This window comes from Glycine soja, chromosome 9 (assembly GCF_004193775.1).
Source record: "Glycine soja cultivar W05 chromosome 9, ASM419377v2, whole genome shotgun sequence".
Classification (NCBI taxonomy): Eukaryota; Viridiplantae; Streptophyta; class Magnoliopsida; order Fabales; family Fabaceae; genus Glycine; species Glycine soja.
In genome coordinates this window covers 9,095,509-9,167,597 of record NC_041010.1, presented here as the reverse complement: position 1 = coordinate 9,167,597, position 72,089 = coordinate 9,095,509, and the positions used below count along the sequence as shown (strand labels likewise).

The 72,089-nt window shown below is 32.8% G+C and overlaps 1 protein-coding gene and 3 pseudogenes across 1 annotated transcript; all 4 read left to right on the top strand.

Annotated features, from left to right (window-relative positions):
- Positions 1 to 18,286: 18,286 nt before the first annotated feature.
- LOC114368139 lies at positions 18,287 to 21,325 on the top strand (annotated as a pseudogene).
- A 5,351-nt stretch (positions 21,326 to 26,676) lies between these two features.
- Positions 26,677 to 27,462, top strand: LOC114368138. The gene has a single exon (XM_028325485.1). It carries the CDS (start codon positions 26,677 to 26,679, stop codon positions 27,460 to 27,462), a length of 786 nt encoding a protein of 261 aa, XP_028181286.1.
- A 1,956-nt stretch (positions 27,463 to 29,418) lies between these two features.
- LOC114368137 lies at positions 29,419 to 37,618 on the top strand (annotated as a pseudogene).
- A 5,239-nt stretch (positions 37,619 to 42,857) lies between these two features.
- Positions 42,858 to 44,970, top strand: LOC114368136 (annotated as a pseudogene).
- Positions 44,971 to 72,089: the final 27,119 nt, after the last annotated feature.

The window sequence follows — 72,089 nt, the reverse complement described above, 5'->3', positions numbered from 1 at the left end:
AAGAAATCGTGTGATTCACCCTTAAAAAAGAACTACGTAGGTCTGATTTTCTCTTCGATGGAGGGTACGTAGGAGCAAGAGCCCCGCTTTTGTCGACCTCAAAAATAAAAAGGAAATAAAAGTTAAGATAACACAATTTCACAATTCTAAAAAATAGGCTGTTGTCCTTTGAGACAAACGTGAGAGGTGCTAATACCTTCCTCAAACGTAAATACAACTCCCAAACTTAGAATTTTCGTTTCGACCGGTTTCCTTCGGTTTTTTCCGACGTTTTCCACAAATAAACGTTGGTGGCGACTCCGCACATCTTTCCTCCTTTGGAAAGCACACCCGTGAGCCTCGCCTTCGCTCGCCTGCAAAAGGGCACGTTGCGACAGTTGGCGACTCCACTGGGGATCTTTTTGTGAGTTAGGCCTATTTTAAGGAATTGTGGATTTATGAAACTTTGTGTGTGCATTTGTTGAACTGTGTAAAATGTAAATAACTGTTGTCTATTTCGCATTCTTTACACTGCATTCTAAGCACCCACGGGTTTGAGTAAAAAAAGGGCCCTATACCTGGGTTCATGGGAATCTAAGGAGTGGAGGTGAATCTATGATCATGCTAGGTCTCCAACTTGCTTGATGATAGTGAAACCTCGTCTAGAGCTTTCTCTCTTTATAATATGTTGTCGCTGGTATTCCATACCCCCACAATATTATTATCTTGAGTGATGATACCTCTAGAAAACAGCCGTGCGAGTTATGAATCTTTAGGAGTAGTTATTAGAGACCCCTAGATATTATCCTATAGGTTCCCAAATAGGGGCATAGAGCAAACACGCTCTATGCCATTTGTTCTCATGCATTTTTCTGCGAATAGCACGTTTTGCTAGTGATATTTTGTTTCTCTAGAGTAATACATCACTTTTTAAATACACACGTTGAGGCGCCATAATGCCTAAAATGTAGTATTAAAAAGATGGATCTTTTTGGTCTCGTATATGTAAATTACCCCTTTGTTGTGTTTTCTTTCCGTTTCATGCATGCGCATCTGCATCATACCGTCACACATGCGTTGTATGTGGGTCTCGTCTTTTGTCGTGGGAAGTCGGAAGATCCATATCGTCTTCTTAACTGCACACATGGGGCACTGCGCCCCCAAATGCGCAAGTAAGGAGAGATGATTTTCCGGGCTCTCGTGTCCATAAATGCATTCATATCATGCATCGCATAAGCGTCTCTTCATGGCATCATAATGAACATATCGTTCCTACATTTGTTCGTTATCATATTCCAGCATCACATTTTGCATGAGTCATTGCATCATCATGCATATGTGTTCAACAAACTTTTTTGATCTACAAATTGCATACTACTTGTTTTCATGTTTGCTCATGTGTGACCCTTGCGTTTTCCCCTGCAAGACAAAAACAAAAAAGAAAGCGCGAAAATTCACGCTGCATTCTTAGTTGCATATATTCGGTACCATGAGCCAACTGTGTTGGGATCATAAACCCATTTCACTTAAAAACAAAATGATTGAACATGGTACCTAATGCATGGTTAACTAAGAAAGGATATTTCTCCGGGCATCTCAATCTCATAATTACATTTTCCATGCATAGCATGCGTATTCCCGAGTCTTTCATCCTTATGAAATGTTGATGAAGTATTGGCGATCAAAATTGCCATTCCCTGGGTTATGGGGTTGAACCAAGCTCGCGCTTTTACGAAAAGGTTCATCGAGTCAAGTTGAAGTATGGAAGTAACCATCTTGCAAAAATTGGGGCAAAAGATGGATCGTGTTACATCGCTGCTTCGTCTACTGCCAAACACATTTAGGGCTGTCGATGTCCCTGTTACTTCCAGTTTCACCTTGACAAAGATGTCATGGACCGTGTTGGAAATCTAAATTGATTCAACCCCATATCCTGTGTAAAAATTCATAATACTTCAACTGTGCATCATTCGCAGACATCCATGCTTTTCATTGGTTGCATTGCTCATTACATTCTTTCCTTGAAAAATAAAATAAAATAAAATGAACTTAATCATTGTTATCAAAAAAATAAAAAAAACATGCTTTACGGTGCCCTCATCGAACCTGTGCTAGAGCTAGAGTAATGGGTGAAGTAGAGGAGGTACAAGAGAAGATGAAGGCCGACATGGAGGCCATGAAAGAGCAAATGGCCACGATCATGGAAGCCATGATGATCATGAAGAAGATAATGGAAGCCAGTGCGGTTGCAGTTGTCACTACCAGCGTTGTTGCTAAGGTGAACCCGACGTCCCCATCCGGCATCAACCAAATGAATCATCCAACCTCAGATATGGTAGGCAAAGATTTAGGAAGTACGGGCGGCCCCCATGATGTGCAAATTCAAAACGAGCACGCCTTTCCGCCATATGGTTTGCCTCTCAACTATACGCCACCCAATGTGGCGTACACTCCCAATAAGAATGTCAATAACTCCACTCCTATACCCATTGAGAGCCAACAAACCCCAAACTAATCATGCACATGTCTCTTAAACCGTGGGGGAGACACATGAAATTCCCCACCACAATCTAGCCGACCTCGAGCCTTGCCTCGGACAGGCCATTGAAGGGCAAGCAGTTGGTGATATACCCCTACAAAACACTTTGGAGGGCCCTCAGTATCACCCACAACCACACCCCTTGCATTCTACAGCGATTAAAAACCCTCATGCTATGGTGGAAATGGGAAAGGTGGATCATCTAAAGAAAAGGCCCAGGGCCATTGAAGGAGGTGAAGATTATGCCTTTGCTAACCTAGAAGAGTTGTTCCTAGTACCCAATATCATCACCCCTCCCAAGTTCAAGGTGCTAGACTTTGACGAGTACAAGGGGACTACTTGCCCCAAGAACCATCTAAAGATGTATTGTCGGAAGATGGGGGCATACATAAGAAATGAGGAATTGCTGATACATTCCTTCCAAGAAAGTCTTACTGGGGTAGCTGTTGCCTGGTACACTAACTAGGAACCTTCCCGAGTCCATTCTTGGAAGGACCTAATGGTTGCCTTCGTTAGGTTGTGTCAATATAATGGCTTCGGATAGGATGCAACTACAGAACATGTGCAAAAAGAGGGCACAGATCTTTCCAAAGAATACGCCCAAAGGTGGAGAGACCTGGCAGCTCAAGTGGCACCTCAATGACGAAAAAAAATGATGACAATGATAGTAAACACATTACCAGTATTCTACTATGAAAAGATGGTGGGCTACACACCTTCAAGCTTTGATGATATGGTCTTCACCGACGAAAGGATCGATGTGGGTCTGAAAAGAGGCAAATTTAGTCATCCTGCTTGGACGAATGAGAAAACTGGGGCAAATGAAGAGGGTGAGGATGAAAGAGAAGCCTATGCTGTGACTGCCATTCCTATACAGCCAAGTTTCCCACCAACCCAACAATGTCATTACTCAGCCAATAACAAACCTTCTCCTTACCCACCGCCCAGTTATCCACAAAGGCCATCCCTAAATCAACCACAAAGTCTGTTTACCGCACTTCCAATGACGAACATCACCTTTAGCACAATCCAAAAACACCAACCAAGAAATGAATTTTGCAGCGAGAAAGCCTGTAGAATTCACCCCAATTCCAGTGTCTTATGCTGACTTGCTCCCATGTCTACTTGATAATTCAATGGTAGCCATAACCCCAACCAAGGTTCATCAACCTCCATTTCTCCAAGAATACGACTCGAACGCAACGTGTGCTTGTCACGGAGAAGCCCCGGGGCATTCCATTGAGCATTGTAGGGCTCTGAAGCGTAAGGTGCAAGGTCTAATTGATGCGGGCTGGCTGAAATTTGAGGAGAATCACGTGTAAATCCTGACATTGACAAAAGATGCCACACATGGGGCAATTTTGAAAGCTGTTGTTAGATATCTCTAATGACTCATCAGGATTTTCAAGTTTGTACCATTATTGTAAACCATAGTTACAATGTTAAATGAAATGGATTAAGTTGATATCTTTGTCCCTCGTCCTCTCACAAACACATCTTTGCTTATTCAACTTTCACCGGAATGTGGGTGCAAGCCATTGGTCAGTTTGCTCAAGCGACCTATGCTCCTGAGTTTGGGACTTCCAAGACCGTTCAATCAGAGATTACTCGTCTTGCACGTTGGTGGGGGTGCCGTAAAACAACGAGTAAAGTTCAAAACAAATAAGTTTCAAAATAAAAATAAAAAAAAGGAGTTAAAAAAAACATTTGATTGACTGTGTTTTCAAGATGTTCATGTGACCTCATTCCGAAAAGTTTGTCTTTTTAGAGAGAAGTGAGTTATCAAGAATAGGATGTTGGACAAATGGCCTTAGTTACCTTAAGAAAAAAGGGGGGTTGAATTAAGATACGAAGATTATTCCCCAATTAAACTTTCACTCTCTCTTTTCGGATTAACAATGCACACAGGGACAACCCTTCCCTTGTGTTCAAGAATCCCCTACAACAAGAGACCCACGGTCTCTTAATCCCTTTTCAGAAATAAGAAGAAGAGAAGAAGAAATCTTTCTTAAAAGAGATAGATTGTACAATGAAGATCAATCAAAATTCCTTATTGAATATGCAAGTGGTTGATCAAGGAATCTTTTTGAGAGGATAAAACATTTCAGTTCAGAAAAACTCTTAATCTTTTAAGAGGATAAAACTTTTTGGGCAATGAAAACTCCCTTTAAGTTCGTGTTTCCAAGTCACCTTTGATGGTCATTCATAAAAAATTTGAATAGGTGTGACTCTTGGCAATTATTTTCTGAAAATCCCCTCTGGTAATCAATTACACATTATAAATTTTGAATTCAAATTTCTAGTGATTGTGATAAACATTTTCAACTGTCGGTAATCGATTACCAGAGAGAAAATCTCAATTTGAAATGATAGAATTCTTCGGTCAAACCTTTTGTTTTTTTTCAATTTGGAAACTTCTTCCTAAAGATTCTAGAGATCAACTTGATCATATATCTTGATTTTCTTGGATTCTTGTCTTGAATAAAACTTAGAAGCACTTGATCCTTTAGCATCATCAAGACATCAAAACATCTTGCTTTTACATAGGAGTCATTTGACTTAATCCATCAACTGAAAAATCCTTCAACTATTTCTCATCCTTGGAAAATTCGTTTTCAAGAATCGACTGTTTCTTTCATTCTTCCTCACTACGAGGTTGTGAAAACAAGACAACAATTGGTACCTCTAAGCCTTACACTGGGGCAATGAAAGGCACCATGTAAAAACCTCAAGCGAACCTAGGGGCAGATTAGAAGTTCTCACCCAATAGGTTCCCAGCTACAAGGTCATGACGAAAGATAACAATTGGTACCTCAAAGCCTTACACTGGGGCAATGAGGGGCATCGTGCATGAGCCTCAAGTGAACATAGGGGCAGATAAAAAGTTCTCACCCGTCGATGTTTTTTAAACAAGAAAAAAAGGGAGACAAGCCCTGGAATTTCAATAAATTGATTAAACGTCAAACGGCTCCATTGCCGTCACTCCAAAATGGTCAAGTGACTAAATCAAACAGAATATACACTCTGAGGGAGTTCCCGGAGAGATTTGCAAAAGATAGGATAAGGTTGCATGAATTATCACCTTTTTTCAAAAAGACAGTCAATCTGTGTTTTCCAAAAAAAAATTAAATCAAAATCACAAAATAGGAAAAGAATGTCATGAACATTGTACAACTTTCCATTGCATTGAATTGTTTCATATAAGGTCAGCATTACCAAATTTCACGACAAAGGTTGCATGCGTCTGCATCCCTAAAAATCATGTTAGCTGCATAGATTTCCTACATCTCGTGTCCAATCTTGTTGGATGACCGGCCCTCTCGATGAGTCGATCTCTTGCTTTCTCACAAAGGTGGACCCTTGGCTACTAGTACCTATCACCTTTAGAGGACTATATGTCCTCGCCATCAGAGGACAGCACATCCTCGCCTGCAGAGGGCTGCACGCCCTCGCCTTTAGAGGGCTTCGCGTCCTCATTTTCAGTGTGCTCCATATCCACACCTTAAGAGAATATAAGGTCCTTTTCCCTTAGATGCTTCACCGATACTTGCGCTCCCAGTTAAGGGGCCAGTAGTTTCCTTTTATCAGTTCCTGGGCCACCCCCCTGATATTGGAGGACGACCAACTGTGCGAGCACATCCAGAGAGGGAGGTTATCACGCATCTACTATGCATACCGGGGCAAGATTTCCCCCGTGCCGCTGCAAAAAGACGAGTGCGGATCATGCGCACCAACATGACCACTCTTACATGGATGACGTTTCTATTTAGCAACATTCTGCCCAGCGACCATAATGCCAATCTCCCCCTGCAGATGTATCAGTTGGTCTGTGCCGTCATGACATAGGTAAGTATGCACATGGCACAATTGATTTCTGATGTCATCTATTGTTTGCAGGGATCGCGCCTGCAAGACACTCAGTGGACCCGAAGAAGTCCAACAGGGTCTTGGAGTTGTCAAGCTCTAATTACGGGTCTCTGTCAGTTCTACGAAGTGCCTATCACCTCCAGCAAGGGCATCAGGCCCCCTACTAATCAAGCTTTCATCAAGAAGTACTGCGTCCCCAGGCAGGCGCAGGGCGAAACACCACAGCAGCCTGGGGATGGCCAGCAGCGGGCAACAGACGCACCGCCATCACCTCTAGAGTTCACCTTAGCTCATCCACAAAAAGGTTAGAGTGTTGCTTACGACCCATGGCCGACCAATAGGTGACCAAGTCCAAAGCCAAAGGTAAGCAAAGTACTAGGTCCGTGACCGACAAGCCATCAAGCGTCCAGCTCAAGACGTTAAAGAAGCGCTACTAGGTGGCAACCTAGTACCTTTTAAATCATTTGCTTGTTATTTGATCACTTTTGTTTCTCAAGTCATTGTAGGACACACCTAGTTGCTCATGATCCTAGGAATTTAAATAAAACAAGCACAAGCTCGGAGGGAAGTCATACCTCACAAAATATATGTATGTGTGTTTAGGTGGTGAAAATACCTTAGATATGCATGTATGTAGCAAAAAATACTTCACAATATATATATATGTATGTTTAGGTAGAAAGATACCTTGGATATGCATGTATGTAGCAAAAAATACTTCACAAAATATATATATGTATGTTTAGGTAGAAAGATACCTTGGATATGCATGTATGTAGCAAAAATACTTCACAAAATATATATGTATGTTTAGGTAGCAAGATACCTTGGATACGCATGTATGTAGGAAAAATACTTCACAAAATATATATATGTATGTTTAGGTAGCAAGATACCTTGGATATGCATGTATATAGCAAAAATATCTCACATATATATGTATGTTTAGGTAGCAAGATACCTTGGACACGCATGTATATAGCAAAATACCTCACAAAAATATACGTATGTTTAGGTAGCAAAATACCTCATGAAAAGAAAACAGAGAGCAAAAAGAGAGCGAGCAAGAAAAGAATAAGAAGGAAAAAAATAATAGAAAATAAAAAATAATAAAGGTTGTCTAGCTAAATAATAACATGCTTGTGAAAAGAGATAATTTCCAACTTTTCTTTGAAAATTTTGCTGGTCTTAACCAGTTTTTGAAAAAATGTGTATACACCTGAAGGGTGAATGCTGTGAAAATTTTCCTAAACGCCCAAAATGGACTCGGATGAATGCATGATTTGATAAAAGAACATATTTTGGAAACAGTGGGTTGACTTAAAATAGGGAAAATGAATCCTGAGCCCTAGTGTCACATGACCATAAAAACTTGATGCTTGAGTGTCCACATGGGTGCATACGTGACCAGTTTTTGCATAAAAATTCCTAATCATCATTGTTGCATGTGTATCATGGAAATAATGTAGGACATCCCCTTTATCCCTGAACCGCTGGCCAAACCCTGACATATATCATGACCAGCCGTTCTAGAAGCCTTGAGCCAAAATCCCAACTTATCATAAACCTTGACCCAGGGTGAGAATGTCAATCCTTGCTCTCGGAAAACAAAAAAAAAGAAAAAAAAAGAAAAATTCCCAATCAAAGAGTGGGAGAAAGCAAAAAAAGGAAAGAAAATTCCCGATCAAGGATCAGAAGAAAACAGAAGAAACATCCAGAAAGGTCTTTTGGACCAGACAATATCTGAACAGTACAGAATTGTCACCAAGTAAACAAGAAAAAGGAAACGACGACCTAAAGTGGTCTTCTCCCTTTGATTGCCGACAAAATTCTGTGCGCTAGCGACTTTCTCGCCACGCACTAAACAAAAACAGAAAAGGAAAAGGCAAAAACACTCAAAGCCAAATTCCCCACCTAAAAACCATTCCCAAAATAAGTCCTATTGATCCATGATCACGCATGTAATCTTTGATTTGATAGGAAATGATTTGCAAAATCAAGTCATGACATATCTATGGTTCGGAATTAGGATAAAACACTTACCTGTGTGAGATTGATACACTTTGAGTGATTTTCTCCTATCTTTGTTGGACCCAGTGCTTCCTCTAAATGGTCATTTAGAAACGAAATGCTAACATCCAAAATCTCATTTACGGTTATGAGAAAATTTCATCAGCATACTCTTCTTCCCCGATAGACACATTGTTTTTCATCCAAAAAGCATATGTTGCTCTGATCAGTTGAAAGTTTTGTCTCTTTACTAAAGCATGTTCGCATTTTGGTGAAGAAAACACCGAGACTATTTTTAGTCTCATAGTTATCAAGAACTACGTAGGTCTGAGTTCCACATCACAAATTGAGGATACGTAGGAGCAAAAGCCCTGCTTTTGTCGACCACCCCACCTTTTGGTTATCGTGACCCAAGAGTCCGGTGGCATGCGGAGCCACATGATTGGGAGATCCCTAGATCCGTATTCCTTTTTTGTTTCCATTTTTTCCTGTTACCTATCATCTTATTTTTGTTTGACTAAGGGACTAACGTTTGTTTCGTGTTGATTGACTTTTGTTTTGTACATACATATCGTTTGAGTCGTTACGTCAGTACTTGTTTCGTTGTTGTCAATAGTGTTTGTAGAAATTCCGGAATCGCGTAGAATTTTTTTCATTTAGGAACGTCGTCCTAAAAATAAAATGAACCAAAATCATGATAAAAAAGAGAGAAGTGTAGTGAATAAAATGTCTGCGTATATAAAGAAAAAGGAAAATGTGCATAGAAGGGTTTTTATAAAAAAATACGTGTAGAGGGATTCTTGTGTGTGAGAACGAGTGTATATAAAGAAATTTTTGTATGAACCATAAGTGTGCGTTGGAGAAAAACGAAAAAGATCTTTGAATGTAAATAGGGTTTGACCGTGTGACGTGAAGAGAGAGAGTTCCAATGCATATACAGAAAGAGTTTGTCAGGCATCCTCCACCCAAAGAGTTTGGAGCTATGCTTCATGATTGACTAGTGAGGACCCTCTAGTGCAATCCTCCATTCTCGCCTTTTTTTCGGAGCTCCATGAATTGCGTTTTCGTTCATGCATCCTCCACCCAAAGAGTTTGGAGCTATGCTTCATGATTGACTAGTGAGGACCTTCTAGTGCAATCCTCCATCCTCGCCTTTTTTTCGGAGCCCCATGAATTGTGTTTTCGTTCATGCATCCTCCACCCAAAGAGTTTGGAGCTATGCTTCATGATTGACTAGTGAGGACCCTCTAGTACAATCCTCCATTCTCGCCTTTTTTTCGGAGCCCCATGAATTGCATGTTCGTTCATGCGTCCTCCACCCAAAGAGTTTGGAGCCATACTTCATGATTGACTAGTGAGGACCCTCTAGTGCAATCCTCCATTCTCCAGGGTTTTTCATCGTCAAGTGCGGATCCTCTTGACCGGGAAATGTGATCTTTGTTATTTTCCCGATTGATTCCTTTGCCAAACGTGTATATGTATATTATGATATTGTTGTTTTTGTTGTTGTTTGTATTTTGTTTTGTGTTGTGCAGAAAAAGATGGAGTAGAGATGAGAGTAATCATAGACTAGTCACGGAAAGGGCAAGTCGAACGATAAAAGGTAAGTAAAGAGGGGCAAATGTCATACCCTAATTTCGTCCGGGGATTATTACTTGATAATATGCAACCTTTGATCGGCCGCTTTGAGATACTTGGCATCCTTTGTTTCACAATATGTGAAGTCCCGAGACATGCCAGAAATCAAAAGGAAGCAGGCTTACGCGATCCGTGAAATTCCGTAATGTGGCGGAAACCAAAAGGAGGTGTTGTTACGCAATCCGTGAGTTTCCGTAACTTCTTCGAAAGCTAAAAAAAAGTAAATACATGATCCGTAAGGATCCGTAACCTTACGGAAAGAAAATAAGTATCGTTACGAAATTCGTTAAGTTTCGTAACGCTACGGAAAAAGAATCACCAAAAAAGGTAAAGGGGGTGAACTTATCAAGATAGGGGTGTAAATAGCAATTCAAATCTAGGCCCTTTCGGAACATTTTGGAAGTTGGGTTGCTTAAGAAGGAAGCAACTGGGCGGCAAGCTCCTCCACGTTTTTGAAAAATGGTTTTCGGGGCTTCCGCGGCTTCCGTAGTACTTCCGTAAAATTTTCAAAAACCTTGGGTAAGCATATTCCACTTAACATTGGTGAAAGGGAAGAGAAAAAAGATGAAAGTTAAGTCATATATGCTTCCGTAACTTTTCCGTAAATTACGAAAGAAGGTGGGGTGAACTTATCAAGATAGGGGTGTAAATAGCAATTTGAGTCTAGGCCCTTCTAGAACATTTTGGAAGTTGGGTTGCTTAAGGAGGAAGCAATTGGGCGGCAAGCTCCTCCACGTTTTTGAAAAATGATTTCCGAGGCTTCTGTGGCTTCCGTAATGCTTCCATAAAATTTCCGAAAACCTTGGGTAAGCATATTCCACTTAGCATTGGTGAAAGGGAAGGAAAAAAAAGATGAAAATCAAATTCGAAACACTTCCGTAAGGCTTCCGTAACTTTTCCGTAAAATATGAAAAGGGGCGTGAACTTAGTAATTCGGGTGCGCTTAGAAATCTTCTTCATTAAGTCTTTGGGCGGCAAGCACGTCCCTTTTTTCCTATAAATAGGGGAGGGGAGAGCTGTTTCAAAAGGGTCAAGACCCTTGGCTATGCATTTCGGCTATTTTGGGCAAAAAAACACGTTTTCGTGAAGAAAAATCGAGTCGAAGTACTTCCGTAACGCTTCCGTAAGCGATTCTGTGGAAATTTTTCATCGTTCTTCGTCGTTCTTCACCGTTCTTCATCCGTTCTTCGTTCGTTCTTCGTTCTTTAACGGGTAATTTTTCGAATCCGAGACTTTCAATTCATTTCTTGTTTTGTGTACTTTCACTTTAATTTCATTTACTTTCATTTTTTTTCTTCCGTTTTTAACGTGCTTTAACCGTTTATTTAAGCCGTTTTCTCACCTAATAAATGATAAAATAAATTAAATTTCAACCGATCATTTGAATGGTAATATCCGTTAATTTCTATTAAAATGAATTTCGACCGTTCGGTCGTTCCGTAACCACGTTGGAAATAAAAAAAAAGAGGTAAAATAATAATATAATAATCAAAAAATACCTTTAGTAAAATGAAGCGAAAAAATCAATCGGACGTTTTCTTATTGGGATTTCTCATTCTTAATTGAATTAACTAATAACTAAAGTGAAACTAAGGCTAAAATCAATTCGCCAAGTCAAGCTCGTCCACAAAAAATCACTAAAAAAAGGGGATTTGAAAGTTTATTATCTCAGTCTTTCTTACCAAGTTAATGGATCATTTTTAAGGTCCAACACCTTTAAATGATCACCTTTCAAGTAAAAAGAAATTGTGTGATTCACCCTTAAAAAAGAACTACGTAGGTCTGATTTTCTCTTCGATGGAGGGTACGTAGGAGCAAGAGCCCCGCTTTTGTCGACCTCAAAAATAAAAAGGAAATAAAAGTTAAGATAACACAATTTCACAATTCTAAAAAATAGGCTTTTGTCCTTTGAGACAAACGTGAGAGGTGCTAATACCTTCCTCAAACGTAAATACAACTCCCGAACTTAGAATTTTTGTTTCGACCGGTTTCCTTCGGTTTTTCCGACGTTTTCCACAAATAAACGTTGGTGGCGACTCCGTGCATCTTTCCTCCTTTGGAAAGCGCACCCGTGAGCCTCGCCTTCGCTCGCCTGCAAAAGTGCACGTTGCGACAGCTGTGATTTTCGTTTTAGTTTTCCAGTTTGGTTTTGTTCTGTTGTTGGGGTTGTTCTGTTTTTTTGTTGTGTTATTTTCGTTTGTTTCTTTTTCAAGTTTGAAAGCAAAACTGGATTTGAAGGTGTGAGGTTCGAACTTTTATCTGCATGTATGTGATTTTCGTTTTTGTTTTCTAGTTTGGTTTTGTTCTGTTGTTGGGGTTGTTCTGTTTTTTTGTTTAATATCTTTGTGTTCGGTTTGGTTTCAGTTTGTATGTGTGTTAGTCTTTTTCGCTGTTTTTTTTCTTTGGTGCTGTGTTTACTAACTTTTATATTGTGCATGGCTGTGATTTTACAGTTTTTCTTTGGTTGACAAGTTTCTTTTGGGGTTTGCTTTTCCTCCGTTGTTGGGTTTGACTGTGAGAAGAAAAGGTAATGTTTATGTTGTGCATGTGTGTTTTAGCTTTCGTTTGGCTTTTGCTGGGTTTGTTCTGATTTTGTTGTCCTTTTGTTTTCTTCTTCAGGTGCAACACGCCTGTGATTTACGTGTTTGTTTTTTTCCTCAAAAAAAATTGTTGTCCCATGTGTCTGATGGATAAGCTAGCTTGCATTGTTTGATTGGACAGGTGGTTTGGGTGTTTTGCAGAATGGTGTTGGCCGTTGTTGTGTTATTTTCGTTTGTTTCAGTTTTCAGTTTGAGAGCAAAAGTATTTGTTTGATTGGTCGTTTGTTTTCTAACTTTTATGTTGTGCATGGCTCCTATATTATAAAAGAGAAGCATAGGAAAATTACTGGTGTGATCCTTTACGTGTTGATTTTTTGATCAACAAGTGGTTTACGTGTTAAGCAAGTGGTTTACGTGTTAACTTTTTGATCAGCAAGGAATTTTTGTGCCATGTGTTTAATGGCTAAGCTAGCTTCTACTCTTTGATTGGGCACGTGGTTTGGGGGTTTTGTGCAATGCCGTTGGTTGTTGTTGTGTCATTTTCGTTTCTTTCCCAGTTTGGTTTAGCTTTGTTGTTCGGTTGGTTGTGAGAACAAAAGGTAATGTTTTTTTTGTTGAATGTGTTTGTCTAATTTTTCTATTGTGCATGGCTGTGATTTTATATTTTTCCTTTCGTTGACAAGTTTGTTTTGCAGAGGTTGATTGGGAGAAGCTAAGGTAATTGTTCATGTTGTACATTCTTTGCTTGATAGGTTTGTTTTACAGTTTGTTTAATTTTCAAGTTTCTGAGGAAAACTGTTTGTTTGTTTCGTCGTTTGTTTTCTAACTTTTATGTTGTGCATGGCTGTGATTTTCCTTTTTGTTTCCCAGTTTGGTTTAGCTCTGGTGTTTGGTTGGTTGTGAGAACAAAAGGTAATGTTTTCTTTTGTTGAATGTCTTTATCTAATTTTTCTATTGTGCATGGCTATGATTTTGCAGTTTTTTTTTATTGCCAATTTTGTTTTGCAGTTTAGTTTTGCTGAGTTTGATCGGGAGAACCTAAGGTGATATTCATGTTGTGGATTCTTTGGTTGAGTAGTTTGTTTTACAGTTTGGCTTTGTTTGGCTATTAATTTTGAGTGTGGCAAATGGAAATTATACTTTTGTACCCAAGTTTGGGTTTGGCTGAGAGAAGTTGAGGTTTGAGTTGAGGATGACTGTTTTTGTATGGTTTGTTAATTTTGGTGTTAATGTATTTTTATATGTTAATTCTGTTTAGTCACATGTGCAAATGTTTTGTCCACATGTTTATTTTTACTGATTTATATGGAGTTTATTGTGGTCTTATGTGTGTTTTATGAATTTTCTTCTTTGTTTTGTTGGTGACAGGCTGTTAGCTTTGGTTTGCAGTGGTTGAGGTGGTAGTTTATTTTTGTGCCTGTTTGACTATATGCTTGGTTTTTAACTGATGTTCTGTTTTCCTTGGAGTTGTTGTTCAGGGTTTTCGATTATAAAGTTATGGCACATGTTGCTGATAAAATAAAATTGATAGATGGATCAAGGGAAGCTCTTAAGCTTTCTATAAGGATCACTGATCTTTGGTTCATTGGGATTCCCGGAAAGACTGAACAAGCCGAAATGGTGGTTGTTGATTCTGATGTATGTTTTTTGCGGTTTTTTGGGATTATAAATTATGTTATTATATTATTGGTCATTCAATGAAGTATTTATATGCTTTCTATATTGTAGGGAGATGAAATCCATGTTGTTTGCAAGTAGGATCAGCTGAAGTCTCGCAAGACTGATTTGAAAGAGAATTTGACTTATGTGATGCATAATTTTAAAGTTATCAAGAATGATGGGAAATTCAGAGTTTGTGATCATGAATATAAATTATGTTTTACTGGAGTTACTGTTGTTAGGCAATGTGATATGGAGCAGTTACCTTTTAGGAAATTCAGATTTGTTGCTTTTTCCAGTGTCATTGCTGGTGATTTTAAAATTAGACTCTTGGTTGGTAAGATTGTTGTTTACAATTTATGGATTGATTTTGATTGACTTTCTTATGGCTTTTCAAATAAGATACATTTACCTTGTGGTTGTTTTAGATGTTATTAGTGTGGTTGATGAAGTGGTATTCCGACATGTGTCATCCAAAAATACGAGGGTTGTTTTGAATTTAAAGGATTTGAGGTTATCTTTGACAATTTAATTTGAGTGTGTGTGATTGTTGTTTGTAACTGATGATGATTAGCTGCTGATATACTGATACATTAATTGTTGTTTCCTTCTGATAGTGGCCAGGTACTATCTTGTACACTCTGGGAAAATTATTGCTTACAGTTTTTGTCTTATTTGAATGATATTGAAGATGAAAGGCCGATCGTTATTCTCTTGACTCATGCTAGGATTAAGGAAGCACAGGGCCAGTGTAATGTTAGATTTCTCAATTTCCATGCTTTCTAGATTATATTTTTTTTGGGTCTAATATGTAGGATCATATCCGGCATCGGTCAGTAATTCTTTCAAGGCGTCCAAACTCATGATCAATGACCTCGTGCTGGAAATTCAAGAATTTAGAGAAAGGTATTTTGGCAATGTGGTGCTTATGTGATTGTAATTTCAAATTGTTAAATATATAAGTAATGTTTGCTGGGTTTTTGCATTTGTTGTATTGTTATAGTCTTTTAGATTTAGGGATCGAGGTTAGATCAATTTTTGCGCCTATTGGACAAGGGAGTTCACAGGTTTCAGGCTCATCTCAATTATCATCAAAAGATGTGTTTCTGTCAAAGACTGAAGTAAAAAATATCTCTGAGATTAATGCCAGTTCAGAGGTGATGTTCTTATTCATTTGTAGCTTTTCTTTGTAGAAAATCTAATGTCAGTTTCTTCAAACAGGAGTTTGTTTGTGTTACTGTCGCCAAGATTACAACCATAGTGATGAACAACTATTCATGGTGCTATCCGGCTTGTGGTCAATGTTATAAAAAAGTTGACATGCAAAGTGTGTCGTTCACATGTCCGTGTGGCAAAGAGAACAATCAACATGTACTGAGGTGATTGATTCACTGTTTAATTAGTATGAGGTTCATCAACTACTTTTTCTTATGCTGGTATCTATATTAGCAGGTATCGGGTTGAGGTGATGGTTAGTCACAAGGGTGAACAAACCAAATTTTTGATCTGGGATTGTGAATGTGCACAGTTAATTGGTCAGTCAGCGGATGAAGTCAACATGCTCAAAATAGAAGTATGTTATTGTATTGTCATGCAATGTTTTTTAATTTACACTGAGCATTTGTTACCTTGCTATCGATTTTCATTCTTCTTTTTCTGCGCAAGGATGGGGATGTTGATTTAAATGCCTCTCCTCAAGCACTAGATAGGCTATTGGGTTGTTTCCTTGCATTCAAAGTGAAGGTGCAACCAAGGTTCAGGAATTCTGTTGTTCTTAAATATTCAGATGAACCAGAGTTGATCAATGTTATGCTAGATATGATTCCCGATAGTGAGGTTGTGTTTTGTCAAATCTATTTTAGTTATTGTGAGTGTATGCACATATTCCATTTGTTTTTTAACCGTCGATTCATATATCATCTAGCCATGTTGCAAGATCAAGAATTCAATACTTGAGTCGACCGATCCTACAGTGCTTGAATCTGTGAGCTAACATTGTCTTTCTCTGTTTTTCTTGGTGTATGTTGCAATGATGGCAATAAAATTTAGCTGAATCATCAATCAATATTTGATGCAGCAATCTCTGTCTATTACAGCTGATCATGATCGATCAATGCTTGGCTCAAGTGAGCCTACAGAGTTTGAATCTGTAAGTTGGGGTTATCGTTGTGTGTTTTTGCTGGTGTATTTTTGGATGATGTCAACAAAATTTAGCTTACTGGTCAATTAATATTTTATGCAGCAATCTGTGTCTGTTACCGGGGATCATGACCCTCTTCTCAGGATTCCATTGACACCAACTAAGCGCGTATCTTCTGATGAGTTGGATAATGAGTGAAAAAACATTGAGATTTCACCTGCTGAAGTTTCCTCGAACAAATTAGCCAAGCATTCTCAACCTGAATGAATTATGTTGTCGAAATGTTGCCTTGGATGTTTTTTTATGACCGTATGGTCAAATTGTAATATTTACCCCGTCGCAGTTTTTGTGGTTTTTGAACTCTTTGCATGGAGGACGTTGCTGGAACATTAATTTTCGTTAAATTGATTTTGTAGTTATACACAAAACTGGTTTTCCCCTCTTTCATTAAATGAAACAGTAGTTTTTTGGGACTTTGCATTACTCTATTTGTTAACCCTGTGACAGAATTCCAATCTGTGCATTGTTGTTGTCAAAATCTTAATGTATGTAATCAATTCAAGTTAGCTGATGAATGTTAACGAGTTAAGATAACTAATAAAGACAGATTGAATGCAAGGATTATTTCGGTTCAATACAAGAATGCTGATAAATGTTACCATGTCCAGATAACTCATGAATTAAGGTTTTTTTGGAGGGAATTGCACATGAACTAAAATATAAGCTGACATTTACTAATTAAAAACTTAGTTTTTTGACTACTCAAATATTAATGGTAAGTCATTAGAATTAGTAAAATAGGAAATTGCTATTGCACAACTAATTTGGAAATTTAGTATAATCAGTACAAAGTGAGGACAGATTCAAGGCAAGGATTATTTCGATTCTATTAGAGATGAGAATTGCAAATATGAAACATTGATCAATCAAAGAGAGATTGGACAGTGTTCAATATCAAAGTTTTCTCTACCCTGCATCTTTAGTTGTAGTTTTGTGTTGTAATTTCAATTTAATGCTAAATTTCCTTTTTTATCTTTCTCTACCCTGCATCTTTAGTTGTAGTTTTGTGTTGTGATTTCAATTTGATGCTCAATTTTTTTTTATTATAATGATAACTGTCAAAATGTCTAATCACATTTAATCTAGCAAACATAGATTTGATATTTGGCATCTCCTGCTTTATGTCAATTAAGATTTGTTTATTAAAATTTACGCATGAATCTTTAGCTGTAATTTTGGATGCCAAAATAAATCTGCTCATTAATTATGAAATCCATTATATAAAAATGTCAAATCACATTTAATCCCCCAAACCGGCATTTTATATTTGGCATCTCTTGGTTGATGTCAATTAACATTTGTTTATTAATTTACAAAATATTCCATGCTTTGTTGTAAATTGCGTTCTAAATTCTTGACCTCTAAAAATGCAGATCAATCACATAGTCGATTCTATATACAGAACTTACTCCTCTATATATAATATATCTTTACAGTTGAGTCTGATCATTCCTCCATGACTGATTTTCGAAACTACTTAAATTCAACTTGCATGTTTAATTTTGTTTTTATTACACAATTGAACATTTGGAATTACTTTGATGTATAATTTGGTCTCTGTGTATTTCAAATCTTTGTTGTGGTGAATTGATATACCAAACAGCTTCATTGATATCAACTACAAACATGCAAAAGAATGCACATGCAAATGCATGTACCTTAGGTAAAGCCAGAATGTATAGAAAAGGTATCCTGCAAAAAAAAAAGGCTCAGCCTGACAGATCACATGAGACAAGTATAGATTCCACTCTGAAAGATATACAATGTCATGGTGAGAAATTATAAATAAGATGTTTTCTTTTATAAATACATTAATCTGTTCAACTTGACTTAATTTGTCTCTATTTTTAAGTCATGACAGCTGATTTATTAGAAGATATGAATTTTGAATCTCCACAAGGTATGATGATAGAAAATCCTTACTCACTTTTTTGCCCAAATTTTAATTATATCTATGATATCTAACGTAAATTGTCACAGCATCTGATTCTAATTCTTTCTTTGACGATGAAAATTGTGAATCCAATACTAATGAAGCTGCAATCGATACTAAAGGTAATAGTTATACCTTTGATATAACGTTAAGGATATCAACTGATATCCTTTAAATTAAATTCCACTATCTCATTAGACAATTTCAGGCTATTCTGACTTGGGTGATCAGGCCATGCAATGTACACATTGCAATGCAAAAATGTGGTATGATGAAAGAATTTCAAAAGATAGAAATAAAACAAGTCCAAAATTCACCTTATGTTGTGGAGATGGGAAAGTTGAGCTTCCGTTATTACAAAGTCCACCGAAATATCTTGAACGACTTCTGTTTGATGGTAAAGCAAGTGATAGTAAAAATTATCAGTGTAACATACAGACATACAACATGATGTTTGCCTTTACGTATGCTGGTATTAAGCTAGACAAATCAATTAATGAAAGTAGAGGACCTCCTACAATTAGAATTCAGGGTCAACCATGCCATCGAATAGACAGCTTATTACCAATGCCTGGAAAGCAACCAAAATTTTCACAATTGTATATCTTTGATACGCAGAATGAAGTTGAAAATAGAATTAATACAATGAGGTAGTACTTCTTTTGTTTCTTTTATTATCAAATATGAAGTATTCTAATTCCGAAAGCATGTTTTGTCACACCAATGGATATGTTTTTATATTGTTTTTTGCAGTCAACATGTTGGAATTCAACCAGAGATTGTTTCAACTTTAAGTCAAATGCTGGATGAGTACAATGTCCATGCAAAAAGTTTTAGAATGGCCAGGGACAGATTGACAGATACTCAAGTCGATAATGTAAAATTGAGATTGATAGCTACACGTGAGAAAGATGGTCGTACATACAATCTCCCAAATGTTTCTGAAGTTGCTGCTCTAATTGTTGGTGATTTTGATCCAGACTCAAGAAGGGATATTATTTTTGAAACCCAAAATGGAGAATTACAAAGAATCCATGAATTACACTCTAGCTATCTAGGACTCCAATACCCTTTACTCTTCCCTTATGGTGAAGATGGATATAGACCTGATATACTTCACCGTTGTACACCTAGCAGCAGAAAAAGAAAGAGAAATCGTCTAACGATGAGAGAGTGGTTTGCTTATAGACTACAGTCCAGATCAAATGAAGCACAAACTTTGTTGCATTTTAGAAAACTATTCCAACAATTCATTGTTGAAGCATACACGATAATTGAGTCTGAAAGACTTAGCTACATTAGGAACATTAAAAAAAAACTTAGAGTTGACAAGTATTGTAGTTTACAAACATCATTAGATGCTGGAAGCAGTAAAGGCTCTTCTAAAGAAAAAAGAGTGATTTTGCCGTCAACCTTTGTTGGCAGTCCACGCTATATGGACCAACTTTATTTTGACGGTATGGCAATATGCAGCCATGTGGGTTTTCCAAATCTTTTTATTACTTTAACCTGTAATCCAAATTGGCATGAAATCCGTAGAGTGCTTGCACCTTTGAATCTAAAACCAACAGATAGACCGGATCTTATCTCACGTGTTTTCAGATTGAAGTATGAGTAGATGCTTTTTGACTTAACAAAAAAACACTTGCTTGGAAAAGTAGTCGCATGTGAGTTTGCCATTAATATGCTTTTTAAAGTTACACATTTTTTTTATTGTTTTTCATTTTTCCTTGATATAATACAACTATACAGAATTTCTATATTACTGTTCCACTATTAATACAATCAACTAACAATTACAGATATGCACACAATTGAATTTCAAAAAAGAGGACTTCCTCATGTGCATTTATTGCTATTCTTACATCCAGATAATAAATATCCATCTTCAGATGACATTGACCACATAATATCAACAGAAATTCCTTCACATGAAAATGACCCTGAACTCTATACATTAGTCCAAAATCATATGGTACATGGACCATGTGGAATTCTCCAACCTAAGTCTCCATGTATGAAAGAAGGCAAGTGTAGCCGTTTTTCCCAAAAATGTTTCACCCTCAAACTGTTTTAGATCCAAATGGCTATCCAATCTATCGTAGAAGAAATGATGGCCGTACCATTTCAAAGAATGGAGTTATTATTGATAATAGATATATAGTACCTTACAATGCAAAATTGCTGAGGAAATACCAAGCACATATAAATGTTGAATGGTGTAATCAAAATACTTCCATTAAATATCTATTTAAATATATAAACAAAGGTTATGACAGAGTCACTGCTGTTGTTATTCATGATGCTAATGGTACACTTGAGAATGCTATCAGTCAAAATGATGAGATTAAAGAATATGTGGACTGCAGGTAATATTAATTCAACATGTATACTTAAGTTACTCATTGTTTCTTTAATTAATTCTTTTAATTATGATTTTTTTTGTCAGATATATTTCTCCATGTGAAGCTACTTGGAGAATTTTTGGTTTTCCAATACATGCTAGAAAGCCTGCTGTGGAGAGATTACATTTTCATCTACCAGGACAACACAATGTTTTTTATGAAGATGATGATGATATAGATGATATCCTGTCAAAGCCAAGTATTTCAGATTCAAAATTCTTAGCCTGGATGAATAGCAACAAATGTTTTTCAGATGGTAGAAATCTGACTTATTCACAATTTGTTTCCAAATTTGTCTACAACCAAAAGGCTAGATCATGGAACCTTAGAAAGAAAGACAATACAATTGGTAGGTTAATATGGGTTCCACCAACCACTGGTGAATTGTTTTATCTAAGAATGATGCTTACTGCATGCAAAGGAGCTACTTCATTTGAAGATATTAGAACAGTTGAAAATGTTTTATACCCTACATATAGAGAAGCATGCTTTGCAATGGGTTTTTTGCAAGATGACAGAGAATTTGTGGAAGCAATCAAAGAAGTTAAGGACTAGGGTACATCTAATTATTTGAGGAAATTATTTGTGTTAATACTATTATCAGGTGTCATTACTAAACCTGAAGAACTTTGGAGTCAGACATGAAATTGGTTAGCTGAAGACATTGCATATCATTATAAAAAAACAACTCTGAACACAGGTTAGTTTCAATCAGTTTGTAACTTTCTATATTGAATAACATCACAAATATGCATTGTTTAACTATCTCCTTTATCATTTGTTAGAATTACACATTGATGATGAGCAACTTAAAAATTTAACATTACTGGAAATTGAAAAACTTCTGCATCCAAACCAAAGATCACTCAGAGACTATCCTACAATGTCATATCCTGAGGGTGGAAATCCTGCATCGTGTCTAGAGAATAGCTTGATATTGTCTGAACTTAATTACAACAATGATGAGGCTAGATCAAAATTCAAAAATATTTTTCTATCGATGACAGGTAATCTACCAATTCATATATTATAAATTGCATTTAACAAAGTTAAATTCCATCTGTATTTTCTAATTTTACATCCGCTAATTCTTCATTTCTATCAAATCTCAACTTATTTTTTATTCTAGACGAACAAAAACAAATTTATCACAAAATTATGGAAGCTATCAACAACAATGAAGGTGGCATGTTTTTTCTATATGGATATGGAGGTACAGGAAAAACATACATATGGAGAACATTAGCAAGTTCACTGAGGGCAAAAAATCAAATTGTGATTATGGTTGCTTCTAGTGGCATAGCTTCTTTGTTATTGCCAGGAGGCAGGACTGCTCATTCCAAATTTAAGATACCTGTGCCAATTTTTGAAGACTCAACATGCAATATACTTCAAGGAAGTCAGCTAGCAGAATTGTTAAATCAGACAAATCTGATAATTTGGATGAAGCACCCATGGCACACAAATTTTGCTTTAAAGCACTTGATCAAACTTTTAGAGACATTATTAAAGCAAAAAAAATCCCAATAAAATTTTTGGAGGCAAAGTTATTGTATTTGATGGAGATTTCCGACAAATTCTGCTAGTCATTTCAAGAGGAAGTCGTTCAGACATTATAAATGCAACAATCAATTCATCATATATGTGGCCTTCCTGTGAAGTCTTAACACTCACAAAAAACATGCGTTTACAAGGCAATGCCCAATTAATTGATGATCAAGAAACTACTAAATTTGCAAAGTGGATTCTAGATATTGGAGATGGAGTTATTGGGAATCAAAATGATGGATATGCTACTATTGAAATTCCTGAGTACCTACTGATTACTGAATATAATGACCCCATTGATGCTATAGTCAAATCAACATTTCCAGATTTATATCAACATCACAGTAATCATGAATTCTTCAAATCTAGAGCAATATTAGCTTCCACCAATGAAACAGTTGAAGAGGTCAATGATTATATACTTTCCTTGATTCCAGGTATTTATGCACATATGAAATTTACAAAAACTAAGGTCTACTCAGTATTTATTCTCTATTTAACTTTGTATGGTACCTCAAATAAATATAATAGGTGAACAAATGGAATACTTAAGCTATGATTATATAGAGAAGTCAAAGACCATTGACAGTTGGCATTTCCAATCAATCACAACTGAATTTCTCAATTTCACTAAACACATCTGGTTTGTCAAATCATCGTATCAAGCTAAAAATCGGTAGTCCTATAATGTTGCTAAGAAACTTAGACCAAACGCAAGGGCTCTGTAATGGTACTAGATTAATAGTTACTAGACTAGCTAAACATGTCATTGCAGCTGAAATCATTTCAGGAAAAAATGTTGGTGATAATGTTTACATTCCAAGAATGTCAATGTCACCTTCACAATCACCATGGCCTTTCAAGCTTTTAAGAAGACAGTTTCCAATCATGCTATCTTATGCAATGACGATTAACAAGTCTCAGGGCCAATCACTTTCTATGGTTGGGCTTTATTTGCCCAAACCAGTCTTTAGCCATGGGCAATTATACGTTGCATTATCGAGGGTCAATTCAAGGCAAGGATTAAAAGTTCTTATTCATGATAAAGACCAAAAAAATATGACTTCTACTACTAATGTAGTCTTCAAAGAGGTATTCAAAAATCTTACAAGGTAACTCTAAATTTTCAAACAAGAAATTGTACTATCTATTGGCAATAATTCCAAACTGTTATCTTACTTATATACATTCTAACATACAACCAAAGATGATATCATATATTACAATGTTAAATTTAACATTGTCAGGTATGCAATCTTAATCACCACATTAATATCTTCCATTTATAATTTCATTTACTTAACATTATATTATTTAGCAGTTTATCACAGCTTAACATTTGCTTTGACATTTACATGAACAAATTTTCTTTATTTCTCTGCGAAATATAGAAATTTTAATTGCTGAAGTTCAATGATGAAATATCTAGCGTTCATATGTTACTGCTTATATGATAATTATGCTTGAAACAATATTTTTAAAAAATCGTTCATGCCAATCGTCCAAATGTAGCACATCATGCTACATATACTGCATTCCTTCAAACCAACATCATTCTTATTTTACACAAAAAAAACCACATTTAAAAAATGCAGGTATGCAAGATGACATAATCACCTTTAAATAATTCGTTCATACCCCCTCTGCAATACATAAAAAACAAAATGTTAACAAGTAATTCTAGAAGTTGGCCCAATGCTCATATCTTGGCCCAAGATAAATTTAGATAGTTACTGCCCTACAATACCAACGGTCTTAGGCTTCAAATTCGAACAAAAACTCTTCATCTACTTCGTACTTCTTCAATTCACAGTTATTGATATCACATTTATTCACAACCGTGCGACATTGGAAAGAAGCAAATATTAAATACCACATTAAAGGCCTATCATCTACTTTCTTCTGCAAATCCTTTTTCATTCCTCTGTCCAAACTCTACTTTCACACCATACACAAAATGAGCACCACATCTTCAACCGCATCAACTGAGGTAAATCATTTCTACTCTTCTCTTCACGGCACCTACCTTTATGTTGCGTTTATTCTCATTTTCATGGGTTTTCTGCTATGTGTCTGATGTACGTGGTTTAGCGGTTTTGTGCAATGTCGTTGTTTTTTGTCGTGTCATTTTCCTTACTTTCTTTTTCAAGTTTGAAAACAAAACTGGACTTGAAGGTGTCCGGCCCTCCTTGGCCATTTCTTTTCTAATTTTTATGTGCATGGCTTGGTCGTTTCTTTTCTAACTTTTATGTGCATGGCTATCATTTTCATTTTTGTTTTCCACTTTCATTTTGTTCTATTGTTGCTATTGTTCTGTTTTTTCGTTTAATGTATTTGCCTTTGATTTGGTTTTCGTTTGTATGCACATTAGTCCTTTCCGCTGTTTTTCTTTTTTGGTGTTTTGTTTACAAACCTTTATATTGTGCATCCCTGTCATTTTATAATTTTCCTTTGGTTGACAAGTTTCTTTTGACATTTGGTTTTATATCCCTATGATTACAGATGAAAAATGGTATCATGCGACCACCACTGATCATGCAATTTATCGCTGCCTTCAACAATGACAAGGTCATCTTTTTTCTCAATTCTTCCATTGCTATTATTGTTACATATACATGCATTTATATTTCCCACTTTTTTTCAGAATACCATACAACTTCCAGCCTTCTATCATACTCAATGGGCACCAAACTATCCTGAGATTGTTCATCTCAGATACAATGGAGCCATTTATGAAGTACGAGTCAGACAACGCAGAGACAAAGTGTATTTAGCAGATGGACTCCAAAGCTTCCGGAAAGATTTGAAAATCTATGAGTCAACCAGCATCAACTTTTTTGCATGTGACCATCACTCTGTTTTTGACATACATTTCATACCACCACTGGAGCGGCAAACTTGCGGCAGGCAGAGGCATTCATCTAGGAAGCACATATGAACTCTTCAACTTACTCAGGAAATGCTGGATCATCCTAAACCCCTGGTAAGCTGACTTTCATATCTTAATCTCTTTAAACACATTTTTACCATTTTAACAATTTAACTTTTTCCAAATTACAGAAACTCCCCCATTGTACAGAAGTTCCTCTTAGAGCTTGCGGCAACCACATGACAGTCTTAAGGCGGCATGGCCCCCCACTGCAATGGAAAGTTCAAACGCTGAATCTTGCTATTGGTGGAAAAGGTGTTGTCCAACCATGGTATGATTTTCTTGAAGAAATGGATTTTGATGATGGAGATGAAATCTCTATTTATTATAGGTATTGTGAAAAAAATTTGGGATATCATAATCAGGAGGCAGGAAGATTGGGAAGATGATGACAGTGACTAGGCTGTCTTTATCATTTTGCTGTTAATATGTTGCTAGTGCAACAAACAATTTTTTTTATTTTGCTATGTTGCTGGTGCAACAAAAAATATTTTTATTTTGCTGTTAATTATCCATGAACAACTAGATTAATGCTTTAGTGTTAATTTCTATTTCCCTATTAAACAGCTTTATCACGTTGGTGTCCATGAACAACTAAAAAACGCTAACCAAACAACCCGTGCATGTGCACGGGTTGCAGACTAGTTCTTTAGATAAAAAGAATCTCAGATATACATTCCGTAAGTCAAGAAGATTGTTGTTGTAATCCTAGTCCATTTGTGGATAAATTAGTTAGTTTTCATTTGTTAGAAAGTTAGTTAATTGGTTAGTAGTTTGTTGCTGGAAAAAAAACAAAAAGTAATGTGTTGAGTTGTAATTTTCAATTTTATCTTTTCAACCTTTGACAATGATATATAAATACAATTGATCATTTAATAAGATAGTTGAATGAGTTTATACATTTCAAAAAGAAATACACTTGCATAATAGAAACTCTCTCTCCTACCCCATATATTTCTCTCTCTTCCTGCAAGTGTGTGTCAAGGAACTCATATGTTTTTGACACTAACAGTGGTATCTAGAGCAAGGAATGATCAAGAAGGGATCTTTAAGCACAACCATGGCTTCCAATGGCCCTTTTCCAGCGAATCTCTCATTTCTCACTGGCAAGAACTTCAGCAGGTGGCAAGTTTAGATGAAAGCCTTGTTTGGCTTCCAAGATTTAACTGATATTGTTGAGAATGGTGTAGAAGTTCCAAGAGACAATGCTCCTGATGCACAAAAGGTAGGATTCAAAGAATTAAAGAAGCAGGATTGCAAACCATTGGTGATTCTTCATCAGTGTGTTGATGATACCCACTTTGAGAAGATTGCAGGTGCAACTACTGCGAAAGAAGCCTGAGACACGTTGAACAAAGCCTATGCTGGTGCAGACAAAGTCAAGAAAGTGCGCTTACAAACCCTGAAGAGACAGTTTGAACTACTGCAGATGGAAGAGAATGAAGGTATTGGAGATTTCTTTGGTAGATTACAAGTTCTTACTAATTCAATGAAAGGTTATGGTGAGAAATTCACTGATCTAATACTGATTGAAAAAGTATTAAGATCATTGAATCCAAAATTCGACCACATTGTGGTTGCTATTGAGGAATCAAAGGATTTGGAATCCATGAGCATTGATGAATTACAAGGTTCCCTCGAAGCCCATGAGCAAAGATTGCAAGAAAGGAATAATTGTAATACAAAGCTTGTTGAAACAGCTCTTCAAGCTCAACAAAACCCGAAGAACTCTGGAAATGAATCATCCAGAGGAAAGAGAGGCAGATTCAAGAACTCAAGAGGAATAGGCAACCATGGATCAAGAGAGCACTCAGATCAGAAAAATAACGGCAACCAAAGTTCCAACAGAGGAGGACATATTGGAAATCGAGGGAGAGGAGGAAAAAAGACCTGGGACAAAAAGAATGTAGATTGTTACAACTGTGGAAAGAAGGGACATTATGCTGCTGATTGTTGGTACAAGGATAAAAATCCTGCTGATGAGGCTCAACTTGCAGAAGGAGCAGATTCAGTTTCTGAACCTGTCCTGTTGATGGTGACAAACAAGACAACGCCTCATGACAAGGGTCAATGGTACTTAGACATAGGATGCTCTACACACATGACTGGTCACAAAGACTGGTTTGTGTGTCTAGATGAAAGGATGAAAAGCAAAGTGAGATTTGCAGGTGACAGCACCATGCTTGCTGAAGGAATTGGAAATGTCTTGATTTAGAGGAAAGATGGTAGAGAAACTTGCGTAGAGGATGTACTTTATGTTCCAGGCATAAGCAGTAATCTTCTAAGTCTTGGTCAGTTACTTCAAAAAGGCTTTAAGATAACTATGGAGGACATGATGATGCTGGTATATGACAAAACCAAAAATCTAATCATAAAAACACCATTGACCAGAAATATAACTTTCAAAATTGGAATGCAAGCACTTGAGCACGAATGTCTTAGTGATGTGAGCAACAAAGAAGAATGGCTTTGGCACTATAGGCTTGGACACTTGAATTTCAGAGATCTTGCTCAAATGCATAAGTTGGCACGAGGAATTCCTCAACTACAACAACCTCAGGAGAAATGCAGAAATTGCTTGGAATGTAAGCAGACAAAGAAGCCCTTCAAGAAGTTTATCCCAGTAAAATTAACTCAGAAGCTTGAAATCATCTATTCAGATGTTTGTGGCCCTATACAAGTAGAGTCCCTTGGAGGAAACAAGTACTTTATAACCTTTATAGATGATTTCACTAGAAAGACCTGGATTTATATGATCAAAAGAAAGAGTGATGTGTTTAATATCTTTAAGAAGTACAAAGCTTATATTGAAAATCAAAGTTCTAGGAAGATTAAAGTGTTGAGAACTGATGGAGGTGGTGAATACACCTCAAAAGAATTCCTAGAATTTTGTGATGAAGCATGAATTGTACATGAGTTCACACCACCCTACACTCCACAACACAATGGGGCAGCAGAAAGGAAGAATAGAACAATTATGAACATGGTCAAGAGCATGCTCAAATGCAAGGATCTTCCACAAAACTTGTGGAGTGAAGTTGCTTCCACTGTTGTGTATGTGCTGAATAGAAGTCCTACAAAAAGACTAAATGGTGTGACTCCAGAAGAAGCTTGGTCAGGCATCAAACCCAATGTGAAACATTTGAGAATTTTTGGTGCTATCTGCTACAAACACATTCCTGACCAGTTGAGACAGAAACTGGATGACAAAGGTGAATTGATGGTATTTCTTGGATACCATGAGACAAGAGGGTACAGGCTGTTTGATCCAAGGTCCAAGCAAATTGCAATTAGCAGGGATGTGGAATTTGATGAGTTTAAAAACTGGAGGCTAGAACCTGAGTCTACAAGCAAGAATGCAAGATTCTTGATTGAAGCAGATTACAGTGGTAATAATGATGCTGTAACAGCTGCCACACATGACCAAGGAATTCTGAGAAAGTCAACAATAGTGACACAAGTTCCCCAGAGTTTGAGAGATTATGAAGTCTATAAAGATGATCAAATCACTGAAGGTGGTGATCTAGTGCATTTGGCCTTATATGTTGGCGTTGAGCCAATAGATGTAGAGGAAGCAAATCAAGAACCTCAATGGATTCAAGCAATGAAGGAGGAATTGAGCTCAATTAAGAAGAACAACACATGGGATCTTGTGAACCTCCCAAAAGGGAAAAGACCTATTGCAGTTAAGTGGGTCTTTAAAGTGAAGAAGAATCCCACAGGAGAGGTGGTTAAGCACAAGGCAAGACAAGTGGCAAAGGGTTTCCTACAAAAAGAAGGTGTGGACTATGGTGAAATTTTTGCTCCAGTAGCAAGGATTAAGACAATAAGGCTTGTATTTGCAATTGCAAGTATGAGAAGGTGGTCAATGCATCAATTGGATGTCAAGTCTGCTTTTCTAAATGGGCCTCTTAAAGAAGATGTGTTTGTTGATTAGCCTCTAGGTTTTCAAGTTGATGGCCAAGAAGACAAAGTGTACAAACTAAAAAAGGCCCTGTATGGCTTAAAACAAGCTCCAAGAGCTTGGAACAAGAAGATTAATGGTGTTCTTAACTAGATTGGGTTTGAGAAATGTATTTTTGAACATGGTGTCTATATTAAAAGGGAGACTACTACAGATTTAATCCTATTGTGCCTCTATGTGGATGATTTGTTGATCACTGGGAGCAACATGTCAGAAATCAACAAACTCAAGCAGTTGTTGATGAAGCAATTTGAAATGACTGACCTGAGCCAACTATCCTATTTTCTTGGCATTGAATTCAAGGAAACTAAAGCAGGTGTGGTGATGCATCAAAGTGAATATGCAGCTAATCTACTTGTGAAGTTTCACATGAGCAATTGCAATCCAGCTGCAACTCCAGCTGAAACTAGACTAATGATGAGCTTGAATGATGAAGGGGAACTAGCAAATGCTACCCTATACAGACAAATAGTTGGCTCACTCAGGTATTTGTACAAGACCTGACATAGCTTATAGTGTTGGCATTATAAGCAGGTTTATGAAGGCACCTAAGATTTCTCACATGATAGCTACAAAGAGGATCTTAAGGTATGTGAAGGGCACAACTGATTATGGAGTGTTGCTACCTTTTTGACAGAATGAATCAAATCAAAATCTGCTTGGCTATACTGATTCAGATTGGAGGAGGGACAAGGATGATAGGTGTAACAGCCGTAACTTTAATAAGTAAATAAGAAAATAATAAATTAATAAATTAATACATAAATAAATAAGAAAAAATAAAATAAAAATTATTAGGTCATAAATTCCCACTATATAAGCCAAATGTTAACCTAGAGCAGCTTTTTGGGAAACACATTCTGTTCCTTTCTTCTTTTCTGACGCACAAGAACCCTAACAGAACAATCAGAGGAGGAGCTCTAGAGAGCACCAGAGACGCCACCATTGCCAACAGAGAACATTTAAGCGACTACCTCGAGGTAAGGGATGAGATACTCACACTTGGGGATTAGAATGAACATGTGTAGGGATCCCTAGGGGATCAATTTTTGGGTTATTTTGGGGTGTTTATGAATTTAATTATGTTTTCATGTTTAATCGCGGATTGAGTGTGTTTGATGAACCAATTGGTGTTCTATTGCGAGTTTGTTGTAGAATTGATGTGTTCTGTTGCGAGTTTGTTGTAGGATTGATGTGTTTCTGTGTTAGGTGTGTACCTTAGGAATTAGAATTCTTTATAATTAGCATAAAAATTGTGTGGTGGTGATTTTGTTTATACCAGATATGTTGGCCTTTCAATCTTGTTCCTGTGCTAATGTATATTGTGTCCAGATAATTATTTTTACACCGCAGTGTATACGTGTACATATATATTGATACTGTTTTTTTTACAAACTGTATATTTTATTTCACGTGGGTGATTTCTTGTCATGAAATTCATAGGTGTAGGGATTGTTGGATAATTGAATTGGCTAAAATCATTTAAAGAAATTAACTAAAGTTGTATTCACATTGTAATTAGGCATTTTCTTGATGTTGACAACTTAGTTGAAATATATTTAAAATATAGGTATACATGTTGTTCATAGAAATCAATATGAGTATATATTTTATTGTTATATATAATTTGTATTTACTTAATAATATATTTGATATTATTGTGATTACTTTATATTAATATATATTTAATACTTTTTATATGTTATATATAATATGTACGTTTACGTTTACGTTAATATATATTTTGTTATATATTTTGAATATAATATACTTATATATATATATATATATATATATATATATATATATATATATATATATATTTTACGTGTATTTTATAGTTACTTGTTTATAAGCCTTGAAGTTAAATATTGTATGTTATTATTATTATGATACATTGTTATCTAATTGTTGAGTATATTTTGTAATTAGTTAGAGTGTGAAATGTTAAACTGTAGACATGAAACATGGTTGTGAATGAGTGTGTGATTGATATTTGTAGTGATATTACTTGTCATGTGAGTTATGAGTTATACAGTAACCCGACCAGTGTGTACCTTGAGAGAACTTTTATGCGCAGTGTTAAAGAAAATTGTAGGATTCCTAGTTAGGATCCTGAAGGGTTAAACTATAGCGCAATTTGTTAAATATGTTTGAAATATAAGAGTAAGGTCGTGGGTATTATATAACTCATAAACAGTGTCTGCGTGCAAATAAAAAAAAAATATTTGAGGGGTTGGACCTGAATCAGGAAGGTGAGGCCCAAACGGATTCTTCGGAGTCTAGGCCTTGGGATACTCGGTTTGAGTGCTCCTTTAAGCCCATGTTGATCCCATGTGGTTGGGGCATTCTCGCAAAACAGAGTAACCCTGACTGGTCACCTTATGATGTTACTTAGTGAGAGTGACCGAGTATACCCATTGTGTGGTGTGCTTTGTCATGTACTCCTAAGCGCCCCAGTGTTGTTTTTCACTGACATGGTACCACATTGCATGTAGGCTTGAGTCTTAGTATAATTGTTGCATAACGCTTGTGTTTGAATTTCATTGAGTTAACAATTGTGGTTGATGTTATTTTATGGAGTGTGTAAACTTGAATGGGTGTGAATAATGTGTGCGATTTTGTGCAGTAATGTTATTTATATAAATTCAGCTTTAAGTATTATATGTTTCACATGCTCTAATGTTTTATTATATACGAATGTGATAACTCACTCCCGGTGTGTGTTTGTGTTTGGGCTGATTGCCACTTTGTTTCAGGTGAGCCTTCATATGATGAGTCACATGCTAGAGATGGAGAGACTTGGTCTGTGATAGGGATTATGATTTACTGAATGATATAATTGTGTTATACTTTTCTACTTTAGTTTCTTTTTATTATTTATTTAGAGTGGACGGCCTTGTTTTGAGCCGAGATAATCTTACCTTTTATTAAAAAAAAAATAATATTCTATTATGTTTTCACTAAGTGGATGTGAACCTTTATCCTTTTGAATTGATTAAATTAAATGTGTTTAAAAAGAAAAATTATTAATTAATTTTGCATGTTTTTTTTTCCTTCTTTTATTATTATGTGTTTATAATCTTTTAATTAAATTTTGTATGATTTATTTAATTAGTTAGTTATAATTGTAAGGGTAGAGGATGTCACAATAGGAAGAGCACTGCAGCCTATGTGTTCATGTATAGTGGAGCTCTAATCTCCTGGAGCTCGAAGAAAGAAGATCCAGTAGCATTATCTACTTGTGAACCTGAGTATATAGTAGCTTCCCTTGGAGCATGTCAAGGTCTGTGATTGAGGAAAATGCTGAAAGAAATGAAGATTCAAAAGAAGGAACCAATTTGCTTATTGATTGATAATAAGTCAACAATCAATCTTGCTAAGAACCCTGTAGATCATGGGAACAACAAGCACATTGATACTAGGTATCATTTTATCATGGACAAAGTTGACAAAGGAAAAATCAAGCTCATCTACTGCAAATTAGAAGATAATCTTGCTGATTTACTAACAAAACCATTGAAGAAAGCCAAGTTTAAAGAACTGAGAAGTAAAGTGATGATAAAAGCTGATTGAGGATCAGAATTAAAGAAGGGTGTTGTTGTAATCCTGATCCATTTGTGGATAAATCAGTTAGTTTTCATTTGTTAGAAAGTTAGTTAATTGGTTAGTAGTTTGTTGCTGAAAAAAAACAGAAAATAATGTGTTGAGTTGTAATTTTCAGTTTTATCTTTTCCGCCTTTGACAATGATATATAAATACAATTGATCATTCAATAAGATAGTTGAATGAGTTTATACATTTCAGAAAGGAATACACTTGCAGAATAGAAACTCTCTCTCCTACCTCATACTTTTCTCTCTTTTCGTGCAAGTGTGTGTCAAGGAACTCATATGTTCTTGACACTAACAAAGATCCCTCAATAATTTAACAAAGATATCAGCTTTTAGCTTTGTGACCAAAAGATTACCAAAACACTATTATCGATGTGTAATTTTGATCTTAATTTAGGTTTTATTTTTGAAAAACTTCTTTATAAGCACTTATTAAAAAAAGAAAATAAGAAGAAAAATAAAATAATTTTTCTATAAGATAAAAGTAAATTATACCTAAGTTAATATCTAACTTCTTAATTTCAAAGAATTTCTACACATTAATTTATACAAATTAATTTTAATATATAATTTTTTTTTCTATTTTATTCTCTTATAAATGCTAATGAAAAAAATTATCCAAACAAGATATGGTTGATATGAATATTATCCACACTTCTGTGAACTATGGTTTTACACTACTGTAACCAATGTTTGAAATGGATTCAAATGTGCTAAACATAATTTAGTAGTGGGGTTAACAACTTTTATAAGCTTACAAATATCATTCATATAACAACTTATTATAAATACTTTTACACACACATGTTGTAGTCTAACTAAAATTATTCCAAATGACATAATTTTACATTTATTATTATATAAAGAAATTATATTTTAAAAATATTAATATGGTCTAAAAGGATTTTTTTTTAACCCTAGTGTAAAAGGATTTAGTCTGCCTAAGAGCATGCTTATGTAAAAGAATTAGAAAAAATGTGTTTTTGGTCTTTGTATTTTTTTTTTTTTTGTCAAACTTAGTCTTGGTTCCTATATTTTTAAATTTATAAAATCAATCTTTCAATTAAAAATAAATGTGAGTTTCGTCCCTCCTCACTAACTCTCTCGGTGAAAATTTTATCATGGCAAACGAATTGATAACATTTTAGACTGCCAAGTTTTTCGTGCTTCTTAGGTATATAACAAAAGGGTAAAAATTAACCCATCCCATATGTAACTTGAACTTTCAGTGGATTGGTGCATCCTTCATTTTCCCTAATGCCTTCATTGCCTTGTTGGAATAAGAATAAAATAGAAAGGAAAGAAATGAGAAGGAAAAAAATACGAAAGATAAAAAGCACAAGAGAAATAAAATAGAAAATATGCATTATTTAGATAAAGAGAAATAGAAAAGAAAAATAGTGGAAAAATTCCGTTCACTTATTTGGATGAACAAAAAAATGAAAATAGGATAAGAAAAATATAAAAGAAATTATATACAATTTTTTATTAATTAAAAAAGTTACTCTATTTTCAGCATAAAATTATTTTATTATTTTATAAGAGAATTATGCTATAAAAAATATTTAATTTTTCAACAAATTAAAACCAAAAAAAATTACAAATCCTCCCACTTTCATCCCATTTCGAAGATGGACTTATCTATGGTGGAACACGTTTGTTTTGTAATTTTCTCATGGCATTTTTATTCTAACTAGGAGTGGGAATAGATCAGGTTGGCCTACAGGGGCCTACGACCTGGCTTACATAAAGTCTGGCCTGAACTGACCTATTTAATTAAAAGGTTAGGCTTAGGCTTTTTTAAAAACTTATTAAATTAAATAGACCAGACTTAGGCAAGCCTTATAAGCCTGATAGGTCAGCCTATATATATATATATATATATATATATATATATATATATATATATATATATATATATATATATATATATATATATATATATATATATATATATATATATATACTTATATTATTTTTTGGGTACAATTAATTTTATTTAAAACTATCAGACTTTGATTACACATTAGTATTTCATAACTTTTATCCTTATAATCAAGTAAGACTTTAATTACAATTTAGGTGTGAGTCATGTGCCCTTTTATATTTCTCATTATTTTTATTGGCTTTCCTATTTCTGTTAACGTTTCCTTTTCCTTTAACTTTCCTATTACGTATCTACTCCAGAGCAAAAGGGATATTAAAGATGTAATGTAAAAAAAGCTTTTAAAAAGGCTATCAGACTAGGTTAGATTTTTAAAAAGGTCAGACCGAATCAAAATAAAAGCTTTTGATAGGCTATAGGTCAGATTCAGGTCTCAAAAATTCATCGTAGGCTAAGCCCAAGCCTTTCAAAGCCTGACCTGACCTATTCTCACCCCTAATTCTAACCAAATACTTAAAAATCACACAATTCCTTATATTTCACTCATTTTTCTTCCTCCCAAATCACCCGGTTCATAAAAGGGTAATAATCAATGTTCCATTTATCTTTTTTTTAGTATTCTATGTAAAAAAAATGGCTTTTTTTATTATTATATCCTAGTGGTTCGAACCAAGGATGGAACTGTTTCAGTAGCTTCTGCATTTGCTGGCCATCAGGATGGTAATGATACTAATTAAACTATTTAGTTATTTAGCTTTCATGTTGGCTGCTGTATTCTTAGTTTGTTAAGGTCTATAAACTTTTTTATAAACACTTTTATAAGAAGAAAATTAAAAAAATAAAATGAATAAAATTTCTTGTTTTTTTGAAGGAAAATGAAATAAATTTCCGTTATATGTTAAAATTAAAATGCTTTCAGGAACTAGTAAATGATTACTATATATATTTTTTGTTGTTGCCTTTTGATCTCTGGTTTTAGTAACGTATTTGTCAATATTTTTCTTGTTATAACATGATTTTTTTTCTGAATATTTTTGCATTAATTCTTATGAGTTAATATAATGAAAGACCCATGGTTGATGCATAAAAAATCTTTATTGTTTTTTGTCTCGACAAGCGAACTGGTTACATAGCAAATATTTATTTTTTCATAAGTATTTTTTCCCTTAAGGCTGGGATTAATAATTCAACTTTTATAGAAGCTTTCTACCATTCCCATCTATTTTTTCTTTTCTTGAAACTGATATGTAAAATTGATTTTAACTGATGGAAGAAGTTTGGTTTATTTGATTTTTTATAGAAATACTTATGAAAAATAGTTTATCCACACAAGGTTAAGTACCTTGAGGTTCCCACTTGAGACTTCTCAATTTATAATTTGTGTTGTCTCTTAATGAGATTTTGTTGTTGCATTGGCTAACTAGCTATACAGAATAGAGACCACAAATTTTTAAGAATGGCTATTGAAGAAGAATATAAAGGGATAGAGTGTAAAGATGGGGTCCTTTTGGTGTTGTTATAGTTTGTAATGATGAAGTAGTGGCTTGTTGTCACAACATTGTTTTAAGGAATACAGACCCAACTGCTCATGCAGAAGTCACTGCTATAAGAAAGGTTAGATGATTATTAATTTGAAGCCAAATAATTTCCTTAAATGGCATTAAAATGCATATTTTCTTGTCTGTATTAACATTTATGCTTTTCTGACGCAGCAGTTGAATGTTTATGTGCAAATTGCAATTCTTTATTCTTGTACTGTTATGAGGTGTAATGTGCTATGCAAAGATTTCCATGGCTTTTATAATATTTTCATTTGAGAGGTTAATGGTTAAGAATTTGTCAGCATAGAACTGAAATGACTTCAAATTAAATTACCATTTTCAACATAGCGGAGATACTCCATAATTGATTTTCAGCTGTAATCTCTGATATTTGTTTAACATAATTTGTCTCTGTTTATTATTTTGTTTCAGTGAATACTAGCTGGTAATTAACTTGGCTAGCAATCTTAATTTTTGTTGTTCATTTTATTATATATTCTGTTGTAGGGTAGCAATTCTATACATAATTCAGGTTATTGGTATCATTTGAAATTTTAATATCTAGTCTTTGTGAAGAGTTCACTACCAGAATTTATTAATTTCTTGCCTTACTTTTCTGAGCTATGGTTCCAGTCAAACTTTATAACATCTTAAATTACATGACAATAGAACTAGCTAATTATAAAGTACTCTGTATTTTCTTTTTCAACTTTATGAGTAGCAAACATAATGTAGGCAATTAACAGGATTTTTATTATAAATGCAATGATTTAATTTTTAGGCTTGTGAAAAGCTAAACAAGATAGATGTGAAGTGTATGCTTCTTGTGAACCTTGCCCAATGTGCTTTGTAGCAATCCCCCTCTCACGAGTTAAGGTTGGAAATGCCCTTCTTTTCCTACCCTTCTCAATTTTTCTTTTCATTATATTAATTTTACAAGTTTTTTATTACCAATTTTACAAGAATTTAACTATCGTACACTGATATCGTATTTATCTTTTACATTGTCAATAAGATTACTGAATTTTATAATAATCACTGTAAAAATCATATTTAAAATAATTTTTAATTAATTGACAATGTATTTTTTTATACTTAAAATACATGAAAATTAAACTTATTTGACAAATTGAAGCTTATTACTTTTGGGCCCACTTTCTTGTCACACTCAAATTATTTTTTATAGAGGTTGGTTTATGGAGCGAAGGCAGAGGCAGCAATTGCTATTGGATTCGATGACTATGATTTCAGATGCATTGCGAGGTACTGGATTCTATCAGAAAGCACAATTGGAGATTAAAAGGGTTGACAGATGCATTGCTGAAGAACTTTTCCAGAAAACAAAGGAAAAATTCCGAATGTTTTGAATCTCCACGTAAAAAATTCCAATTTTTCTAGTTGAGGGTGAATTTTAAATTATTACTGGAAATGGGATAAATGGTAACAAATGTCACGACTTTTGAATTAAAAGTCATAACATTATTTATTATTATTATTATTATTATTATTATTTTAACTGAAATAGTAAAAAATTTCATGATTTTAGTTTAATTTTTTAATTTTATTTATGACTTTAGACTTTAAAGTTGTACATGTTTTTTTTAATTCACGACTTTGAAGTTATAATTTTTTTTACAACTATGAAGTCGTATTTTTTATTTTTAATTTTTTAACGTTTAAATTTTTTTGTTTTAGAATTTTTTATATACTTATATTTTTTGTATTTTCTCTTTGCTTTGTTCTCAACTTTTTTAAAATTGTAAATAATTTTATTTATTTCATTATTAAATTTTAATTTTACTTCTTATTAGCTTTATTTAATATCTTGTGTATATTTTTTATATGGTTTATTTAGTATGTTATATATTTTTATTTAAAATATTTATATATTTTTTAATATTATTTTATTTAATATATTTTGTACATTTAAAATTTATATAATTTTTTAACAATATTATTGAATTTGATTTATTTTGTAAATGAAATAAAAAAACTAACATAATGATATTTAATATTTTTTCTATTTTAAATACTTAAATTTAAAAAAAAAATTAAAACAAATATTAAAATATTTTGTTACTAATATAAACTTATAATTTATGAAATAAAATTATTTCTTTTATATAAAATAATCTACTATTAACAACATCTAATAATTTAGTAGTAAAAGTAGTTCTTAAATTAAAAACAATAAAAATGCATTAATATAAAATGAACAATACAAATTAAAGATAAATATAAAAAGTAGAAATTATGTCAGTCATCTACTTATTTGTATGGGCATTTACTATAATTATGTTAAATATATAAAATATTAAAATATACAAAATTATCTAAATTTTAAATAAAAAATATTTTAAATAAAACATCATTCAAAAATTATATAAAATATTTAAAATAAAACAATATTAAAAAAAATATAACATATTAAATAAAATTATATAAAAATATATATAAGATATTAAATAAAACTAATAACAAATAAAATTAAAATATTTATTTAATAATTAAATAAATAAACTTATTTACAATTTTTTAAAAAAATTGAAAATAAAACAAAAAAGAAAGTACAAGTAAATAAAAAATCTTAAAACAAAAAACTTTAAACGTAAAAAAATTTAAAAAATACGATTTTAAAGTCGTAAGTTAAAAAAAAGACATATACGAATTTAAAGTCATAAATAAAATAAAAAATTAAAATAAAGTCGTAAAAGATTTTACGATTTCAATTAGAAAAAGTAAAAAAAAAATCATAATATATGTCATGAGTTTTAACTGAAAATTCGTAACATATGTCATAACTTACTCAATTTTTTTATAATAATTCAAAATCATCTCCCAAATGACAAATTTTTTTTGCACCCTTTTGCTAAAAGTTCCCGAATCTTTATGTTTCCTAAGCCATCAGATATTCACACATGATGATGAGAATTTACTTCATATAAATAAGCTCGTTGCTCTCTTGTGTATCCTAAATCCGAATGAACATCAACTAATAATTGTACGGGGAGAATCAAAATGAAAATTACTTTACATACGATGCCATACTTATGCTATATTCTTGTAGTAATTAATGATTGCAAATATAAGTATCATATTAATAATTGGCTTAAAAACTTTTGTAGTTCTTACAGTTTTAATACTTTTTCGCTTTTTAGTAAAATTATATTATGATAAGTAAGCAATTATTAGGTGTGCGTATACCATGGTCACGAGCCATATATTCTGAACCAGAGACATAGGGGAAGGTTAAGATTTTATATATAAGGGAGAATTTATGAGAGGAAGAGGTCAATTTTGAACTTGATAAGATTATTTTTTTTAAATCAATAGATATTTAAGATTTTTTATTTGACATCCAACTCATGTTTTTTACATTAGGTTGATTTATTTTGATGTAAAATGATACCTTAAGTTGCAACTTTATGTTCAAGTCAAAACCTGAAATTTTGATTAAAGGACTCAAGTGTTAAATCACTTGTGCCAACAACACTTTTGATGATAAATATATTTTTGAAATGGTTTACTATGAACAAATTTTAATTATGACCATGTTAAAATGCATTGATTCTTAGTAAGAGCTGGGAATGTAAATTCTGAGCTTACCCTATATCTTATTTAATGAGCATATATACTCTTTAGTTGCATAGCTTTTGATTTTGGGATGCTAAATCCCAATAAGAGTGTGTTTTGTATAGTTTATTTATGGCTTATTTGAATTTATCTTATAATTTAAGCAATTCATAAGTGTTTGAGAGAATTTATGAAAATAACTTGTAACATGTTCATAAGATCTCAAAATAGTTTATGAAAACATCTTACAACTTATTCAAAAACAGTTTAACCTTTTTTTTAATTATAGAAACAACTTTTGTGATAAACACTTATTTTAAAAAAATGTTGTTTTATTACTTGTTTGTGTGGACTAGCCTAATTATTTTATGATTTTTTAACAAACACTCAAAGTTATAAGAGCTATTACACCTCTTTGTCCTTTCCTTTGTTATTTCCTTAGTGTGAATGCGCCATTTGAATTACTAATACAACATATAAGTACAATAATCACAGACTATAAATTTAAAGATATATTGTCTTTGTGTTTTTTTATTGAGCATAGAAAAAAGTGAATTATCCAAAGGTCTTTATGCGTTTTTGACATCATTTTTTGTGATACATATATTTCATCAAAGACTATAAAGTTAAAGATTGTCTTTATGCACTGTTATTGAGCATAGGAAAAAGTGAAGTATACAAAGGTCTTTTATGAGTTTTTGACATCATTTTTTTGAGGTACATACATTCCATTTCTGCAAAGACTGCTGCTAGGTACACCTAGCATTTTTGCTGGTGCACCCAGCACTTGAGGTGAAAAGCTCATAATATCCTTGGGTTATTTTTTTAAAAAAAACGCTTGACTCTCTCTCTCCCGCTACTGTCTCTCTCCGTTGCAGTTTCTTCTTCTTCTTCCTCGCACAGCCTTCGATTCTTCTTCTTCCTCAAAGCGTTTGATTCTTCCTCATAGCCATTTTCGTATTTTCTTGGTGACCTCTTGGACCTGTCTCTCTCCTGCTACCTTCTTCTTCTTCCTCGTTTGATTCTTCTTCTTCCTCAGCCACGAACCTGTTGCCGTGAAGAGGAGCCACGAACCACCGTCGACCGTCGAGGGAGCATCGTCAGCGTCGACCGTCGAGGTAAGCACCACTGTCATCTGTTTCCGCCATTGATGTCGGAGTAGGGAAGCTTGGAGGAGCTTATGGATCAGGTGATCCGTAAACAACTCAGACATAGTTTATGGATCACCTGATCCGTAAATAGTCACAACTTCATTTAACAAATTGCCAAACATTTGATTGATACATTGTGAGTTCTTTTTGAAATTAGGAATTTTGGTTATTAGGATGACCTCTGAATGTATGGTAAATATTTGATAAATAGTGTCATTTTGGAGAATATCAAGTGTTTCGGTTTATGTATTACTTTGGTAGAAGAATAAATATTGCCTATAATTTGGATCATTCTTATTAGATTGTTGTCACAATTTGTTTTGACCTTAGTCACAATTTGGTTGTAAATAATGAGATGTTGACATATAGATAAATAGTATAGATTGATTAACATGAATTATGATTATATATAGATGTATCCTCTTTCAGGGAATTATCGAAATAGTATATATTGATTAGCATTAATTATGATTATATTGAGATGTTGACAATTTTCTTCATTTAAAAAATTCCAAAAGATACCTAGTGCTTGTCAGAAATTATCCAAATATTCCAAACCATATATTGCTACTAAAACTAGTCTCATTATTACAAAGATAAAAATCACAACTAGAGAGAGCTGAAGTCAAGTATGGCAACTTCTTAGCAGAGAAACATGTACAAGAAGCCATGACGTGACCAAAATATTCACAAATGGCAGTGGCATTATTCAACTCAACCATCTACCTGCTTAGCTAGTAGTTTCAATAGTAGATCAACTTTCTGACCCTGACTTGATATATACTAGTTTATGTGAGTGTGTCTGTATGACGAATTATGTCACAAGTGTGTGTGCTTGCGTGCATGTTGTTCTTCAAGAGTTACTAAGGTAAATTCCCTTGAATTTCAATGTCAACATAAACTTGTATAGGGTAGTCAACATCAAACTTCATTATCTCCCTCATCAACCCTTTCATCTGCAACTTCAGCATCGTCCCCATCCACCTCTCTGACTAGTCACTCATTACATTCATCAATATCACAGAGGTTAATTGCATCAACTTCATCCTTATGGTTTGCTTAAGGGTTGGTTACCAAGTCATGCAATCTTTTATGCTCAAACCTATTCATTTTCTCAATATAATCTTTAACATTGAGATAAATAACTAAGAAATAATTATAAGAAAGATTTGGAATTGATTAATGACTTTAAAAAAAGCAAATTGCTTCCTCATAGACACTTCATTTACGTTGACAATTGAATGCACTACAAATAAAGCTTTAGATATTTATAACTAGCTTTTGCAAATTGGGAATTGAGCTACAAAGCCAAAGAAAATGTATTAAACAGTGTTTAAGAAAGTGACTTAAAAAAAAGTTTAAAAGTTGTATAAGCTTTGTTTGTTACTTGGTGAAACAGTTTTCCTCATTAATATGGCAATATCACTCCCCCCAAACATATCATCCACAATTTTAATATTGTGCAACTTCAACATGATCTTCTGCTCCACCTAGATATCCCACCAACTTATTGATGCATGTACATAATTCCCTTATAACCTCACTATCAACTTGCATCTGAGGATTGTCATTGAACTCAGCATTTGAAAACTGGACAACCACATGTAATAGGTGATGAAGTTGGATATTCCATCTTCGCTCAATGATTTCGAACACACAAGTGTGTGTGTGCTTATTGATTTAGTCAACATATGAGAAAGTTTCTAAAATCCTAAAGTGACCTAACCATGCTTTCAATGATTTTAATCACTCACTTAACCATGCTTTCAATGATTTTAATCATTTTTATCTATCATCTGGCTTTGGTGGCTTTGTGAGACTCACGCATGAAATTTGAGAGAATGAAATGAGTGATGGATTTTGAGGTACTCATTTGCAGATCATGGTTAGGACCAGAGGATTAGGTCGTGCCTTAGGTCACGTTACTGGCAGAGGTGTGGGCCGAGGAGATCATGATGATTCCGATGATGCTCCGCAGTGTTGAAGGCCTACCGCATCCGCACGGAGGCAGCGAGTCGCTGTGACTGCGGCGCACGATGAGCCAGTGGTCCCTGCGCCAGATGTTTAGGATGACCCGATGGAGGCATCAGCTGCTGTAAAGGACATTGTGGCAGACATTCCTGCGGACACAGGCGCGGAGGCTGCTGAGGATGAGCATGAGGGATTTCCGGGTGGTCCGAGCGACCCATCCGTGTTGACCCAGTATGCGGATCACGTTGCTTGCAGCGTATGGATGGGAGAGGTATTTATACTATTTATTTTTAGTTACTTGTAAATTATACTTTATGATTGAAATTAGTTTTCCTTTAAATGATGATTTTAACGAATTTTGCGTTCCTTTATACTTCAATTCAGGAGTGTCCTGAATTGAAGCTATCCTCTCATGGGAGGAAGGTCCACAATTTAGGCAGGCCTGTCCCTGCCATTGAGGGACTTGTTGCTGGTACAGGACTAAGTCCTCTGATCGCGTGTTCGGTAGACACCGGCGATCGGGGACTTTTTTCCGTGTTTGTCGAGCGGTGGCACCGGGAGACGTCTAGTTTCCATCTCCCGGTGGGAGAGCTCACCATCATGCTGGACGACGTCTCCTTGCTTCTTCATCTTCCCGTGATTGGCGACTTACACACTTTTGAGCCTTTGCACGTGGACGATGCGGTTCAGATCCTGGTGGACTTATTGATGGTCTCTGCAGAGTCTGCTAGGGCGGAGACAACCTAGTGTCGTGGACCGTACGTATGCGTGCAATGGGTACGTGATATATATGAGCACCGATGCCAGGCAGGTCATTGGATAGCTGCGGCTCACGCATATCTACTTCATCTTCTGGGTTGCACTCTGTTTGCTAACAAGAGTGCAACCAATGTCCATGTTGTCTACTTGGAGGCCCTTCGTGACCTCAGTATGATGGAGAGGTACGCCTGGGGAGTGGCTGCTTTGGTGCATATGTACGACCAGCTGAACGATGCATCTATGAGCCACAGCCGACAGCTTGGTGGTTACATCACACTGCTGCAAGTAACAAATATGTTTTTTATTCGTTCAGCCTCAACAATGTTTAACTTTTAATTTTGTTACACTTTCATTATTAATGTTTATAACTTTGATGTTACATCTGTAGTGCTGGATTTACGAGCACTTTCTGTCAGTCGCGGACTCCACTGCTGATCAGGAGTACGACGAGGATTCTCCACGTCCATGTAGGTGGATTACGACCAAGAAGACCGTGAAGAGCATTCGTACGCCGGCGTACAGGGAGCGCCTGGACCGACTTCGGATTCAAGATGTATGTTGGATCCCTTATGGGGAGCACCAGGAGGTCTGGGACTTCCACGTCAGATCGTGCTATTCCGGTCTCTTGCGCTGGGGGCCTATTGCTGTTTATTACCGACCGGAGAGGGTCGTGCGGCAGTTTGGCTACACGCAGACCATTCCTGCTCCTCCTGCCGATTCATGGGTCTTGTATGATGATGTACACGACAGGTGGATGCACTACGAGGATCATATCGTTTCAGCAGGTGAGGTGTGCGTTGTGCCAAGCCAATGTTCCAGTGACTACATGGACTGGTTCTTTCGCATCTCCCATCCTTTCATAACACCAGGCCACGCATTAGATCCTCTGCCTCATGGTCACGCCCCGCAGCCCAGAGTCGTCCCTCAGGCCCCGCAGACGGATATCCCTCACGTGCCAGAGCCAGGAGCATCGTCGACATCTGCAGAGGAGCCTAGACATGCAGTGGTAAGTAATACTAATAATTTACGTCATTTACCTCAATATTTGCATAATAATTTGTGTAATCAATTTGTTTTGTATGTAACAGGAAGTTTGTGATGACATTGCTGAGAGGTTGGAGCGCCATCTGAGTCTACGGGTGGTCACACCTGGCTCATCGACACATGAGGTGATCGAAGAATGCCTCAGGTTGGCCAGGAATGTGACACAGGACCATCTAGTATATGTTAGGTCTAGATGCAGGCGGCGCACAGATTGGGCGTAGTTTATGTACATATTTTATATTGATATTTCATGTATATACAGATATTGTACATGAACTCATTTCATGAGTATTATTGGTTTTATTTATTTTCATTAGTAATGTTAGTTTTATTTATTTCCATTGATTGTGTATTCCATTTGTGTCTATATACACGCGTGTTATTAAAATGGTCTAGTTAACTTAATTATAGTATATGTAAATTATTATAAATGGTCTAGTTAACTTAGTTTACCAACTAATAAAAAATAATTAGAAATATAACTTTAAATATAATAGAAATAAAGAAGTGGAAAAGGGTGTAAAAAAAATTAAACAAAAAATAGACATTATTCGTTATCTAAGATCCTTATTTTATAAACATACTAATATTTTTAAATTCTCTTATAATTACTATTTTCCCACTTATACTAATGATCATGTAAAAAAATGTATTATAAAGTAGTTAGTATTTTAATTTTTAATATAATACTAATCATTTTTTTATATTCTTTATAATATTAATGATATGATTAATTATAAAAATAAAAAATAAATTAATGATGATAATATTAATTTTATAAAATTATTATTATCTTTTATGTATTTATTGATTTTTATTAATATGTATAAAATAACCTTAAACAATAATTATAATGGGACTCAGTAAGTATTTTAATATCATATTCTAAAAAAATATATTAAAAAATTAATTATTTATAATAAATCAATATTTATAAATATATTATAATTAATATAATAAATAAATATATTTAATTATATTATAAATAAATATGTTGTATCTTTAAATATCTTTAAATTATATTATAATTATTTTTCCTCTTACAGATCAAGTTGATCCGTAAGTCTCTTACGGATCAACTTGATCCGTAGGAGGAAAACCAAGCAAGTGCAATTTTGCCATTTTTTTAGAATGCTGGGTGCACCGGCAATAATGTTGGGTGCACCTAGCAACACTCTTCTGCAAACTTGGTGAAAAGTTATCCTAAGGCCTTCTTTAAGTTGGACTCGGGTCCAAGACTATGGGTCAGATCGACCCACATTGATGATCGAAGGAGAAACAAATAATAATTAAGAATATGAATTATGTGATATGAGTATGGTTCGCGTAAGAATATTTTCTTACATGAGATTACCAAACTGAATAATAACAATCAGATCAAAAATACAAATAATATAGGTTCAATAAGGTTCTTCAATTTTTAAAAAGTTCATTCCTACCTTTTATTTTACAATTGTTTTAATTATACCATTTATGTCAATTTGATTAAGTTTACTAATGGAACTGATTAGGTTGACACCACCAACCTCTCACACCCAGCTCAAACCACCACGAACCCAGATTTGCATTGACCACCCAAACACCATACCTAACCGCGCACCACCACCCACAACACTACCAACTTCCGCACTCAACCTAAATAACTGTTGGAAAATACCCAAGTCCCACATCGACTGCCTCAGTCCTTGGAGTGGAACTTATATATCTATTGGGCAACTTCACTTAATGCCAATTGGTTTTAAGATGAAATCTAATATGGTATCAGAGCAAACTCTAATCTTGGGACCACGCTTCTGCTAGTCCTCATTTGGACAACTTCACATAATGCCAATTGGTTTTAACCACTCCTCTTGTCATCCTTTTCCAAATTTATGGAGAATGAGAAAACCCCTAAACTCTAACAAAACACCTTTGTTTTGGTTTATCTCATTTTTGGTTCTAAAAAATGATTTGTGACTCTTGTTGTTTTACATGATGGTTGTGAAGGGAAGAAGAAAGACCAGCTAAATCTTTTATTTTTTAAAATTATAATGAATAAATTGGTGACTATAAAATCCCACTTTAGTTTAAAACTATACTTATTATATTATATTTTTAATTTAAAATAAATAATAAATATAGTAGTAGTTTTTTACCTCTACTATTCATAAATTTTAACATCAACAACTTACAATTTAATGACATCAACTTAATTTGACAGAAAGGATCATATTAACGCATTTTAAAAATTAACATATTTGATTGAACTTTTTATAAACTGAGGATCCTAACTGAACATTCTTAAATAATTAAGGGATTAAATGAATAATTTTAATAAAAAAAATTAAAAATTATATTATTTACTCAAGGTAATAAATATTATTTTTAATAAAATTGTATCTCCTGCTTTTCTTTTTGTAATATATGTTTATATTTATACTATTTATATATAAATACCTTATTTTTTGTTTTGTCCCAGACATACTTACTACAAGACCATAGTTTGTGTAATGTCATGTTTTTATTTATTTTTAATTTTCTTGTGAGAATAAGTATTTAATTTATTGTTTTTTTAAATGTAATGTGTAATTATGCTAATTGATGTGCTAGTTGATTTAATATTTGCATGGCTTTAGTGTTGTATATACGTGTTAGTAGGCTCAGGCAATTCTAGACCCAAGATCTTAGTGCAAAAACATGTAGAAAAGACATGGGAATAGAAGAAAAGGGTAATTAGATATCAACTACCTTCTCCTAACCCTATTCATTGTTCAAAAACTCTACCCCTCCATCTCTTTTTCTCTCTCTTCATTCCCCATTGCTTATAAATCCCTTTGTTTTAGAAAATTTAGAAATTCGCTAAGTCTTGCCGAGCAAGATATTCTCACTAAGCAAGAAAATTCCCTCTAATTTAGAAAATTTAAAAATTTCATAAGACTCACTAAGCGAGTCATTCATGCTAAGCGAGCAAACCTCGTTGACCTAAAAAAGATTAGAACTTGCTAAGGGAGACTAACTCGTTATGCGAGACCGACAAGTTTGACTTAGCCAGAAATTCTAGTTAAGCAAAAATTTTAGTTGTCACTTCCTTTTGTTTTGGCTATAGACTTTCCAAAATTATAATTAATAGTTATTTTCTCTCCTCAATAATGAATATGATTAATTATGAAATTAACATGGAGATAGAATGTTTGGTACTACAGAACTTGAAAAGAATTGTAGGAATGCTATGATTTGAAAACCAAGAACTATGTTTAGAATACGCTTGGTCTAAGAACTGATGGCATACGACAGTGAAGAATGTCTTGTTAAACTTATGGAATGGCTAGATGGGTTCCTAAGTGTGTTGTTAAGAATGAAAATGAACCTGTATTACCATATTGGTCTGATGTACAGTGCATACATGACATTGCATATGGGTAGTCATGTAAGTTGAGAGTGCTTGGTGGACTCTTAACCTAGTGTTGGGGTTTTCATGGTGGCTAACGAAAATGAGCCTATAGAATAGATGAGTAGGAGAAATCCTATAAATCTAAGATCATGCAAACCTTACAGAGGTAAGTCATTACCCATACTTGTCTATTTTCGATAAAATCACACTATATCCACACAACCAACTCAAGAGATTCTGTAACACCCCATTTTTTGTAAATAAATTAAAAAATATATTTAAAAGTAAATAGAGTTTTAGAAAAATGATGAGGTTTTTATAATTAAATAAATAAGGAGAAATAACTTTATTAATTAAAATAATGGTTTGAAGGAAAAAAAATAGATATTTTATTTATTCATTTGATAGAAAATAAAATAGAGTTCATTTTTATAAAATAAATAAATAAAGAAAAATAAAGTAAATAAAAGGCCAAGAGTACCCTAGTTATAGATAGAGATGTAATAGGTCACTTTTTTATATTTACGACACATCTATGCGCTCTCTCTTTCTCTGAAATCCATTTTCGCTTCTCCTTTTTTCAAAACCCTCTCTTTTCTCGCATACACTCAAACTTATCTCAGTAAAATGATGATGTTGGACTCGTTAACTGTTAGATCGTCGTGAAATTTGAATATGAGGTTTGGAACTTATTTCTGCACACAAATACCATTGGGATTTTCAAGATAATGTCCACGGTGGAAGAAATATCCCTCGCGTTGAGCTTTCTCTATTCCCCCATACACCCAAAACTTATCCTAGTAAAATTACAATCCTGGACTCATTGACCATCAGATCATCTGAAATTTGGACTCCATATATCTTTGAAACCCATTTTTGCACATTCTCACTGTTGGGATTTGTGAAATAATGTTTATACAGAGAGAAATTAGTCTCGCACGTTGACAGTGGTGGAGGCTACAATCTCTTCTCTTTCTCTCTAACGCTTGGAAATCCTAACACAACAAACAAATGACTGCTAGACTATACACGTGAGCCCGCTTAGAGGTAAGAGATTAGTTATTCATAATTGGGGAGTAGTGAGAACATATGTAGGGATCCTTAGAGTATCAATCGGAATGAGTTTTTGGAGTGTTTCTGCAAATTTTGATTCTATCTTTACAATTATAATTGTGAATTATACATGTTTGACGAACCAATTGATATCCCAATAAGAAATTGTTGTGTTCTTGTGTTGAGTGTGAACCCTAAAAATTGAGTTTTTTTTATTAACGTGAATTGTACTCTAAATAATATTCTCTTTAATAACTTATTTTATACAAATTATTGTCTTGTTCTGTATTTTCGCATGATGATGGTCAACAAGTTGTATATATTGTAATAATAAAATAATAAATTAAAGAAAGTTGTAAAGTTAATGCCTAGTAGTGTAGAAACTCTTTTTGATTGAAAATAATGTAGCTTGATTTAGTATGTATGTATATATATATATATATATATATATATATATATATATATATATATATATATATATATATGTTTTGTGTCATGCAAATATTATTATTGTGTGATGTGCATATGAGTTATGAGGCGTGATAAATTGTTATAATAAGATTATAATATTGTTGTTGAGATTGAACATAAGTGCAAAGTTGAACATGTGCTAATTTTTGAGATACACATAAACATTTGATGGTGGATTGTGACATTATGAGATGTCAAATTGTGTACATGGAATTTGGTTCTGAATAAGTGTGTGGTTAACACGTGATGTGACAATACTTGTGTTGTGAGTTGTGAATTATATAATAACCTGACTAGTATTTACCTTGAGAAAAGTGTTTATACGTAGCGTTAAAGGAAAAGTGTAGGATTCCTAGTGAGGAACCTAAAGTATTAAATTGTAGCGCAATGTGTTAAACGTGTTTGAAACACGAGTGTGAGGCCGTGGGTATTGTATAATTCATGAGCAGTGTCTGCGTGCAAAAATTGTTTTAGGGGTTGGACCTGAATCAGGAAGATGAGACCCTAACGGATTCTTCGAAGTTTAGACCTTGGGGGGTAAAAATACTCGGTTTGAGTGCTCCCTTAAACCTATGTTGATCCATATGGTTGGAGCATTCTTGCAAAATAGAGTGACCCTGACTAGTCACTTTATGATTTTACTTAGTGAGAGTGACCTGCATACTCATTGTGTGGTGTGTCTTGTTATGTACTCCTAAGCGCCCCAGGGTGGTTTTTCACTGACATGGTACCACATTGCATATAGGCTTGAGTCTTAGTATAATTGTTACATAACACTTGTTAATTGTTTATTGTGAAATTGATGAGTGTTATTATGTCTTGACTCGAGTGTGTGATTTATGTATAATGTGATTAGTGATTGAAAAATGAACTTTAAATGATAAAGTGGTGAAGTGACATGGATTGTATTAAGTTGAGCTATCTTATAGATACTTCCATAATTTATTCTGATTACGTCTTGTTTATTTGTACTTTTTTTAGAAATGTGATAACTTACTCCCTGTGTGCTATTTGTGTTTAGATCCTGTGATGATCTCGAACCTTGTGTTCGTGAGAGTAGATGACTAAGAGGATAACTTTAAAGAACTTCGTGCTAGAGGATGCTGGGACACAATGCTCTGATAGGATGTGACATTGAGGATGAGTTTTATTTTAATTACATAATGTTATTTTATTTTATTTTACCTCACTGATTTAACAAAATTTCTTTTGTAAACTTTGACGGCCTTGTTTTAAACCAGATATATTTTTAATAAGTTTTATTTGGTAATAGTGAAGTGAATGTGAATTTTTTATTCACGTGAATTTTTTGATCAATATTTTTATATATTTTATTTATTTATATGTATGTTGGGGTAATGGATGTCACAGAGTAAAAATCCTATTCATTAACTGAAAATTTTTATTTATGTATATATTTTGTTGATCAATATTTTTATAAATTTTATTTATTTATTCATTACAATTTGACGGAGTAAAAATCCTATTCATTAACTGAAAATTTTTAGAAAAAGAAAGAAAGATACATACACCATGTGAAAAAGACACATGGTGTCACATAGTGTATGTTTGAATGTTTTTTTTTTTCCTCTTTTGCTCTATTACTGGAAATTTTCAGTTATTAGAGAGTCCCAACCCAGTTTGACATAAGCATAATAATAGCCTTAATAGGTGACGCAACCACCCACTTAGAGAGTCATATTCATATATTTATTGTCTTTTGGCTGGTATTAAAAAGCTAGTCGAGTGCATAATAAAATGATTTGTTATAGTTTTTGTCTACTCTTGCATAGTCTCAATTTTTAAAGTAAATTACACTATTCAGACGTCTCGAAATTTAGTGAAATTGTATAAAGTATCTTTACTTTTTTTTTTTATCTTTACACTAACTTTTTTAATTATTTAAAAAATAATACACTCAATTTTTTATACAGTATATTAATCCCTTAATTATTTAAAAAATATTATATCATAACTAATGCATCTGATGAGATATAAGATTGATTGGATGAATGGTTAAGAAAAAATACAAGAGAGAAAAAAATCATAAATATAATATCTCTTGTTAGAGAAAACTAATAAACTAATAAATAACATTTACCGATAAAAAATGTCTAATATCTCTCTAAATTAAATTAAAAGGCTGCCATAAATATTTAAAAAGAAAAAAAATCATGCAATCTCACAAAACATCAGAGAATATCAGTATAATTTACTCATAATTTTATCATTCATTGAAATGTTTTTTTTATGAAGATTTGGATAAGAAGCTCAACGGGAGTGATAATTAATATGAATAAAAAATGAAAGTAGACAAATAAAAAAGGAAAGGAGATGTTTGAATAAAAATAATTCCCCTTCAAGTTCTTATTTTTTGAGAGGACAGGACAATATGAATGTTTTATTATGCTCTATCAACACATTAAAAAAGATATATATATATATATATATATATATATATATATATATATATATATATATATATATATATAAGTCAACAATAAAAGTAAAAATATGTGTGTGAAAAAATTTGTTGCCTTGGGTATTATTAAGTTTTTGCTTCTGTTGTCTGCGTTTTAAATTACACCTGTAAAAAAGAAAAAATTAAGAAAAATAAAATAAATTTCTTTTCTTTCATAGTTAAAAAATAGTTTTTACATAAGTTAACATTAGTTTTTAAGGAGATTAATACGAGAGAACATACTTTTAAAAATTAAATTTATGTATACATATGTTAATTTTAACTAACTTTGTTTTTTTTTTCTTTTAAGTATTTATAAAAAAAATGATCCATTAAAGGTATAGAATGTAAGTATCAAACAAATAGCAAATAGTGAGCTTTGCTATAAAAAAAAAACAAATAGTGAGACCGCACGTCATCAACTTTTCTATGACACGTCGTGAACCTAAAATTCTTGTGATAGGATGATTATGAAAATTTCTAATAAAGTTCAATTATTACTAAGTGGCCTAAATAGTAAATATGTACTTAATTTCCCATAGCCTACGTCAAACATGTTAATGAGTCATCCCCTAATTACCCAAAATCTTAAATGAGCACACACATCATAAGTACTTAAGTAGTGCTTCCCATGTATTAGAAGATTATGTCACAACCAAAACAAATCAGAAAATGCTACAAAACTTCCAATATCGTGTTGCCCTCCAACGTGGCAACACACCACACACAGCACTTAGTGGCGTTATAAAATTTGGGGGAGCACTACCACCTAATTAGTCTACACGAAATTAAAATCACATCCTAACGACAATAATAAAACAATAGATCAAATTAATTTAATAAAATAGTTTGTGCTTCCTAAAAAATTCTAAGATTAAAATTCTTGCTTTCAAACTAGACGAGTCAAAGTTGTTACATGTAATTCATATATCACCAAAATATTTTTTTTAAGGACCAAAAGATTGTTATATTTCCATCTTTGTTGTTTTTATCAAACACCATATATGTGAAGTCTAGCAAAGGCTTGTATAAAAAATTTGAAACTTGATCAGAGACTAGTAATGTCCATCTCTTTATCTCGTATTTTTTATTTATTGAACTTTAAAATAATTGTTATTTTTCCTTACAATTAGTTAATATTAATCACTTATAATTATTTTTACTCTTAACCACTTACAAAATAAAATTAATCTCATATTAATACATGTTATTCTTACATCTTTAGCAAGTGTAACAAATCGTATAAGTAATATAAAATGAAAAATTCAAGTATATTTTTCCAATAGACTTGCTCATCATTTACACATTTTTACTTACTAAACAAAATATAAAAAAAACTTGAATAACAATTATTACGAACCAAAATAACAAAGAAAACCTGAAAATAAACTATTAAAAATGAGTTTTTGATTTTCAAATATCTAGATATCATAACCTAGTGACAAGAAACAATGATAGTGAAAATTAGGGTTCAACTTTAATAAACCATTCCTTCATACATACATTAACTATTAATCAATGTTTATATCATTTTTTTGTTATCACCAACTCATAAAAATGTTTAATTTATGTTCCTTACAAGAAGAACCTAAGCCTCATGACTAAACTATTAGTCCCTTGTATAGCTTAGCCAAATTATTTGCTCTGAGAAAGATAATCAAAGGTGACGACTAATGAGTTTTGATCTATTCCTTGCAACAAAACCCATTAGGTGTTCTTCTCTAGTTCATAGCTTAAATACATTTTTCAATCACATTTAATTAATTATAAAATCAAGCAAAGGGTGATCAAACCAAAACAAAGAAGAAAAAACGTAACGGTAAATAATAAACATATATTAATAACTAAAAGATATACATGAGTTTAGGTTTAGTTATATCAAACTCCAAGGGAGCTCAACCACTCATGAGTAAGAGGAAAAAATCGAGGATTTCACATAGTACTTTTGGTCGAAAAATCGATCTGATTTTTTTCGTACTTTTCGCTCAACGATGAAATGAGTCAGATTCTACAGGATCAAACCTTGTGGGAGTTAAGGAATGATGGAAGAAAAGAAATAAAAAAATAAATAAAAATGCAGTAGAAGAGTCCTGATTCCAAACGAAAAAATTCAAACTTGATTGAAAAGGAGCTAAAAAAATAGTGAAGAAGAGAGAAATATGAAAAATGGATGAGTGAGACTATGAAAGAGTTCCAAATAACCCCACCTGTGCCAAAGCCTATGTCTTGTTCTCTTGCAAAAGCATCTTTAATTAATATTTTTTTTATGTCCAAAAAGTGTCAGCTCGACAATTTCGGTCCATCTAAAATTAATTTTCGACTGGACCAGAGTTTCAGTACTTACTAGATGGATTCTGGCTAGGCGCACCATCTAGCTAGCTACGTCAGAACTTCATTTCTCAAAATTAGTCTCTCTGGCAATTTGCTAGCTGGACTAGCCTTTTAATATTCAAGCCAAGTCAAATTTCTTCCAATGAAATGTTGCTTTTGACTTGTATTTAGTTGGACGGATGATAACATTCTACTTTGATGTCTTGATTCTGAGATTCTCCAAAGCCCAACTCTAATTTCTAAATATCAAAAGATATATTAAAAACATGAGACTAAATTCCAAAATTACATAATAAAGTAAATGCTTAAAAATATTTTTTTTTAATTAAAACAAGGATTTAAATAAGGGATGGATGAAATAATTACACTTATATATAAAAGAAGATAAGTATAAGACTCAGTTTGTTTAAATTTATTTGTTGAAATAAATTAAAAAAAAAGATAAATATAAGACTCAATTTGTTTAATTGAAATAAGTGATCGTTTTAATAAAAGTAAATAACTTTTTATTTTTTACTGTATTTTTCTAAATTGTTTATACTTAAAAAATAATTTTATACTTATTTTAAAAAAATAATCCTATTTAAATACTTGTATAAAAAACATTTATTTTAAAATTATTTGTTTAAAGTTTAAACAAACTCACGTTTTTTTTTTATCAATTATTAACCCTAACGATACATTCATAAAGGCTGAATGAAAATACTCAAATTGGACGTTAATCATTACTCCAGCAATATTGAGTTCTCCTAGAAAAAACAATATTATTGAGTTGAGTGTGATTGTGTGTTTTCTTTTTCTTTGGTTCATAATTAAATAAACAAACTTGTATGATGGAATTGCTTTCAGTTACAGAATAAAGAAAAAAAAACAAATTTGAACAGATGAGGTTTTTTCAATTTTTTCTTTTAATTTGATTGATTCTTCGCAGTTGATCAACTTTTCTTTAACTTCATTGGACGGCGTCCATGTAGGTTTTGATTGGAGGTTATTGTCCATCTATATATAAAACGTTTTTTACTGTTTTTTTTTTCAAACACAAAATAGATTATGAAAAGATTTTAAAATTATACAAAGACTAAGATTGAAGGTAAGTTAAGGGTAATGATTTATTCCGTCAGTAACTTAACCTCAGTTTAATAAAATGACCCATTAAATAAATTCATGTAATTTAAAAATTAATTAAGACAAAATAAAAGCTTAAAATATTTATTTTGAAAAACAATAAAGTTTAAAAATAGTATATATATATACACACACTCAGTGCTATATATAAAGAACCTGATCCGACCAACTGATACCAATCTATATATTGACCACACTTATGGATTATTAAAATTAGAAATTCATATGAAAGACCCCTCCAAAGATTGTGTACAGTGTACCATTATCGGGATGTGTCCTTATCCTTTGTTGGGGTGTGTCCTTAATTCCTTATCCAATTGTTACGGACGTTTTCACTGAATAAAATATGGACAAAGCTTTGACTTCCTTTTAGCTTGGAACAGGTGGCGGAACATAATTCATTATGTTTGGTTTCGCACTCTGGACTTATTTTGAATTTAAAATTAATTTTAGATTAATTCTTTTATGTTTGATTTCATATTATTTTAAAATTAATTATGAGTTCATAATTCATTTTAAATTAAAATAATTTTAAATAATTTTTGTGTTAAATAAAAAAATTTATAATAAATTTTAGTTTTAATTTAATTTTATAAATTTTAAAATTAATTTTAACTCAAATCAATTTTATTCAAAATCAATTTCATGAACACTTATTCAAAAAGTCTTATTATATTTAATGAACAGTATATAATATTTCTTTTGTCTACTTCTAAACAATTTTTTAATTAATTCACATTTTTAAAAAAAATATTAATTTAAGTAATGACATAAAATTTATCAATAAATTATAATTTTTTTAATTATTCTTAATATTTTTAAAATTAATAAAAAAAATTCTACTAATTAGTTCTCATCTAATTATTACTCATTTTCTCCAATCCTAACGAGAAAGAGAAAGGATTTAACTTATTAATTTTTACTGTAGCATTTATTTTTTTGCTAAAAAAATATTAATTAATTAAGGGTACTTTAAAAATATAACTAATGCAAAAAAAATTAGATTGTGCATATCTATTTTCAGGGTTGTATATAAAAGTTATTAGATCTTCAGTGAAATTTATATTTAAAATTTACTTATATAATTTATCAATTCTTATTTCATTTTTATTGATTACAAAAGGAAGTATTTTTTTTAACAAAAACTATCAAATAATAGAGCGACAAATTCATTTAGTCTGTTTTTTTAACATAGCTAATATCAAATAATATTTGAGTAATTTAAATTTTTAAATTTTTATTTTAACAACAAAATTTATAAATGTTGTCAATAATATTCTAAAAATGGTGCATGCATTTTAAAAAATATGTATTTTTATTTAATTTAATACTTCCAATGGAGTATTAACAATTTTTTGTTTGTACTAAACGCAATATTTTTTTTTAAAAAAATAAATCAAGATCTTGATAATTTTACTACTCATTAGAACTTAAAATAATCGCTTAGCGAAAAAACCTATAACTTAAAATCCTTTTAATATTAATACAATGTTTTTCAATACTTTATCATCCAAAGTTTACAATGAATTTTTCAATTACTACTATCTTAACACTATAAAATCTTACTAGTGAAAATATTAGCCAATAATATCATAATAAAATTTAGGATAAAACTTAGATGTATTTCGTTATGTGTTTTTTTATTATATTTTTAATTAGAATTTAAATTTCACTTTAATAATTTGCATTTAAGATTAACTTAAGTTACCTAGGTGATGATCCGATTTTAATTAAAAATCAACACCAAAAACACATTAGGAATCACATCTAAGTTTTATCCTAAAATATAATCACTTTAAGCAACATTAATATTAATATTATTTCAAAAGTATGATTTTTTACTATTTAAATAGTTTGAGACCTAAAGGAACTACTTCATTCACAATTGTCATATCTTTTCTATTTCTTTCTTATCGATGTTGTCATTTTAAATTTAAGCATTTATTTTGATGATATTTGTATTTGTAAAATATGTTTCTCAACAACAAATTATAGGGGGAGTAACAACATGAGCAACATAAAACAATCTAAGGTTAAAACTTGAAATTCAAGGAAAAGTTTGAAGGAGCTTTAGAAGATGTTTTGGCTTTTATGTGCTCAACTCCTTTGAATGACATTTGTTTTGGTTGTTAACTTGATTGTTGCATCTTAGTACATTTGATATCTGTTTTGCATTGTGCATCATCATAGTGTGTGAAGGAAATTTTCTAAGTTAGAAAATGTTCTTCAGAGGAAAAAACTCTCTATTTTAATCGATTACAGAGTTTGTCATAATCGATTACAACAAGTTGTCTGAAGCTTAAAGAGTTAAGTCTCATATCGATCTAATCGATTACGTTAGTACTTTAATTGATTACACTTTTGTTTGAGATAGTGACTTATTTTTGCAGGAGTCTCTACTTTAATCGTTTACTAGGTGTATTAGTCGATTGCTTTTCTCTTGTTTAAGTTAGAGGTGAACAAAAACACTTTAATCGATTACTTAGGTCATCTAATCGATTACTTGTTTTCTAGATGTTGGATGAACACTTTAATCGATTACTTAGATAATATAATCAATTACTTCATTGAAATAATCGATTACCTTATACATTTAATCGATTGTAGGCGATTATAACTGTTTTCTCTATAAATAACTATTGTTCACATCTACACATCATGAGATCATTAGAGAATACTCATACATCTCAAAAATTACTTCTTAGTCTCAAAATGAGCAAAATTTCGTACTTTCATTAGTGGACAAAAGATAGAGAAAAAAGAGCTTTATAATAACTCACAACTTCTTAACATTTTGATTTGGAAGATCTTTTCTTGGAAGTGAGTTGTTTCTTTTGAGTAGAAGAAGATTAACGTCTCAATCTAACATGATTTTTGTGAAAAAATTGGTCATGTTGTATCTCTCTTACTTGGTCTTTTGTCATGTGTATGATTTTTACATAGTCTTGTGTTTATGCGTGAATTACTTACCACTTGCTAGAATAGGGTTTTCTAGTTTGGGTTAAGAGTAGGGTTCTCTTAGGCTTATATTCATAGAGGATCCTAGTGTTGGATGCCTTAATATCTTTTTTCGGGGAGGGAATTGTAGATTTCTTGTAAGAATTCTTGAATGCATAGTGGAAATCTAATTCAGGTTGTGGATTAGATAACTGGATTAGCTTCTCTAGAAATAGAGACTGAACCAGTATAAAATTTTTTGTCTTTGTCTCTTGATTCATATCTTTCACTCATTCAAGTTTCATTCAAGGTTTAATCAACTCATTCAAGTTTTATTCAAGGTTTGAAAAGATTCAAGTTTTATGATTTTGAAAGAAAGGAAGTTAATGAAGGATCATGTGCAAGGAATGATTGTTTAAGTATTGATTACATTCGATTCATGTTTATTTTATGATATGATCCATTTAGAAAAGTTTTTTCTGCAATTCTGTTTTTAAAAGTACGGTTTTGTTTGAAAATCAATTCACCCCCTCTTGGTTTATTGAGTTTCATCATCTTTTTTCATTAAGCAAATAGGTTTTAAGGATATGATTAAATTAATTAAAGATTGGCGTGAATTAGAGATGTTAAGTTGGAATCCTAAACATAATAGTCCTACTCAATTCAAACAAGATTACCTCCAATAGAGGATACATTTAGTTTTGAAAAGAGAAAAAAAAATATCCGAGCTGACCTTATTTTAACTTAAAAGTTATATTTGTTATAGATAGAAATAAGAAATCCAAAAGGTGGATGCACTGACATAAGATCTCGTTGAGTTTACATGAGTGGAAATAATCTATTTAATGGAAGAATCCAGTGACATCCACACACTACAAATAATATTGATCTTTAACCCAATAGGTTAGGGACACCCATGGTCTTTGGCTTAGGATAAAAAGAAAAAAAAGGATAGAAATAAGAGCTTAAAAAAATAAGGCTTGTTTTAGAACTTTTAAGCTAAAAAAGTTGTTTTGGTAAAAAAAAAATATATTTTATTTAAAAGTATATCAAGTGAAAAAAAAAACATATTTATCGAATAAAAATATGAAAAATGATTTAATTTAATAAAAATATTTTAATGATAGTAAAAATTATTTTTTAAATGTCAAATTATACATTAATTAATAATGTTTATTTTTTATGATTTGCAAAATAATATATACAATTTTAATTAAAATAATTTAAATCATGACATGACTTTTATATCAATTATATATAAAGTGAAAAAAGAAATAGACATGATGAGATTCAAACACAAACATTTGTGTATAATAAAGAAAAATAAAAGCTTCTTGCATAATAAAAAAATGAATTTATTATCTTTTAAGTCTTTAAATTTTTTTAGGATTTTTGTTTTTAATTTTTTGAATTTTTTTTGTACTGATAAATATTCTTTAACTTTTTTCGTTCTTGCTATAAATCCTTTAGAGCAACTAAAACTAAGGACGAAGAAAAAGACAAGAAACTAAAATCAGTAAAAAAAATTGAAGACTAAACATAAAAAGTTTAAAAAGTTTAAATAGTTTAAATAGTTAAAGTTTTTTCTTTCTCCTCTTAGAAATTAAACTACTTTAATTTTTTAAGTAATTTTTTATAAAAATATGTTTGGCTCGACTTCTCTTTTAAGGAGAAAAAAAAAGTTGAATCAAACACTACATAATAGTCATTGAATTGCATATTAGTCGATAAGATAACTATAATAAAGAAAAATAAAAGCTCCCCATAATAAAAATAAGGAGACAATATCTAAGTAGGATCCACCATCTACGTACCCAGTACTCGATTCTCAATAGTAAAAGGTTGAGGGATCCCTTATGACGACAAACTTCTTGATCAGGGAGAACAGAGACAAAACCTGTGATCCTTGAGTATAGTCTCTAAATCATGCAGGTTTTGATGATGCCGAAAAGAGTTTGCTTGATAATGATTATCATCATAAAAAATGGGCAGAATATGAATGTATGAATACATGATTTTGATGATGCCAAAGAATAATCAAACAAGGTTGCTTTCAAGATTACTTCAACAAACATTCAAAGGTTAAACATTACTTCAAGAATAATACAATGTTGCTTCAATAAACAAGCATTGCTTCAACAAACAAGCATTGCTTCAAGATTAAGCTTTTGCCTCAAAACAAAGTGTTTTCAAGAGATCAAGGCTCTGGTAATCGATTACCAGAAGACAATTTTAAAAAATAAAATTTTAGAAGGGTTTTGAAATTTGAATTTAAAAGCTGTAATTGATTACCATTGATGTGTAATCAATTACCAGCAATGGAACTCTTTGAAATTCAATTTGAAAAGTCATGACCCTTCAAAATATAACTGTGTAATCGATTACCAGAAACCTGTAATTAATTACCAGTGAAGAATTTCAGAAAAAGCTTTATGAAAAGACACATCTTTTCAAACCATTTTGAAAAGGAACGAAGGGCCTATATATATGTGTGTCTGACTTCGAAAAGCAAGAGAGATATATTCTAAGAGAACTTCATTGCTAAATGTTATCTCAACAGCTCCTGGACAAACAGTTGCAAATCTACTGAGAGTTCATCCAGGAACTTCAAATTGTATTATCATATCTAAAATAGAGAAATTTCTCTAGAAATTTCTATTTGTATTATTCACTCTAAAGGAGAGAAATCTTTCTGTTCATATCAGAAAGTCAGTTGTAATCAAGAGATTGATTGTCTCTTGAATTGTGAGTTTCGTGAATACAAGGGAAAGGGATTCATCGAGTGTTTAGAAGTTGTAAAAAGGATTTTTACAAAGTTAGTGAAAATCTCAAGTGAGTTGCTTCAGGACTGGACGTAGGCACAAGAAGTGGCTGAACCAGTATAAATCGAGTTTGTATTTCTCTCTTCCCTTATCTCATTTATGTTATTGCAGTCAATTTTTTCTTACATGTTTAAAGAACATTATGAAATTGATTGTTGCTTTTTCTTCTGCATTATGAGTCTATCATTTAGAAGGAGATTAAAAGTTTGTTAGTGAAAAATTTTGAAATTTAATTCATCCCGTCTTAAGTTGTTGAAGTTACTTGTCCAACATGTCATTTTATCTTAACTAATTTTTCCCCCTAAATAGAGATATAAAAGGCAGTGTTTCCTGCTGCAAGTATGAATCAACTGATCCAATCCCATAACTCAGTATTCTAAATCTGAGAATGACTTAGGGCATCAAAGTGCTTGCATGTTCAACCCTTGATGCCGAGCTCCATCGTTTGACTACGTACGAGATTTGCACCTAATCTCTGTTGCGGAGACAAATGTTTAATCCTTCCACCGAACATATATGATTCTATCCTTTAACTTTATTTTATTCTAGTTGTAAAAAAGAAAGAGTTTACTTTATTCTCAATGCCATTCCCTAACTCTCTATTGTTTTAGATTTGTCCTCGATCTATTTTATTTAATTTTACATAATATTTTTCTAGATTTGTAATGCCGTCTGAACGATATAGATAAACAGAGACAGAGTATTTTGAAAGAAAAAAAGTTAAAGATCTTAAACTAAAAAATTAAAATAAAGTTTAACAATGAAAACTTATATTTAGCCTTCAGTTGTAATTTGTAAGTGTCTGATATTTTAATAAAATAAATTATAGAAAGAAAAAAGCTGTTCAAATTCAAAATAAACATTTGTTGTGTTCTCAATTTTTTCTAGTATCTTTTCTATTGCACGAGAGTTATGATCAAGCACGGTCATAATCAATTACTAATCAAGAGACCCAGCGAATTATCTAATATGTGAATGTCTGACAAAAATTACCATGACCTAACAAATTGTATATATAAGATAAACTTCATCGATAAAAAAATTTAAAACACTCAAGAATGAGATCATCGTCTAACATTTTTTTAATCGTGAATCAAAGATAAAGAATAAAAAATTTACATAAAGTCACACACATTATGTTCAAACAAATAAATTAGACTCTTTTGATAAAATATTTGTATAACTATATAAGAAGGGTAAATATGTGCATTTATTGCGACCTTAATTATCATTATATTTAAAATTATATCTCAATCACTAGTACATAAGTTATTGACCTGCCGCCGCATACATCTAGATTAGGCATCTAAAACAATTCAGAGCACGTTATTCATTCATATAACGTTTTTGTCGTCACCAAAAATCGTGGGCACTATTCGCAGCCAGCAAAGTTCTCTTGTCCTCAAGTATACCCTCCAAGATGTTCTAGTAATATTAAAATCAGAGTAGGTACACAAACACTTTATTCTTTGAAATTCGAATATGTTGTCATATTTGTCTTTAAATTGAAAGAAATTGAAGAAGAAAAAAAGTCCTTGAAAATATAAATTAGTAATCACATTAATCTATTTTTTTAAAAGTGCGATTTAGGTGATAACATGCATTATGGACCAAATTTTATAGTTAAGTTTAGAAATTTATTTGACATTTTCTTAATTTGAGGATTATATTAATGTGACAATACCTTCCAACTTATTTTATAGACTCATTAATTTTCTTAATTGTTTATTCAATTAAATCATGATGAGACTTACATAATTTGTGGGGTCTCTAAAAATCGGATGATAACGATCTTTTGAGAAGCAAGAAGAAGGAGTGGGGACTAATAATTTTTCTAGGGGACATTGTAGATGGGATAGACACGTGAGAATGTGAGATAAAGCACTTGAAGTATTGAAAGGAAGTCGAATGAGTACAAGTAAGAGATGTAGGTGAAGACTGATCGAGGAAGAGGAAGTGTATGGGGAATTTCCATGGAGATAAGGATAAGAGAAGCTGATTAGGATCCAATGGCAGTTAAGGAAAGATGAAGTAGCATGGGATAATATAGGTGACGATGCAGTGACATGCAAGTTGAGATAAAGATTGGACTTTTTCTAGATTAAAAGTTGAGAGAGTTGGGGGAACTACGTTGTTAGTTAATTAATTAATTAAAAAGAATTACAAGATAGTTTAAGTTTTTTATTAAATAATGGAAGGATGAATCAGCAATTCAGCATTATTAGTTTATTACTATTCTTATATGAGAGCTTTACTTTGTCCAACAAGTATGATTGAATTTTTAATGAGTTGTAATTATGTCACCTTTTTTTATTCTTCAGTTAATGGCTATTTTATCACTTCAACTCATGTAACAACCTGCCTTAAATCTTTAACAAGTTCTAATTATTGAGTTATTTTAAATATTTTCTATAATGTGACATCACTAATTAAATGTTACTCACTAGGATTGACTGGTGTTGGAGGATTTTGAATATAGTTTACACACATAGTCTAGCTTAAGTTACAAAATTGTTATATATATATATATATATATATATATATATATATATATATATACTCTTTTGATCATCAATTTTTTTTTATCCAAATATCATTTATTACTTTACAATACATGTTATATATTTAAAATAAATACATTATCTCTATTATAATAATTGAATAAGAAAATTAATACACATTAATCAATTAATTAAGTGTAAGAATAATTAAGTGAAAGGAGATAGAGATTATGAGTCTCAATAAATGTAAGGGTGACATTTGATAAAATAATACAAATTATTAACAAATTTAATGTTATTAACTATATTAATCAACTTTCTTAAAAAATATGAATTAATTAAAAAAGTTTTATATTTAGGGATGAAAAAAGTATATGCAATAACAAAAAAATTATTCATTTTGTCCCAAAATAGTTATTATTCTAGATTGTTTTACACATATCTAGAAATCATAAAAAACTGATAAAAAATAATTATTATTTTATAGAATTATTCTTATATTATCATTAATTCACTTATAGATTTTATAATTCGTTACTAATATTATAAGAAATACAAGTGAAAAAAATAATTAATGATATATTAAAAAATTAAAATAATAATTATTTTGAAATAATTTTCTTTTCTTACGCACTCGAAGGGAGTATTAACAAGTAGTAAATCTTTTTCACCTATGAAATTAAATGGATTTTTTTTGGTGAAAAACTAAATGGAATCTAAGCATGAATAATTGCTTTGCTTTATCTAATTAAATAATCTAAGCTTTGTCCCAAAAGCATTCATGGAGAAATAATTAGGTATAATGAAAACGATTTCATCAATTACGTATCAACGTACAGTTGGCACCGTGGCACGCGTGACTTATTTTATTACCTCAGTATTAGTATTACTCCTATATTTTAATAGAAGATTAACGCTTGTTGACGTATACATCATTCTTAAATTGTCATTCTCTAAACTAACAATGCTCTATTGAGACTCAATTTGCACATATCTTATCTTATTTGAAACTAGGGCAATGGCAGGTTTTTTATACGGTAGACAACTTAATTAAATATTTATTGAGTTTTTATTATACAAAAATTTATATTATAATTTAATTATAAAATTTATTAGCATAATTTAAAAATACTTCATTTTGACTTAGCATTAAGTAGATGATATGACAAATAATATTTATATTAGCTATGTTCTTTTATATAAAAAACAAATAATAGTATTTTTTTTTTTCAATTATAAGAAGGGTGTTGTTAACCATAGCTTCAATTAAGAAATTTAAAAAGAAAAAATATGTATCGTAAAAATTATACAAAAGCATAAAAAAGTCATGCACAACGCTATAATTTTGTGCATTTCAATAAAAAAATTTCCTTTTAGTTTCTTAACCAATGTTAATTTCCAAGACTCTTAATGAGATATCATTCATTTCTCATAAAAGTGTATATATTTTTATTGAGCTATTAACAATATCACTTATACTTGGTTAAAAAAAATATTCCCTTGAATTACCAGTAATGTCATCATATATATCACCCACTTAAACTAATTAATTCTAAGGGTATATTTAGAATAAAATTTAAATTTATGATAATATTAAATAAAAAATTAATTTAACTATTTTTATTGGTCTCGATGAATTAATTAAGTATTTATTTTTTATATATAAGAACAAAGGCAGTAATATTTATGCTAAAAATGCACTTTGGTCCCCCTAAAATACACAATCTATGACATTGATCCTTATTTTCTTAATTATGCAATTTAGTCCTCAAACAAAATTTATGATTTGAAAAATGGTAGGCTAAATTGTAATTTTATCACCTTATAATTCCTAATATGCAATTTTATTTCCTTGATCCATTGATTGATAGTTGAGAGAGGAGAGATGATTAAACATTTACTTTTTATGAAATATGTGAGAAAAGTGTTTGAAAATTTAATACTGATGAAAAAAGGAGAGACAAATGATTTTTTAAATTGAATACTAAAGTACTATAACATACTTAAGTTAAATTTACTACAACAAAGAAGTTCATTGAATTTGTTGTCCAAATTTTATGGTGTAGATTGTTGATGTACTCATACTAAAAAAAAGAGTGTGAGTACGTTAGCAATCCCCTACACACACACATGCTCACAAACACACACACACACACATACTTACTCCGATCTCAAATATGAGAAAAAAATATCTTTTTCTTGGTCTTAAATATGAGAAAAAAACCAATTAACTTTATTTCATTTAGTATTACTATCTTTAAAATATCCTTTATTTAATTGATTTTTTGGTCCCAATGACTTATTTTTATTCCTTATACCAAGTTCCAGTGAAGGGTAAGTTGTGGAAAATTTAATTTTTAATTGATATTAATGCAATTAAATGTGGTAACTAACTTTCTTAGTTAGCATGAATCAATTTTTTTCTATTATATTTGAGATTGGAGGAAGTATGTAAACAAAGATTGGAGATAGAGATTAGAGGGAGCGGGTAGGGTGTCTACATTCTTCTTCTCACACTTCCTAGAAGACTATGTAGTATTTGACTTGTGGAGGGTTTTCCAACATTGGGATAAAGTGTGTGATCTCTTTATAGCAAGAAAAAGAGATAGACAAAGATTCAAGTATGACTTTTTGAAGTATGAAGATATGAGGGAAGAGATGGAGCTGGTGAAACATTTATAATTTGTATTGGGAATCAAAAAATACATGTTAATCTCCCACATTTTTGGAAAAAAATTGACCAAAGCTGTAGAGGAAGATAAAAGGGGGAAACATATCCCTTATAGAAACACAACAACTATGGAGGGCAAATCCTATGCAACGGTAGTTGGGGAGAAAAATCAATACCATGCGAAGGAGAAAAATCTAAAAGATGCACGTAATGCTAAAGAGGGTGGTAAAGACGTAGAGGGGATGTATGCAGGTACTGGTATATGTAGAAAAAAAAAGGAGTGGCTTAACTTTTGTCTCGTTTTAACCTGAAGGACTTATCTAAGTTGGACAAACTTACAAATGCAAACTTGATGGATGTTAGAAGGTTATAAGGCTGAATTATTTGGGTGATGACATGGTTCTTATTAGAGGTTTGACTATGGAGAAAACACAGAGTATGATTACCTCTAATGATGATGATGTCATGTCACTATTATATGTTGTTCAACCCATGGAACCATGTGTACTGTGTGATGGCATCCCTCTCCAAGCTTGGGGGGAGCAGTGCTTTTCAAGGGTTGTGGGACTTTTTGGAACATTTGTGTCCTTAGATATTGAAATTGCTAACTTAGAGAGACTAGGTAGAGCTCAAATTATGCTAAAGGTCTCCTTCTTCTTACCAATCTCGAGCTGCTATGATGTCAAGGTAATTGGGAAGTGTTTCATGTGAGGGTTGTAGAAGAGATGGAGTCCCAAGAGCAACAATGTAGATGTTGGCTATGGAAAAATTAGGATAGTGACAATGATGAAGACTTTGAACATAGTGTACTTGAGATGGATATTTCATCCTTCTCGTCAGAGTGCTATTCTAAGGAGTATGACAAAGACACTTATGCCTACCAAGGATTTGGATGGAAAGAATATTAGTTGAAGGTTCTTCACATTATGTTGGGGATAATAGGGGTATGAGAGCAGAGGATGATGAGAGTAGTGTAGTGTATCAACCTATGGAAGTAGGGGTGGGTAAGCGGGTCGGCCCGCCCGCATAAGCCAGCATTAGCAGCGGATCGGGCTAGTCCACCCCGCTTCTTACACAGATCAAATAAATTGGTCCGCCCACGCCCCGCGGACCCCGCGGGTCAAACAGGATGGTCCACGGGCCTAGTTTTAAAAGAATTTCAATTTTAATAAAAATACAATACAATCAAATTTAGTTCAATACAGATGTAAATAAAATCTCAATAATTAGTCAATTACATCAATAAAATAAATAATGTCTTAATAAAAGAAAATCCAAGCAATAAATCTAAAATATGAAATTTAAACATCTCCAACAACAAATGATTCCATATTTGAAGTAGCTTGAGCCTTCTCTATCTCCATATTTAAGAGTACAACAACAATGAATAAGCTCCAACAAAAATAGGATAAAAACAAATTCTAGAGAGAGAAAAGATGTACTTTGCATGGTGGCGCGATGGTGGACTGAAGCTGTGCCGTTGTGGTGTGTCGCGTGATTGCGTGAGTGTAAGTCGCGTTTTATTTTCCTTGTAAGGGAAAGAGTCGTATGACTTGCGCGCGTACGTGACTGCGCGGTGGAGAAAAAACCGTGAGGAGAAAAAGTGTTCTTAGTCTGCTACAATAATAACTGTTAAATATGATGTGGGCTATTTTTTATAATAAAAATATATTGAAATATCTTTAAAAATATTTATTTAACAATTATATTTAGCTTAAATAATAAGAATTGATATTTTTATTATTTATGCCTTGCAAATATGAAAAGGATAGATTAAAAGAAAAAAGATCGAGAAAATATCAAAAAGGAAGATTTTTAGCATGTTATCACTTATCTTTTTTATCTTAATCTTTTATTTTTGTTATCTTTTATTTTTCTTATCTTATCCTTTTTTATCTTTATCATCTTTTAATTTAAATCTTTTATTTTTATCTTCAAATCTTTATCTTATCTAATATATTTCTTTATCTGTTATTTTAAAAGAAAACTTTAAAGTGAAAAAGAGAAAATCAAACCTAATATAATTGGGTCAGGGTCACACAAATCAAACCTAATGCAGGCTGTGGGCAACTCGCAGACCCCGCGGGCCAAACCCGCATAGTCCGCGGGTTAAGCGGGGCGGGCCCAAAAATATGACATAACCATGGATCGTTTAAAAAAATTGATCCGTAACCCGCACGGACCACGGGCCTCACAGGCCAGTCCATGGACTTGAGCCCATTTACCCACCCCTATATGGAAGTAGGTGAGGGCAAGGGTGCACGTGACTACAAAGTCCTAGGTGATGAGCAACCAATAGAAGGAATCCAAGAGCCCCTAAAGTACAAGGCGGGAAATGAGAAAGAGAATTTGAAATGGGTAAAGGAATGAAAACTATTCATGTGGTTGATGTGCAAAGCAGAGAACTATTGGAGAACGGTGGGCCTATTTTGGCCTAATTACCACGTAAAGTGTATGGAGCAACAAAAGGTGGGCCTCCAACAAGCAACTAGTTGGACAATGATGTTAGTTGTGATGGGAAAACTTAGTAGCTAATTCACAAGGAGAAGTTGAGAAAAATGGGCATTTATGCTTTGTACTAAGTAACAATAAAGGGTCATGAAGAGGTTTATGGATCACTAACAGAAGTCATAAGGGAGATCATTCTTACCAATAACAAAGTGGATCAATGGGAACAGAGTAAGAAGATGGAGTCACAAGAGACAAATTAGGGGACTATAATACGGAGGGAAGCTCACAACCAACATCAATGATAGGTAAGCTAAAACAATCTTCCCTAGGGAGAGTGCTTAATAAGAGTAAGAAGAAGAGAGAAGAAAGACCTTGTCAACAATCCCTCAAAAATACCATTTCCAATAGCAATGTTAGAAATTGTAATAAAAATTTATGGATGAGGAATGAGACTAAGGGGACAAAAAGATCTTGGGAACTTGGAAAAATTATGGGGGTCACATATGGAGGAAATGAGGATGATATGGTGAGGGAGATGGAGGATTTGGAAGGTCGAGACCAACAGGAGATATAAGATATCAAGAGGAAGCAAAATGGAAGGGTTGAAGAAGTTGTTCCATGAGTGTTCTATCCTATAACATTATGGGTTTAGAAATCCTATAAAGGGGAGGGTAGTTAGAAAAATAATGGAGGCGACATGAGTGTTCTATCCTATAACATTATGGGTTTAGAAATCCTATAAAGGGGAGGATAGTTAGAAAAATAATGGAGGCGAAGGGTATTCAATTGCTACGTATCCAAGAAACAGAAAAAGAAGATACATCTAAAGAAATATGTTTTGCATTATGGGGATTACATGATGTCCAATGGGCCTTCTTGCCATCCTCGGGTGCATCAAGGGGGCTCTTGTGTCTTTGGAATCCCAAATTTTTCTCTTTATCTTCATCCTTTGTTGGCATAGGGCACATTTTGGGCTAGTGGGTGTATGGAGGGACATTGATTGTGATGTGGTTTTTGTAAATGATTGCTCCTATTATGAAACAGGTAGTTGGTTAAGGGGGTGAGAGGAGTTGAACGAGAATAGATAAAGTAGCAATATAAAAAATTGGAACTTGATGGGAGACTTCAATTGTGTAAGAAGATCTTGTGAGCAGGAGGGAGTTGGTGTAATTGAGGTGGGAAGGAGGGAGATGGATGATTTTAATGGCTTCATTAATAATATGGAGCTTGGAGATTTTCCTTTACTTAGAAGAAAACTTACTTGGTATAGATCCAATGAATTTTCTAGAAGGTATATTGATAGGGTATTGTTATCAAGAGAATGGTTAGTTACTTAGCATGAGTGTGATCAATATGTCCTAGATAGAGATATATCTAATCATTGGTCTATTTTGTTGAAGAATTCTACAATTGTTCGAGGATCCAAACTTTTTAGGGTCTTTGATTGTTGGCTGAAAGAAAAAAAGTCTCATCAATTTTGTGAAGGAGGAATATTGGAATATTATGAACATAAATGGGTGGGAAGCTTTTGTGCTAAAGGAAAAAAAAGAAGTATAAAAAAAAGATAAATGAGTGGAATAGGAATGTATTTGGGGAAGTAGAAAAAAAATTATCAGTTAAGAAAAAAAATTGCATAATGATTATGAATGTTTAATCTCAAACCATCAATACTTAGAAACTTCATTTGACTTGACAAATACGAGTCAAATATATGGATCATAATTTTTTGGGTGCAAATTTACACTTTGAAGGAATAGCTTTGTCCCCCACTATATATTTTGATCTTGTTAAAGGAGAATCGTGACTTCCTACTTGATTCATTGAGAGGACTGATATGATGATGTTTAAAAGAGAAAAGGAAATTAGAAGTAAATATTTGAGTGAATATGTAATTTAGTCCCTGAGATTGTACCCATTTTGCATATTAGTCCCTAACTTAATATTAAATTCAAAATAGTCCTTATCTTTACATAAGTGTTGCAAAATAGTCATTCCGTTAAATTTTAAAGTAACACCGTTAGTGAGGTCAATTTTAGTGCCACGTGGACTATCAAACGTGGCACTAAAGGATGACGTGGCATGACACGTGGACATGTCTCTTAAAAGATGCCACGTCATTTGATGATAACAAATTGAGTAAATAGGCAATTTAGTCCCTAACTTTGTACCCTTGTTGCATATTAGTCCCTAACTTAATGAAAAATTCAAAATAGTCCCTATCTTTTGCATAAGTATTGCAAAATAGTCCTTCCATTAAATTTTAAAGTAACGCTGTTAGTGAGGTCAATTTTAGTGCCACGTCATTTGATGATGATAGAATGAGTGGCTTCTTCAAATTTGATGGTTCTGAACCAATTGAGGCATATATACAAAAAAGAACCCACACACACTTGCACAAATAAAAAGAACCAAAAATCCACAGCAACAACCTTATCTTTGTAGCCGTCAACATCAATGGACGAGGTCTGCATAACCATTCTCTTTTCCTCTTATTTTTCTTCAATTACCATCAATGTATCATTTCGGGTTCTGATTTTTTTTTGTGTGTGTGTTTTGAATAGGAAGAGAAAAAACCATAGGAAAACAAAGTGGAGGAGATAAAAGCAAATGAAGAAGAAAAGAAAGAAGAAGAGAAAAAAACCAGAGGAATCAAAAGATGACAAAGAATCCAAGGAGGAATCTGCGCCACCAGAAATTGTGCAAGGCACAACCTTTGCAATGCATGGACACTTTAAGCACGATTTCTAGCATCTTTTAAGTTAGGGACTATTTTGCAACACTTATACAAAAGATAGAGACTATTTTGAATTTTTCATTAAGTTAGGGACTAATATGCAACAGGGCACAAAGTCAGGGACTAAATTGCCTATTTACTTGTTTTGTTATCATCAAATGACGTGACATCTTTTAGTAGACACGTCCACGTGTCATGCCATGTCATCCTTTAGTGTTACGTTGGATAGTCCACGTGACACTAAAATTGACTTCACTAACGACGTTACTTTAAAATTTAACGGAAGGACTATTTTGCAATACTTATGCAAAGATAGAGACTATTTTGAATTTAATATTAAGTTAGGGACTAATATGCAAAATGGGTACAATCTTAGGGACTAAATTGTCTATTCACTCGTAAATATTTCTTGT

Excerpts from the sequence above, each read along its gene's own strand:
- LOC114368138 (XM_028325485.1), top strand. The coding sequence starts at position 26,677 with ATGGAAGAGAATGAAGGTATTGGAGATTTCTTTGGTAGATTACAAGTT.